Below are 72,089 nucleotides of genomic sequence, written 5' to 3'. Positions count from 1 at the left end.
TAATAATCAAAATGACTTCACAAATTAGGTAAAGCAACATTTACGTTTTGATATTTGTTGCATTCTTGCCATGTTTAATTAATGACATTTCAATGAAAATAAATAAATGAATCTTAAATGATAAAATTACAGGGGCTGGCTCTGTGGCCAAGAGGTTAGGTTCATACGCTCTGCTTCATCAGCCCAGGGTTTCACCAGTTCAGATCCTGGGTGCAGACATGGCACCGCTCATCAGGCCATGTTGAGGTGGCATCCCACATGCCACAACCAGAGGGACCCACAACTAAAATATGCAGCTATGTATTGGGGAACTTTGGGGAGAAAAAGCAAAAGAAAAAAAGATTGGCAACAGTTGTTAACTCAGGTGCCAATCTTTAAAAAAAAAAAGATAAAATTACAGATCAGAGTCATATGATATGATGATTTCTAAGCTCCAGAGAGACCACTCAAAATTCTAAGATCTTTTTCTTTAATTTTGCAACAATCTGAATTCAAGAGCAAAGAGGGATGAAAGGACTGACTATCAGAGAGGCCATTTCTTACGGAGAATTTATAATAGCCAAGGCCCCTCCTTTATAAATTATACCTTTGGAAAGACTCAGAATTTTTCATATGTCTCCTTTCCATTTCATGTCCTGTTTCTATCCTGTGTTCCTTTTAAGAATATGTGTATGTGTTTATTGGAGAATACAAAAACACTAAGAATAATAACAAATGACATCTAATGGGAATTTACTCCAATCCAACTACTAGTTTAAGCTCTGTATGTGATAATGCATTTCACTCGATTATTACGCCCATTTTATGAATAAAGAAATTGAGGTACAAAAAATTAAGTAACTTCTCCAATCTCATCCAGCCATGACGGTGGATCCAGAGTCTAAATTCCTAACCACCACATTTCACTGTATTCCTCAAAAGAGCAAGCTAAATTGAAGTCATCTATTATTCCCTTGTTTTTTCCTTTCAGTCTATTCAACATGAAGAAGCAAACACTTGGTAGCAATTATCTGAGTTGTTTGCCTTCAAATGCTGCTGAGGCCAGAAGATAATTCTAAATTGCTCTGCCTAGCTCTACAAGTCCCTACACGTTGAATGTTATTTCACTCCAACTAAAATGTTATACCACCTCAAAATGGTGTGCTTGGAAATAATTGGCACTATCTTGTCCATTTCTGAAACCTAAGTAGAAGTTAGAACTCCTGATTAAGAGTCAAGACAGTATTCCAAAGAATGGTGGGGAGACATCTTGCATCTTGCATTGGAGAGAATTAAAACACCAACAAAATAAAACAAGAATAAAAAGCATTTCTGACATCAACCCTTCACCTTCTCTACTCTCCCTTTTGTTTCGGCTTCATCCAAGAAACCTGTCCCTAACAGTCTGATTCCACAGATCTCTCCTTCTCACAATCTCTGCAGAGTTGATGCGCCATCCTTGCTTTCGCTGTCATCCTATGAAATTTGTGTAGTTACTGAATGGTTCCATGCATGTGCTCTCCCTACAAACTCCCCTGAGGGTTTCTTCTATATGTTTAATGGATTGCTTATGATCATGATATTCTAGAACAAGAAGGAACTCATGGAAAGCATCTGGTAGATCCCATTATTTGCAGAGGAATGAACTAACGCTAAGGCGGCTAGATAGCACATCATAGGTCACATAGCTAGTTAAGGAGCAGATTAACCACCAGTATCTAGATGTTTTTATCCCTGGTCCTGAACTCTTAACCTGAAATCAAGTCTTTCAGCTGAAGAGAAGCCCCATAGAAAAGAAAAGATACAGAAATACCTGGCTGCTTCCATATGTCCATATCTACACATTCAAGAAAATTATATATTAGAAGGTCTGAAAATGAAAAGACCATCAGCAATATTTGAGAATTTAAATAAACAGGAGACTAGCCAAAGATTTGAGTCAGATATATAGGATGACAAATTTCACCCAAGATTAGACTGCAGAAACCCAGGGACAGTATATATATGACATCAAACCCATGCGAACTACAAAAATCAGTGATCAAAAAATGATACACAGGCATTTAGAAACAAATTTCCTCTCCCCTGGGTGCCATTGTGAATTTACTAAGAACAAGTCATCCTAAAATAATCTCATTCTTTTCTTGACAATCTCATTCCTGATAATAATTAAAGCTACCATTTACGGAGAGTTGCTATATATAATGCTGTGTTCTAATTGCTTTAGTAAGCGAGGCACCCTCGATTCACAGCATCCTTACCACCATGATGAGGGGTAGAAAACCACTGTCTTAGAGGAAGTGGCAGACACTGTTTGAACTCAGGTACCTCTGACGCCGAAGATTTCTCCTTTGACCCTGCCATACTCACAGATAGCCTGATGGGAACCAATAAGCTGCTGGATCAGGGGAAGGGCTTAGATACAGTTTGTATCCACTTTAGCAAAGCACTTCACACAGTCTTCCATAATCACCTGTTGGGTTAGCAATCCACCCACAAGGATTAGCAATTATTTGAACCATTCCCAACGAGTGCTGCTTAATAGAGCAATATTGAATTGGAGAGAAGTCTCTAGCATAGTGCCACGAAGCTGTTGGAGGTCCAATTCTCTTGAATATTTTAATCAATACATCAGGTTGAGATGTAGAATGTGTGTCTGCAAAAAAAGTTTTAGAACACACACACAACTCTGGGAAAGACAACAGTAATTTTCAAAGCCGTCTCCACAGACACACTGGGCTGAAACCAATCAAGAAATTTCACAGGCATTAAAGCAGATTCCTATAGTTAAGCTTCAAACAAACAACAGCAAAAAACCAACTACACAAATGTAAGATGAGAGAGGCCGAGCTTGAGACCCCTCCTTTTAAAAACATTAATGACTTTTATCTCTTCACTGTCTAAGCTCCCTTTTCACAAGAGAGTACAAGGGGTGCTGTCATGGACGGAACGTTTGTGTGCTCCCAACCTTCATGGGTTGAAATTTTAACCTCCCAATGTGATAGTATTAAGAGGTGGGGCCTGTGGGAGGTGATTAGGCCATGAGGGTAGAGCATCATGAATGGGATTAGTGCTCTTAAAAAAGAGATCCCAGGGGCCAGCCCGGTAGCCTAGTGGTTAAGTTCCTACACTCCACTTTGGCGGCCTTGGGTTCTCAGGTTCAGATCCTAGGTGCAGACTTAGCATCACTCATCAAGCCACGCTGTGGTGGCATCCCATATAAAATAGAGGAAGATCGGCACAGATGTTAGCTCAGTGACAATCTTCCTCCCTGTCCCCCCCCCGCCCCCAAAAAAGAGATCCAGAGAGCTCTCTCGCTCCTTTCCACCATGTGAGGACACAGCAAGAAGATGGCTATCTATAAAGCGGGAAGCAGGCCCTCAACTGACACTGGATGTGCCAGGACCCTGATATTGGACTTCCCAGCCTCTAGAACTGTCAGAAATGTTTATCGTTTAAGCCACCCAGTCACTGGTATTTTTTATAGCAGCCCAAGCTGACTAATAAGACAGATGGCATACTGGGAGATGAGCTGGAGTCAGGGGTGGGTAAGGCTAGATCATGGGCTGGAGAGCTGTCCTGAAAGGAAAAAATTGGGGATTGGGCCATGAAGAGTCCTAGTGGAATATCACACAAAAGGGGCAGGAAGAACAGAGGAAAAGAGATGCAGGGCAACGGGATGTGACAGGAACAAGAGGTCTTAGGGCAGTGCTAGAGAATTCGCAACTGTGAGAAGTAGGCACAACTCCTGAGGTCCTAGACCGGACATGTGGCGTTTATAGGCCATGACCTGCCAGAGATAATATGTAGACAGATGAGTGTGGCTGTGTTCCAATAAAACTCTATTAGGACACTGAAATACGAATTTTATATAATTTTCACATGTCACAAAATATCATTCTTCTTTCATTTTTTTTCCCCTAACCATCTAAAAAATGAAAAAACATTCTTAGCTCACAAGTAGCACAAACACAGGCTGGGGCTTTAGTCTGTCAACTCCAGTGGTAGACTATAGCTGAATGAATGAATGAAAATGACTTATTAGGTGTTTTAGGGAACAGAGAAAGATAACACCGGGACCAATGGAAGCTGGACTTGAAGAAGAGAAAATAATTCTATGATAATCCAGCTACTATAGGAAAATTCTGGGGGAAAATGCTAATTTGTGTAAAATACTAAAAAAAAAAAAATCACAACTGTGCAGTAGAAACCTAGGCCAAAAATTCACCCGTGGAAATGTGGAGCTGCTTCCTTCAAAAGAAAGGAATTCCATCATTCCGCAGCTTAAGACATTCCTTGAAGCTGAAGTCAGGAGAGACACATGAGAGTTGAACATGTGCAAAGGACAGAGGACAGCAGCTCCTCTAGGACAGGACTGAATTCCTATGACATTACTTCAGACTGGCAACACAACACTTTCTTCTCCAGAAGAAAGCCTTTTTAGAAATAAACACAAATTAAATTCTCTTCCAGAACACTTTGAATTACCATAAGGTTAGTTTCTACCCCAACTCATTTGACTATTTTAATTTCATTCTCCTTGTACTTAGAAGTTGAATGAAACTTAGCAGCAGAAATGGCAGCTGTTCCCTTGCTGAAAGAGAAATATGAGAGCAAAGCTAATGGGCTTCCTTATTAGATGTGTGCTTTACACAGAAAAATGTGCTCCCAAGTTTTAATACCACGGAATTGCTTAGACTTAAAGATTTTCCCATGAATCATGTACTGCAATTAAACACTTGAATGCTATTTTCAACAAATATTGCTTTTATGTCAAATATTATGTTCATAAATATGGTGGGTAGTTTACTAGTTTCTAAATGAACAATGTTAATACAAATTCTAGGGTAAGAGTGACAGTCTGGTTGTATATTACACTGCAGAGTTTGCCATCATCCTTTTTACTTTAAAAAATAATGAATCTGGTCTCATTTGTAGGTTCTTAAAAGCAAGCATTATGTGGCCACGTGACCACGTGAAACCACAGCTCATAAATAGTAAATGCAAACAGGATTTTCTTACCTTTCTGAACAAGAACGACTGAAAGCTTTCTGGTCCTCCAGGGACTCAAACTTCTTTACAAAAAGTTTGGAAGTTAAAGGGGAAAATGAAAAAAAAAGAAACAACCCCAGAAGCCTCTGAGGAGTGTGATAGATCAAGGATTTGTTTTTCCCTCTTTTCCCTGGAAGTCTACCAGTCATTCTACAGCTAAAATAGTTTTTAGGATGGAAAAATCCAGTGACTCTGGAAAACCTCCATTTGCTCATTTTTATGAGTATCACAAAAGTTCTCTTTTTTCTAGAGTAACTTTGAGAAGTCACGGTCATTCAGTTGAGCGTAACACATATCAATTTCTTAGGGCTGCCGTAACAAAGTACCACAAACTGGGTGGCTTAAAATCATTTAGAATGTATTTTCTCGCAGTTCTTGGGGCTAGAAGTTCAAAGTCAAGGCGTCAGCAGGGCCATGCTCCCTCTGAGACTCTGGGTTGCATCCTTTCTTGCCTCTTCCCAGCTTCTGGTGGTGGCCATCAAGCCTTGCTGTTCCTCAGGTTATGGCTGCATTACTCCAGTCTCTGCCACCGTCGTCTCGTGGCGCTCCTCTCTGTGTGTCTCTTTCTCCTCTTCTAATAAGGCATTGGTCATATTAGATTAGGGGCTCACCTTACTCTAGTATGACCTCATCTTTACTAATTACATCTGCAATGAGTCTATTTCCAAAAAGGTCATATTCTGAGGTTCTGGAGGTTAGGACTTCAATAAGTCTCTTTTGGGGACGCAATTCAACCATCACAGTACTTAAAGAAATCTGACTCCAAAAGATTTCAGGACATGTGAATGAAGAATACTGAACAGAGGCCTAGACCATATCAACAGACATTCGTGTTGAACTCCTTCCATGTAACACTAATCCTACCCACCTCTTCCTGAGCATCTTTTCCATCACAGGCACAGTGCAACATGTCCCTCACTCAACACTGTTAATTCTATGACTACACCACATGGTAGATGTTTCATCTCAGGTTTACAGATGAGGAAAATGAGGATCTAAGAGGTAGGTAGACCTGTCCAACGTCAACTCAAGAGAGCAAGAGAAGCAAGCAAGGTTCAAACCCAAGTTTGTCTGATAGGCAAAGCAGTGAGTAAACTTACAGAGCCACGTGGCTAAATAACAATAAAATAAATTGCTAATTGACAGTGAAGTGATCTCATTTGGAAAAGTTGTAAATGTTCAGAGAAATCAGTGTGTGGGCTGACCATTTTATGAGGCTTTCTTCTGAACCCTCTTACAGATTGAATTACATTGAGAATTACCAGTTCTTGAACACTTATTATCTGCCAGGCCTTGCAGCAGACACTGGAGATAGAAGATTGAATAAGACATAGTCTCTTCTTTCAAGGTGCTCATAGCCTAGTAGGTAAGAAAGACAAGTAAATGGACAATTAAAATTTGATGTGGTAAGATAATAATAGGTAAGATTTATGAGGACTTTATTCCATTCTTGGGTCTACTATAAGAGCTTTTCATGCATAAACTCATTAATCCTCACGTGAGCCCTGTGAGGAGGTACTACTTTAAATCTCTGTTTTACAGATGAGGAAACTGCAAAGCAAGGTTAGCTTACCTAGAGCAACATCGCTAGAGAGTGGCAGAGCCAGGTTTAAGCCCAAAATCTGGCTCCAGAATCCACACCCTTAACTTGCTAAATTCTACCGTCTTCCCAATAAAATATGAAAGAATGGAAGTAAGTATATTTGCTGCAGAAGCTCAAAGGAGAGGGGTAGGCCAAGGCTATAGATTAGGTAAGGAGTGCCTCACAGAGCAAACAATAGGTAAGCAAAAACATAGAAGAGAGGGAGTTTAACAGCAAATTCAAAGACTTGGGGCAAAATGTGTATAATAATCTTACCTAGCTCCTGAGATTGTTATATGTATTAAATATGACAAATTAGATAAAGCCCTTAGTTTACTGCTTAACAATTAGTAAGTACTCAGTACATTTGAGCTTCCTTCACCACCACTAACGTTATCCCTAGGCTGACCCCCAAGAGCTGTGCTGTCGGAGGGAGTTCAGGCATCAGGCAGGATGGAAGGAGGTTAATTTGATTAGGATTTCCCAAACCAGAATGGTTAACAAAAACACCTAGGAACTTTTTTTAAAAAAAATATACAGATTCTGGAGTCCCACAGCAAACTAATAAATAAGAACCTCTGAGGGGTGGAATACAAGAATGTTGCATTTTGGAAAAGTGGCCCAGGTATGAGATTTGGGAACCACTGAACTCCATGACCTTTATCTTTGCTTGACATTCTAGGAGTCCAGCCTAACATCTGATCTGGTATCTAGGAAGTAGGAAAGACTGATACAAGTGGAAAAGAGAGAGGAAAGAACATTACAGTTCTTCTCAACAACAACACAGGTGAAGTAAGCAAGATTCTGGCATGGGATTATTTCGATGCTGCTCAAAACAAAATCACTAAATCTTCTTTCAAAAAAATCACACAAGATATCATACGGTCATATTCACCCAATGCTAAATTTCACTCCAGGCCTGATACTCAGTCCACCTGTGAACCTGACTTCACCTCTCACCACATACTTGAATCTCTCATCATCTTTGATTCTCATACTGTCCCTGAACCTCAAACTATTCTTCAGTCTTGTTCACAGTGAGGGTGCAAGAGGGGTTCATGGATAAAGCATGTCTAGGTCTCTCTTAGTAATTACATAAAGTATTTTTACTGTGACAGAGCAAAAGTGATTTAAGTATTACTATTCCTAGCCTTACCTTCCTCAGTTCTCTAATGAGAATTCTGTCTTTGACAGCTTGGTTCCTGGGATTTTGTGATGGAGAATCTGGGCAATGCAACAACTAGAGAGAGGCAGTGTCAAAAAAATTCATGATTTGCTTATGCAAGAAGAGAAACAAGTAGTGGAAGGAAAAGGGATAAGGTATTGAAAACAATACCTTAAGCTTGCTTAAACTATAAAAGGAAGAAAGTTGAAGTATTGACAGTGAAGAGAAAGAGAAAATTTTAAGATCAGCTACTGGTCTGAGAGATATCATGTTTCAGAGAACTAGGAAAAGACAATTTTAATAAAAATTAATAGGAGTTTCAGATTGATTCTGCCTTGATATTATTCAAGAGATTCTGGTAAATATTCAAATCGCCTAAATTACTTTTGATTGCTGGATTGAAATTTTCTTCTAAGGCAACATTGACAAGGACTGGACTATGTAGAGTACCAGGTTTTATTTGGGTTACATGCATTTCGATATAGCCATTTTGATGAGATCAGATCTAAATGGCTTGCCTAAAAGTTCCAGAAGCCTAGTCACCTAGATGAGTGCTTTACTCAAGGCTCGATCTACATCTTCCTAACGTAAGAGCACAGATCCAACTATCACATCTCCATAAGGAAGACAGTAATTTCTACTTGGTTACATCTGTTAACTTGACTAAAGACACATTTGTTGACTGTATTCCTCTTCAGTTTTAAATTTAATGGAAACCTGGGTTTGTGCCATCTCTTTGTCTCAGGTATTAATCAACTCCCCAGTTTAAATGTATTTGATAAAAATATCTGGACTCAAATTAACTATATTCCGGGTAAAAGGAGTTTTTCTGAGACCTAAACAGGCTGTGTGGATATTTCATAGCTGATAACGGAGTTGTTATGAGAATAAGACAGAGCTGGGTTCAAATACTGGCTCTTAAAGTTAATACACAGCAAGATTTCAAGCAAGCTGCTAATTACCCTCAGCCTCCGCTCTTGCAAAGAAAAGCAGCAGAACAATATCTACCTCATGAGATTGTTGGGATGAATAATGGGTTGATATTTGTAAAGTGCTTAGTGCTCAGAAAACACATACACACAAAAGAACTTTGGAAAACATACTTTGCATAAACATCAATAAAAAGGCACAAAAACTTCAACTCCCCGTTAGAAAAAAACTACAAATGTTGAAAATGTGATAGACTTGTCAAAAGTACATTACGTCACTCACAAATAATTGTGAAACATAGCTTACTCTTCTATTTATTACGTAAAAAAATGCAAAAGTCACAATTTTATTTTTGAGGAAGATTAGCCCTAAGCTAACATCCACTGCCAATCCTCCTCTTTTTGCTGAGGAAGACTGGCCCTGAGCTAACATCCATGCCTATCTTCCTCTACTTTATATGTAGGACGCCGGCCACAGCATGGCTTGATAAGCCGTGTGTAGGTCCACGCCCAGGACCCAAACTGGCAAACCCTGGGGTGGCCAAAGCAGAAGACGTGAACTTAACTGCTACGTCACTGGGCTGGCCCCCCAATTTTTTTCATTAAGAAAATAAAAATGAAAATGCAAAGTCCAACAGCTGATAATGCTTCAATTGCTCATTTTGTTGCCAAGTAGAAAATGTGTTCCTTGTTCCTGCAGCCCCTCGCAAAGCATATGAATCATGCTCTACCTATGCTCGTGTGGGACGGCCTGGCTAATAAGGAGACTGCCCAACCCAGGTGAACCATGGGTAACATAGTTAAATGCAGTCTCTGTGTGGGCCACAGGTTCTGCCTGAATTCTAGCTTTCCCCTTATAGAAAAGGTAAATCTGAACAAATTTACCAGCTGAATTTTCACTTCCCGTAACTAGTAAGCAATCATCCTCCATTGAAAATGGCAATCATTACTCCATTTATTTTACTTAAAAAAAAAAAAAGCAACTGAAGCATACATCATCTACCTTCTCTGTTCCACCCTGATGAATAAAGTGGTAATCATTATCAGATTCGGTATTGCAAATTTATTGTGATAAATTAATAACCGAGGAGAAAATGGCCCACTGCCTCTCTTGTTAACCGGGCTAGTTCATGGACCTGGTTTAGTCAGGGCACGTCTATCTCTGGAAAGAGATGGGCGGCAGATAAAGAGGTGGATTTGCTTGTAGCCCATAAGGAACAGAGGTTCCATCCAGGCAATTCCAGAAGTTACTCAAGAGCCACCAAACCAGTAATCGAACTCACGCATTCCTTTTGCCCGGACACAGAGAAGGCAAGCTCCTTTGTAATGGATATGATGCCCCAGACATAAGTTCAAAGCATCAACAGGGAATTTGGCCTGAGGTCACTATAAATCCATACTGAGAAACCTCCAGAGAAATAGCTTTAGTCATCCTCAAATTAGCAAGTGGAGTCCAGGAGAATAAAAATTCCTTACCTGTCCCAATGGAAGTATGAAAGGCTTCCAGGTCACAGGCAGCTAAATATGCTAAAATTTTCCACTGTGAGTGGAGAACCAACTGCCTCCATCAAAATCACATGAAATACACATTTGTCCCTCATTTATCTTCACCTACTGGTTGCACTAAACAGAGTCATTCTTATTACAGAGTTCTGGCATTCTATACCGATTGGTTATTTACCTGAAGTTTCAAGTAAAAGAACCTGTCTAAATATTGGCAAATATACCTGGATTGGGTGAACCCTAGTGATTAGAGCACAATTTAGAAACTGGAAGCCCAGGAACAGGATGGGCCCAAAGACATGGAAGATTTCTATAGAGTTCTAAACACTTGAATTAGCTACCATCTTGGCAATATTTTTAAATGAAATATTTCACATAAAATTCTGTATCTCTGCAAAGAAGATATACAGATGGCCAAAAGGCACATGAAAAGATGTTCAACATCACTAATCATTAGGGAAATGCAAATCAAAACTACACTAGGATACCACCTTATACCCGTAAAAATGGCTATAATCGCCAAGACAAAAAATAAGAAGTGCTGGAGGGGATGTGGAGAAAAGGAAAACCTCATACGCTGCTGGTGGGAATGCAAACAAGCACAACCACTATGGAAAACAGAATGGAGAGTCCTCAAAAAACTGCAAATAGAAATACCATATGACCCAGCTATCCCACTACTGGGTATCTACCCAAACAACTTGAAATCAACAATGCAAGGTAACATCTGTACCCGTATATTCATTGCAGCACTATTCACAATAGCCAAGACATGGAAACAACCCAAATGCCCATCATAGATGATTGGATAAAGAAGATGTGGTATATATACACAATGGAATACTACTCAGCCAGAAAACAGACAAAATTGTCCCATTCACAACAACATGGATGGACTTAAAGGGTATGATGTTAAGCAAAATTAGCCAGACAGAGAAAGACAAACACCAGGTGATTTCACTCATATGTGGAAGATAATCATACACATGAATAAAGACAACAGTTCAGTGGTTACCAGGCAAAGGGGTGGGCATCGGGGGTCAAGGGGGGCACTTATTTGCTGACAGACAAGTAATAATGTACAACTGAAAGCTCACAATGTTTTAAACTATTATGAACTCAATAAAAATTTAAAAATTAAAAAAAATTTTTTTAAAGTAAATTCCTTAAAAAAAAAATTCTGGATCTCTAATTTCTCTTGGCAAAACTAGATCCACATTCTCACAAGACGACAATCTAATAGTACTGAATAGCAGCTGCCCACTTTACACACGACCTATTCTTGCCAATTCGTCACAGTCCCACCCAGGCCATTTTACTCACTTATCAGCCAGCCTCCTGTAGACATCCTGGTTTGTGATGGCTGTATGAAAGATTCTGGCAGTCCCATGAGCCAAACCAGAAAATCAGCCTTCCCTTCACAGAACTCTCATTTAATATGGTTTATATCTGTCTTAGTGCACTACTTATTATATTTGTATCTTTCACCGCCCAGTGTCTTTCACAGAATAGGTGTCATACATTTTAGTTGAATAAATCAATAATTTAATTTGAAGACAGCTGCTTACATTCTGCTAAAACTTCTCCTCCCTTGTTTCAAACACAATACTTCTTTTAATACAGCCTGAGGTCACATTAGCTTACATTAGCTCACATTATAATCATTCAGCTGGACCCTCCCCCTGTTTCCTACCCTAAAAATAAAACACTAAGAATGACCTCTTATAATCCGTGGGCACAAACTCAGGAACATCCTTCAAGCATCAGAAAGGAATGGTTCTAGCTATGCGATTTTAGTATCCCTCCAGCCTCGTTTAAGGGATGATCCCAATGACCTGGTGATGAGCCATCTCTCGGAATCTGCAGTGCCTTAAGCCATAAGAGCATCTGGACCAGCTGATTAAATCATCAGGAGAAGAGACCTAATGTGAAGACTAACGTAGCCATCACACAACAACATATGTCAAGATGCTGGATGAACATTTGGCATAAAATCCGTGGCAGAAACTGCCTGATGTGAAAGAGATGGAGAGAGGTTGGAAAAAGAGATAAGGGGAATTATTACAGGAAGAGACAAGTTAGCTACCAATGGTGACATTTTATCTCCTGACTGGTACTTTTAAAGAAAGCTTTTTAGGGTTGCCTAAATTAGCAGATCCGCTAACCTATTACATTACCAGGAAATTAGAAATTACAAATACATTTATCTCCGGTTGGCTAACGTGGGGTTGTATGTGCAGGCTTGTTGCTGCTCATAAACTCCAGGAGCCACACTGCTAGCTTTGACATTTCAGCTGTGCTTTCTCAGGCTCACGGGCACAGAAGGATTTCTGTCTACTTAACACGGCAAGGTATCCATCTGTCCTGTCTCTGCCACCTTCCCCTGCGATTAAATTTGCAAGTGGCGAGGAAATCACACAGATAAAAGGATTAAAATGCAATAATTTAAGTAAGGGCGAGCCTTCAAAAGGATATGATCTGAGCTGTCTCCTTCTCTCTCTATAAAAATAACATTCATAGTAGTAGACTCGCAGTTTAAAATGCAGATAAAAAAATAAATGAAATACTCATTGCATATTTTATCCCCAGGGCAATACAAACCAACCGGATCACTCTGTCTTCCCAAAACTTGACCATGCTAAGCTCTATAAGCTTTTAGGAGATACCCAACATATTAAAAAAAAATCACACTTGCACTTGCGGAGTTTACAGTTTTGCTAGTAACTTGGAACTCACCCAATGAAAACACTTAAAGAGTATTATCGGGCAATACACGAAGATGACGGAAGGCTAAGGCAGACAAGCATAGGTACATGAAATTTCTTATTTTTAAGCCGGTGGAGAATGTTTTCTTATTTGAAAATAGAAAATTAAAAAATTATTACACTCCCTTGCTGTGCCAGGCACTCTTACACGTATTATGTCACTGCACCTGTTCAAACAGGCAGCGGCGATGTGTCCCGGCTTCTCTAGGTGAGGCAACTGAGGTTCAGAGAGGTAATTAATTTGTCAAGGCTCATCACAGTAGCAAGAGCCAGGGCCAGGGGCTCAGCTGCTCTCTTCCATCCTGCTCCAGACCTCTTTGCACCACATCACGACTCCATCCCGGCGCAGTTTCTCATTTTAAATGAAGGGAATTAAACACATCAATGCTAGAGAGGCTGTCCAAAAGGGGATGTGAAACATGTTACTATGACCAATTCACCCCAGTCTAGCCACAACCTTCCTGGTTTTAGCACCAAAATACCACACCCAGGGAAATCATTAGGTCTCAGTTTAAAAAAGGAAAATTTGATGCACCAGGCAACCCGTCAGTTGTAGGTAAACTGGAAGGGTTGGTCACCCTACCTGTGGCTTTCCCACATATATAGGGACAGAGTCAATTCTAATGTCTGCCTCTCTAACATCATTTCCCCGTGTCCCCACCACAGCCCGCATCTGATCCTAGAGGACCTAGCTAAAGCTCAGAAAACTCAGAGCCGAAAACAGCCCCTAGAACATGGTAGAAACTCAACAAATATTTGCTAGATTAGTGTCCATGTTTGTCCAGTCTCCCAGTTCATAGGCCATAGTGCTTTGCAAGTAGTCAATGCTCATTGATATTTAGTGAATCAAATATAGATGAAATTGGTCCATGATAAATGGGAAGAGTGATCTTAAAGAGTTAAAGACAACTCCAAGGAAGCGGAGTGATCCATCTCCATGACCCGGTGATGGCAGAGGCCTTGTGGCTTGATTGCACATTTATGAAGATCACATCTCTCTCCTCTAGAAGACCAACTGGTGGAGCCACATTTCCTCTCCCGGGCAGCAGCCTCCCCAAATCACGGTTCAGCTGCCAACATCAATTGGCTTCCAAAGGACCAAAGGCCAGGGTAGGTGCCCCAATGACTGTACTGGACAACATTCCTTATGTCCCAGGCAATGTGCTAATAATTTAACACACATTATCCCATTTAAAATTTACAAGAACGTGAGGCCATGGTTATCATAATTACCATTTTATGGATAAGTTACCTAAAGCTTCTAAAGGGACTGAATCTAGAGCCCAAGCTCTTAGGCACAATGACATAGTACATCCCAAGGTGTCACACAGTTGATGGACATTCTATGCCTAATAATATGGTACCTCACTGATTTCTGATGTCTTTGGGGCACCTTGATGATAACTAGAATAGTTATTTTCTGGAAATTGAGAGGTGTTAGCAAAAGATTATGTAAACCCATCTCTGTATAATTTAAGGTAGCTCTTTCTTTTGCTTTTTGGAGCTTGGAGTTTGTAGATCTGAACTTGTGCCAAATGCTGTAAGCAGTTTTCCTATAACTGCATCTGCAAGTACTCACAACTTAAAAACACTTCCCTTGGAAGGCCCAAAATACACCCTTCTGAAAAGAAATCCCATATAACATCTTTGTCAAATGTTCCCTTTTTCCCCCTTCCTTTCCCTTTCCTTTCCTTTTGTGTTAACTGGATCTTCTTGTACTAATATACCTAATTGAGCGAATCAACCAAAATGTAAATGTAGATGAAGCCATACTCCTTGGGTACAATATTCTTAACTACTGATAATTACACAGAATATATTGGAATTAGCCAAGCCCTACAGGAAAATACTTCTTTAGACACCCCAACTTTAATTTAACCTTGGAAATGCGTAAAATCAAGGAATTTTAGCACTAGAGAGAACCTTAGAAATAATCTAGTTTGGTGGTTTTCTAACTTTGGTCTGCAGGGCCCTTGGGAGCCTGTTTAGCATGTGACCAGCCAACAGTGTCCCATCATCTTTAAGAAATGGTGATGGTGAGGGTCGAGTAGGGGCTCCTGCTCTGGCCATCTTCAATGAGTGCTGATGGCAGATATTGTGAGTTGGCCCATCCAGCACCCAGTCCAACCCCTTTCTAGCTGGCTTCCCGTTCTGCACAGGGCCTGGGTTCGGTCAAGCAATACATAGGTACTTAGGAACTACGTGAAAAGGCAGCCACAGACTGGGGGCTCAGATCTTCTGGCAAGGACAAGGGCAGCATCATTATGGAGAGCTGTGTAGAGTTTCTGGATTCCAGTCCATAGGGTGGTAGGTATCAAGTGACGGGCAACAGTGACAATGGTGCTTCCACAAGAATAGGTGTGTAGTGGTGGAGTATGTTCTCTAGCTGCTTTGTTCCTGGCTGGGCAACATCCATGCTCAAATCCCCAGCTCTTCCAGAGACCCTATAGACCAACTAGTACCTTTTAGTAAATCTTTTCCTACCTAAACTACCTAGAGTAGATTTGGTTGTTGAAACCTAGAACCCTGACAAATTTGCTTTTATGTCTTGATGTAGTGTGTCCTTATAATTTAATTTAACCAAGGAATTCTGGAGGGAAGAGAATGTGAAAATCACACATTCTATGGGCTGCCTCACTTTACACATAGCGAACTCGGGGTTCAGAGAAATGAAACTATTAGTGCTAAAGCTTCATCTAGAATCCAGTTCTCACTGTAGGCTCACCAAGTGATGTTCCAGGAATGACCAACACTGGTCCTGGGCAAACCTCAGCCCACATGATTGCTCAGCCCTTAAGAATAAACTAGGTGGCCCATGGCTGGCCTTCCCTGCACACCTGTCAAAAAGCTCCAGTGTTTCAAGTCAAAATTTCATTGCCTATCACATTTCAAAACTTGTCAAATCCCCTGCTGTTGACTTTCAAATCTTATTATTTTGTGAATGTCACTGTTATTCTAATAAAATGCGAGTGGTGTTCCTCGTCCTCCTCCTTTCTGCAGGAATTAAGGTATTTGGGAACAGTTTCTGGGACACTTCTTAAATCTGTTTTGTTTTTTTTTATTTTTAAGTTTTTTTCCCAACAGGCACATCTATGTCAATCTGATCAAAATGGTGCAACCTTTCAGATCATGTTATTCGAGCACAGATAGGATCAGTGCCCATAGATTATATCATAGCTAGGAGGGTGAGTTCTGGTATCTGGGGCAAGTTATTGACCCCCGTTAGGATCTCAGTTCTCTCATCTGAAAAACCAAGAGTGAGAATCATACCCATTTATCTCATGGGATTTTTGTAAGAATTAGAGGGAATTCATGCAAAAATTGCACAATGTCTAGTATGTAATACATGCTTAATAAGAGTGAGCTGCTATATTTTATTATTATTATAACAAAATCTTAACTATGATGGGGAAAATTCCACAGAAAATTGCTTCCTGCCTTCCAATCCCAGACTCCCTTCAGGCTTCAAGAGAAACTGTCCTACATGGCATTTAGTCACTTGTCCCAAAGTCTTCTAGTACCACGTTTTCTGCCCAGGAATGAGAACGAAGAGAGCAGGAACAGTCGGCCGGTGCACTCTTCATTAGACACCATCCACGTCACACAGACGGTCACGATCTGTGGGAACCTCATTCTGGAAACTCATCTCTCAGAGAGGCTTCCACTATCCTGGCATCATGAAAAAATAGTCCACATATTCCAAAGTTTGCAAAATGCTTCCTTGATTTGATTAAATCAAAGTCTGATTTGATTCAGAAAACAATCCTATGAGAAGACAGGCTGGACATATGTCTTTACTCTGACTTTTCAAAGGACGCATTAAAGGTGATGGCACGTTGAGAGGTATAGGACTAGTCAATGGCACACTTGTGTCTTCTGACTTTGGTTCAGGTCTCTAGAGATCTGTATGCATGCAATGCATGACTAATATATTTGAATAGCCAATTTTGAATCAATTTATAAATCAGAGGTTGCACATCCAAAACCACACAGGTGGGTAACATAAGTGTGTGACTCAAGCTTGGTGTAAGGCAATAGGCAGGATGGTGACTGAGATCATCTAAAAATTCCTACCTCACTAAAGGTATTCACCTTCCAGAGTTTTCAATGTGCGAGCCAACTGGTACTCTCACCCTGCTGGTGGGAATGAAAAATGCTACCACCACTTAGAAAGACAGTGTGGCAGTTTCTTAAACAGCCAAATTTACACCTACATATGATCCAGTCATTTCATGCTTGGATATTTACCCAAGAGAAATGAAAGCATATATCCAGACAAAGACTTGAACACAAATATCCAAAGCAGTGTTAAATGTGATAGGCAAAAGCTGGAAACAAATGTCTATCAACAGGCAAATGAATAAACGCATTGTGGTATATCCACACAATGGAGTTCTATTCAGCAACAAAAACAAACTATTAATACAAACAACAACATGGAAAAAATCTCAAAATAATTATGCTGCGTGAAAGAAATTCTAAAAAATACAAATTAATCTATAACGACAGAAGGCAGGTAAGTTTACTGAGTGTAGGGATGGGCAGCAAGGAAGAGGCATGGCAGGTAGGAAGGAATCGAATACGAAGAGGCACAAAGAACCCTTTGAGGGTGATGGATCTGTTCATTGTCTTGACTGTGGTGGTGGTTTCAGGGTGTATACAAAGGTCAAAATTGTATAATTTAAACATGCGCAGTTTCTCATATGGCAACTGTATCAGTTTGCTAGGGCTGCTCTAATAACTACTGCAAACTGAGTGACTTAAACAACAGAAATTTATTTTCTCATAGTTTTGAAAACTAGAAGTTGGAAATCAAGGTGTCGGCAGGGTCGGTTCCTTCTGAGGCTGTGAGGGAGAATCTGCTCCAGGCCTCTCCACTAGCTTCTGGGGCTTTGCTGGCAAACTTTGTTTGGTTTGTTCCTTGGTTTGTGGAAGCTTCACCCTGATCTCTGCCTTTGTTTTCACATGGCATTCTCCCTGTGTGTGTGTCTGTGTCCAGATTTTCCCTTTCTATAAAGACATCAGTCAGATTGAATCAGGGGCCCACCCCACTCCAGTACGACTCATCTTAACTAATTATATCTACATTGACGCTATTTCCAAACAAGGTCACATTCTGAGGTACTGGGGGTTAGGACTCCACATCTGGGAGGGACACAATTCACCTCATGCCAGGAATTACACCTAAATAAAACTGTTTAGAAAAAGAACACAAAACTACCAAACTAGTTAAACCCAAATTCAACCATCAATTTTACGTAATAGTTGAACTTTTTCCCTTCCTTTTTCGAAAACGAAGTCACCTCTCGAAGTGTGAATATGGTACTGATGCCCGGTCTCTCTCTCCCTTTTGTTTTTTTGCATGCTTAGACTACTCCATGTTATGAGGTAACTCAGTTCTCTCACCCTTTTTTTCTCCTCCCATCACCTGTAACTCATGAAATTTCTGTGGACCCTTCTTTTTTAGAATGTGCTGGCCTTCATCTGGTGAGAAGACATCCTTTATACATCAAAACCACCCTATTTTTCTCTCATTGGTTCCAAATACTTTCAGTGGTACTGCTTGGCATGGACGTGATCATAAACACAAACATAGCCACTGGCATTAGATTCACCTGTCTGCATTCAATTATAAGAAGATCACTCAGATGATTCAGAATGTGCTTATGTTAATCTTTCAGATTATTGGAATTAGAAAAATAAATTTCTTATAGCAACCTAGTAGACTCTTGAGAGTATATCCACAAACTTCTTGGAGGCCTGAGGATCCCAGTTAAAGTTACACTAATATCAGGGAAAGATCCCTCATGTAAAAATCAGGAGAACTAGATTTTAGACTTAGCACTCCTATTAACCAGTGGGATGACCTTAGGTAAGGGTTTGAATCCACCCAATTTTCCCAGATGCTCTGAAATACATGGAAGTGTCAGTGTTCTTGCGACTTGACTTTGCTCATCTGTGAAATGAAGAGGTTGAGCCAGATTATCTCTAAGGTTCTTTTCAGCCCTCAAATCAAAAAGTACTCGCTGAATTGGATTGCAGTACAGCCTTGCTTCTAGCCACTAGCGTAAGCCACCATTATATATCACATCTCTCTCTGCAGCTTTTCTTTTTCCAAAGTTACAAAACTCAAAAACTAAGTCCCTTTTCTGAAAGACAGGGTGTTGCAGTGCCAGGTTTGGGCAGGGATAGACTCAAGGGTACAATGGGAATCAAATTTAAGGGGATAAGGATTACAACAGATGACTAGTCTAGTAGACAAGTACTTAGTTATCCATGAAAATGGAATACCGGCAATGTTTTACTCAGAAGAGACTGCTAACACTCAGAAAGTGTGAGCGTCTCTACTATAAAAATAAAATGAAGTGTAGCAAAATGCAGACAGACTTGACAAAGGAAGGTGTTCGACAAAACGGAGGGAAATTCTGTGAGTCCATGGTTTCTGCAGAATGTGTATAAACCAGCTGTGTCTACTTGACCTGCCAGACTTTCCTTTATAGCCTGGTAGGCCCCCAGGCCTATGTGGATATGAAATTTATGATAATAGGGGCACTGAATTCCATTGCAGTAGTCTCTAAGCATTTTCTTACGAGGAATGATTGTGAACTTCCTAAAAGTTTTATGGTTACTCAAAGAAAAAGGATGTTACTGAAAGGAAAAGGAGTATAAGCTGCTGACGGGGCAGCTGACGGTCTTCCTCTTCCAGCCTGAGGTCTCTGGGAACTTCAAGAAGGCAATGTGGTGATGGTTATCAGGCTAGTAATCATCCAAGAACAGTTTTAAGAGGAACTGAGAATTGGAAAGCCTGCCTAGCAGCTGTTTCATATATATTTTGTTTGCTCTAATGACAGCCTCTTAGTTGCTGTGTGACCCTGATCCAGTCATTTCCTCCCTCCTACCTCATCAGACTTGTTATGAGGACTAAGTAAGATGAGAACCAAGAGTAGGAGACATTGCTGTATTTCTAATGTATATTGCTTTACTTTTCAGATTGATTGCTAAATGTTGCAAAATTTCTCCCTCTACCTTTTAGGCACACACCTGGTCTACACTCCCCAGCTTCCCTTGCTGTTAACTGTAGCTACGTGTCTGAGTTCGTGGCAAAGGAATGTAGGGGGAGGCACATAAGGCATTTCTCAGTCGGGTCCATAAAATTTTCCCACGGGGTCCTTTCTTCACTCTCTCTTTCCCATCCTCTGTGTAAATGGAAGGACGTCTGCAGAAATAGGGAAGAACCAAAAGAGGGAAGCAGCCTGGGCTCTGAATGACCAGGTGGAGTCTATCCAGCCAGGAACACACTCTGTTACACTAGTGTGAAATAAACGTGTCTTATTTAAGGCACTGGGGTTCTCTGGTTTCTTTGTTCCAGCAGCTAGCATTATATTAACTAGTGTGTTACCACTTAGCGAATGCTTGCTACATGCTGGGCACATAGACATCTCTTTAATCCTCATGAACCCTATGATATAGATACTATTATAAACACAGAGAGTTTAAGTAACTGTTCAAATTCACACAGCTGTGTTGAGCTGGAATATAAAGCTCATGGCATAAATCAAGAACCATAACTCTTAACCATTATACTATACTTCCTCTCTCCATATAGGAAACATTACTAACCGTAGGATCTGACACAGAGTAAGTACCCGATTTATGGTAACTATTATTATACAGGCAAGAGGGAAATCAGAATGGAGAGCAAATAAAAGAAACTTGATTTTAAAACTCTCTTATCAACTAAAATCTTTACAATATAAAAGCAAAAAACCTAAATAACTGTTTATTTTTTAGTAAAGTCTGACTGTGTAAAGGTAAGTAGTAATAAAAAAAAAGTAGAAAAAGTTGAATATGTTAAATTGGTAATCCAAACTGTAGTTTATGTATCTATAGTTCAATAACCAAAATGGGCATTTCTAATAAGTATGTTTATTATAATATATGCTATAGCAAATAATTGTAAAGCCCTTAGATCTCACCAACAGAAGACTGGTGGAATTATACAGGCATTAAGCATTATAGTTTCAAAAATTGTTTAATGATACAAAGAAAATGCTCATGATATAATGTGTTCCAGCCACATAAAGACATTCATTTATTAATTGATTCAATTCATCCACTCAAAAAATGTTTACTGAGTACCTATTACATGCTAGGGGCTGGGCTTCGAGCTGGCCATCTGGTCTTCTCCTTCAAACGGTATATAGTCTCATTTTTTTAGTGCTGGCTTTGTCAATAGACTAGCAGAGTCCTTTTCTAGGGCTTGGTTTCCTTATCTATAAAATAAAGAGTTTGTATTAGATTATTGTCAAGGGCTCAGCAGCAATTAAGTTCTACAAGCAGAAGCAGGATTCTCAACCCAGTCACACACAAAGACATTTTCTGGTGTATCTGCAAGGGTATAACTCAACTAAAATTGCAACAGTACCATAAACTTACTCACGTGAATTCCATCTAGAATAACAAACCATCTTGGTTTGCCTGGGACTGAAGGGTTTCCTGAGATGTGAGACTTTTAGAACTAAAACTCAGAGAGCCCCAGATAAACTGAGATGGTTGGTCACCTTAGTTCCATGTCAAATGATTAGACTTAAACGATAAAATTAATTTTAATCATATAAACCTCAACGAATACCTTTTTTGTGTTGAAATGATTTTGTATGCAGTACAAAACTGGAAGAACAGGAACTATGTATATGTAGCAAACCCTCCCAATTGTCCAAAATTTTTAAAGAAAACGCATTTGGCGGGAAACTTGACAACGGTCACAGCAGTCACACAATTATGAGTTGCGCAGTCACCATCAGCTTGGTGGTGGTTGTTTTAAAACTATAATATTAATTCAAAGACTGAAAGGACACTGACTACCAGCACTGTATTAATACTTCAGTTAGACAGAGACATATTTTCAACTTTCAAAAACTGTGGTTTTAAATGGCATCTTATAATTTTGTTCTCAAAATACAGATGTTCTTTTAAAGATTATCCTAATACGATCACCCTTTAAAGTTTCATTGCTCTTTCCTTCCCTCATTTACCACATAGATCAGTACAATTAGGCTAATACCAATTATAATGTTTCTTCAAACCGAAGCTAAGGAACCTCAAGGGGATGGTGGGGCAATCCAGAGGGATTTGTGGTGCCTCAACACAGCCAGCTCCAGAGGCAAGGACTCCTCCTTACATTGACAGTAAGACCTGGCCCTCTTGGGAACGCTTGGGCTCTTTTATCCATTTCCATTCTCTTCCAAAGCCTCCAAGGTCTTCTACAATGACTTAAATGAATAAATATTAAGACAAAGTCTTTTTATGCTCATAAATTCAGGACCCCAGGACTGGGTGAGCTCACTAAGAGTAATTCAGGTAGATGTAAAGATTCTAAGAAAGAAACAACTGAGTTGAGTTTAGTTATGCTGGTCCACTGGGAGTTTCCTCTTTTTTTTTTTTTTTTTTTGTTTTGCAGGTGGAGATTCTCCCTAAGCTAACATCAGTTGCCAATCTTCCTCCTTTTTTTTTCTTCCTTTTTCCCTTACAAAGCCCCAGTACATAGTTGTGTACAGTTTTTTTTTTTTTCTTTTTTAAGGCTTGGCACCTGGGCTAACAACTGTTGCTAATCTTTTTTTTTTTTTTTTCTGCTTTATCTCCCCAAACCCCCACTGTACACAGTTGTATATCCTAGTTGCATGTCCTTCTAGTTGTGGGATGTGGGATGCCGTCTCAATGTGGCCTGACAAGTGGTGCCATGTCCGCGCCCGGGATTTGAACCCTGGGCCGCCGCAGCGGAGTGCGCGAACTTAACCACTCAGCCACAGAGCTGGCCCCCAGTTTTAAATTTTTCTATGTGAGCCACCACCACAACATGGCTACTGACAGACAAGTGGTGTGGTTCCAAGCCAGGAACCGAACCCGGGCTGCAGAAGCAAGCATGCCGAACTTTAACTGCTAGGCCATCAGGGCTGGCTCAGGAGTTTCCTCTTCCTTCATCCCAATGACAAGGGGCTTTTAAGTGTCAGTTGGTAAAATAATCCTGAAACCCTTTCACAGAGTTACAAAACAGCAGTTCCTAAAATTTGGATGAATTAACCATTTAGGGAATTCATTAATTTTCCACCAACTACCAAATTTCAGACTCCTTTGTAAACGCTACGCCCACATTTGTCCTTTTCTCTCCCACACCAATCTTTCCTACACACACCCCCCCCAAGTCCTCTCCCCATCTCTGACATATACATTTCTTCCTAATGATAATATCCTTCTGTTTAGAGCCAAATAAATGCTGTGATCAAGTAGAAATGGGCAGAGCTTCCTTTCTCATTCTTGCCTTGGGGAAGAGGGAAATTAGTTTAAATAAATGATTTGCTGATCTAAAAAGAAATAAATTAAACAGTGGGGAGATGGTCTGTTGCTCTCATTGGACCTGCTGGTGTCTTTAAGATATCCTGGCACTTGTGTCAATTCTTTCAAATAATCATTCTGCCTGTCTGACCTGATGTCTTGCTTAATCTTCACTACCTGGCCAGTAATGCATAGTGCTTACATTTGTTGTATGCTTCTATGTACCAAGAACTGCTACATGCTTACTCTTACTTAGCCAGCATGACCTTTTGGGATGGGTACTGTTATTAACCCCACTTTATAGCCAAGGAAAGTAAGACTTAAAGAAGGAAAGTGACTTGCCCAGAGAGACATAGCTCATCAATCGCAGCGCTGAGATTTAAAGCAGTGTTGGCCTGGTTTCAAAGCTTATACACTCAGGCTTGACTTGGTTTCTTCTTAGCTGGGCTTCATACCAGCCTCATGAAGTCTCTTCCAAAACTTGGAGGCTGTTAAAGATCTTGCCTCCCAGAAAGAGTAACTCCCCACCAGTACTAATGGCTACAACTGGCCCCCAAGATCTACCTCCGTAAAGCTCCACTCTGCAGGGTACAGCATCATCACCCTTTCACTCTCAGAGAGACAGGCCAGAAAACCCAAAGGAGACTCCTAAGAAACTGTGTTCTCTCTTTCCCCGATCATTCAAATTCTATATTTCCACCAGAGGCTCACCTTTTTTCAGACAAACTCCAAGCTACACATAATCAGCATGAGAAAGGGTGAAAGAGGCAAAAGTACGACTTTTGGGAAAGGTTCTAGACTCGACTTGCTTTGAAAGTTCTTCAACCTTATTCATTTATAGGCACCCCCCCACCTTTTGAACACTAGTTGCAATGAGTCTTTTTGTATAGCTGTCCTTTTACTCTTCATTCTACCTTCTACTCTGAATCCTAATATCTTCATTCTCTAGAACCTTCTAAGGCAAGTAAGTAGATCACCTACTGCTATCTACGTGACAGTGTCAGGATAGTTACCAAGTAGGAGCATCAAACATTTATCAGACATCTATGAAATACACCAAGAAGTGCTATACAGATCAGATAAAAAGATAAAAGATTATTGTTATTAAATTCAGACTATGTCTTCAAGGAATTCAAACGTTGATTCTGTAATATTATGTCCTTCCAAATTCCCCAGAAGCTCTCAGCTTGGACATCATGAGGAAATGTCACTACGTTTTCTTGCTCAAAGTCGTTCAGTACTGAGGGGTTAATAATGCCCTAGCTTAAAGCAGATGCTCCAGCACAGGTACCAGGGTCTTCTCCTGAGCCTGGCTCTAAGCCCGCCACTCGGAAGCTGAGGCTCAGATTCATGTGCAGTTTCCAAAGACCCCTTTTCACCCCTTGCTCTGACACCTCCCACTTCGGACTACATTCTCAATCCTCCACTTATTTGAACACAACTTTCACACCTAACAAATCAGAAAGCTGTAATTGCAAAGTTTCAGAAACGTTTTCCGAAAGCCTTCCTAAATTGGAAGTGGCTTCGCCATTCATTTAAGCGTCTGAATACCACTTCCCGCGGCGAGGGCGCGGACCAGTTCCCCAGCCACGCGTGTACGCACACCCAGGCGTGCACATACAGCCCAAGGGATCGCCAGGCATTTCAAGACGAAAGGTCAGATTCCATACTGAAACTTGGCGCTCTCTCGGGTTGAATTTTGTCTGCTTCTCAAGCCCTGAGCCCAAGTTCCACACTGCGGAGAGATCTGGCCCCATTGTGCCCAGCTGACCTCCCAGCACCGGCATTGTTTTTTCGGTATGTCTTTTGCTAAGAAACGGCAGTGTGCTTTGCCTCCCTAACCCAGCCGCAGCCTGTCGTCCCCCAGACAAAAAGCGGCGGCCCGCTGCTCCCTGCAGCGGCCGCGGCGACGGCGCAGGACGGCGGGGCCACCCGAGACCCGCGGCGCTGCGCCTTTGTTGGGCGGGCTACAGATGGTGCCCCAGCACGGGGCTGAGCCGGGGGCGGCGTGGGGGGCGGGAGGCCGGGAGGGGAGGCCGGGAAGGGGGTCGGGCGGGAGGGGAGGAGACCGCAGAGCAGCCAATCGGCGCGCAGCCCATCAGCTGACCGCTTTTGCTTACACCAGGTGCACGCCGGCTGCGGGGAGCACAAAGCCGGGCAGACCGAGGGCGCCGGCAGCGAGCCGGGGAGCTAGGCGAGGCCCGCGCGCCCGCGCCTGCAGCGCCCTTCGGGCGAGGAGAGGAGCCGGCGGCGTCAGCCCGGGCGGTGGCATCCGCGCGGTGGCATCCCTAGGCGCCCCAAGCGCCTTCCTCGGGACCTGGCTGCTCGCTGTCCTTCCCCCTGCACCCCACTTCTCCTACCCTCTTGCCCAGCCCTGCCTGCCTCTGCCCGGCCCCCGAGAGCCGGATTGAGCCCAGGCCCGCCCAGCAGCTGTTGCTCGTGTGTCGCTGCCTTGCCTCCTGTCTTGGTGCTCTGCCGGGGGCCCCCAAAGAGCCAGTGAGCGCTGCGGGTTCGGAGGGAGGCGCCGCTCAGCCGGTGCTCCTCCTCCTCCTCTTCCTCCTGCTGCCGCCACTGGTGCCCAGTCCGTGCGCACCCCGACACCCCCGCCAGCCGGGCCTCGGGGTAAGTGCTCTCGCCCAGCCGGGAGGCGGCGGGAGATGTGGGCGGCAGCAAGGGGAAGTCGAGGCAAACTTGGTGGCGCGGCGGACCGAGAGGGTCTGGGGAATCGCAGGATAAGATCGCGGGCCTTAAGAGGACGAGGGGGCGCGGCTCACGGAGCTGGGGAAAATGACGAAGTCGGAGAAACGGGAATCTAGTAACACCCCCTCCCCCCCCAAATGACGGGTAGGGGAGAGCGATAGTTCGGAAGGAAGGCCAGACAGAAATGGGCAAAAGGCAGTGACAGGAGGCGAGCCCACTGGATTTCAGGGAACGACGCAGGGGTGGGTGATGCCCGGGAATCCGGAGGAAGGAGGGCTGCTGGGATGTGAACTGGGGAAGGCAGCTCGGGCCAGAGAAGAGCGCGGAAAGGGGACCCGAGGAGTTGGAAAGACGACCAAGAAAAGGTAAAGGAAGGTGGCAGCTTGTGGGAAGAGAAAAGAGGAAGGACGTCTTGGCGGTGGCCTTGTCGGCGAAGAAGGGGGCAAGGGGCGTAATTCACAAAGCACCGAGTGTGTTGAGGTCAGAGCATTCTGAAGAATCTGCTCAACTGTTGGGCGGTCTAAGTGGGGAAAAGACCTCACCCTACACATTTTGAGCCCAGAAGAGGTGGCAGCCTCAGGAGGCTTGCCAGAGATGGTAAAATGTCAGGGAAGCCTCGGTCCGCTCCAGGAACGCAGCCGGTGCTGGGTTCCCCGCGCGGTCGGGGTCGGTAGCGAGGAAAGTTTGCCAGCGAGTGTCTTTTGTGCCGCGTGCAGAGGGGTGTGGGCAGCCGCCGACTCGGCGCTTCCCAGGGCCCAGCCGCGACCGCCTCCCGCGGAGGGAGTCTCTGCTGGCTGGCTGGGGTGAGGTGGAAAGATCCAGCAGCGGGAGGGGTGCCGCGCACTCGGGACAGATGGGAAAACCCGTCCCGGGACGCTGGCGAGGGAGTCGGCGTGGATACGCGGACTGGGAGATTCGGCGGTTGTACCTGCTTTGCGAGAGGGGGTCCTTGCCTGCTGGGTTCACCACTGTAGCCCCAGCGCCAAGAAGAGTGCCTGGTACTGGGTGAGTGAATGCCCGAGGTGCGAATGGTTTTGAGGCATCTGAACCCCACAGGCAAAGGCCAAGAGTCCAGGAAAATGGACCCTTCTCTCAATCTCATGCCACCATTAGCATTCTCATTCTCAGATCTAGATAATAAAGGAAAAGTGAGATTCTGTGTGAGAACAGATATTGCTGACTTGGGCTTTTGCTTGTAGGATTTTCTAAAAGACAATATGTTGTTTTCTTTTGCAATTTGCTGTGCCACGACGGTCTAAATAATTAATATTACTTGAATATGCTTATTACTTCATTTTTCCGAGGTAGGACTAGAGGAGTGGAAAGTTCAGGAAGGTACTTTGATCACTGTTAAGTCTGGAGTAAAAGTGGTGTTGTTGGCTCCCGGGCCATGTGTGTCCCGAAGTCTCTGATTTGCATGCAAATGTGAGCGAATCCTGGCAGATGTCTGGCCTCATCCATTCACATGAAGGAATTTGAAAAGACAAGGAGTCTTTAGTTAACAATAGACCTTAAGAAAATGGAATAAAGGCACAGTGTGAGTTTTTCTGTTTGGAAATTCCATGTCTTGCTGATACCTTTATTCAAGAGCCAAATTCTCTGAGTGCTATTGTATAGAAAGCTCCAAGTACTGCTTGCTCTTTACCTGGCTGTGTGTTTTTGTGCAACACTGATGCTGGACGTTCTGAGCTAGTGAGGAAAATGTTTATCTGAAGCAGACAGTAACTTTAATCCACTTCTGGTCATTGAAGTGATTTCTGGAATTGACCCCTCAACTTTTAGAGTTTCTTTTCTGCTTCCTTTAGTAATTCCACCTCCTGCTCACATTTGCTCTCCACCCTCAGAGATGTACAATGTAGGAGAAGATAGTTGTAGTTGACCGACATGAAGATCTCACTCGAATGTTCACTGTCCAGTCAAAATTATTTTAGTTGTTAAGGCACCAAACTTGTAGAAGTGGAGGTGATGAAATCGTCATGTTCTCAGTCACCTGAGGGGTTTTCGGGTCTCAGGACAGAACAATGAATGGGGACGCCGTCATGCAATAGACTCCAAAACAGGGAAATTTCAGCCTTGTCTAACATTAGCTTTAGACAACAGCACTGCTCACCTCCTGGCGCTGTGCGACGACTGAACAAAAGGCGGGTGGTGTGGCCGCACGTGAGCCCTGGGATTATACCTACTGACAAGCCAGCCCAGTGGCCTCTTCTTTTGTCAGCCTCAGACACTGCTCAAGGGAAAAAGAACCTATTCACTGAGCAGCATTTGCCCCTATATTCTATATATTCACTGAAAGGGGCATTAAAATACAACCGAAAAAAGAAAAAGACAACATTGTTTTGAGAACTCAGTTTTGGGGGAGGAGGGATGGGCAACAGATGTTAGTCTGCTATTTTACTTGTTTCCTTAAGTTATTTTTGCTGGTTCAGTGACTTTTACACATAAGGCAGTATTTTCCCAGGAGCGGAAAAATGAATTGAGTCAAATTTAAGTAAGAGAATTTTATAGCCAAGATTACATTTTCTGTCTTAGAGCTATCTAGAAATCAGAAAGTAACAAATCATTATAATAAACTCTTCTGTGACTTAACCCTGGGATTCTGTCTTCATTATGGACCTGAGGGCTAACTATAAAATACAGTTGACATTTCTAAACTAGGCTATAAACCATTTTATTGTCAAGTTATCATCTAGGTTTTTTTTAAATAAACCTGGTAACTTTAAAATGGCCAAAGCCTCACCTTTGTGAGAACTTCTCTTTGGCTACTGTCCTGCCTGTGTGAAATCTTTATTCTGCAAGTCTAATGAAAGGGAAGATTAGAGTTCATTCGTTGGTAAATAAAAGTAATAAAGCACTTAGCAAAGGATCACTGTGCTAAATAAAATCTTAGACCAGATCCAGCTGCAGACTCCGCTTCTGAATAACACAGGTAGCTCTGGGTAGTGTCTGGAATGCCCCAAAAAGCAAGGGAAAACTCAACCATTGATCTCTCTCTGGTTTTAGACCCTGCTAAGGCTAGCTTCTTGACCTGAACTGCTGGAACAAGTACCACATATTCTAAAGCAGTGACACTCATGGGAACAAACTCGGTAGGTACTGAAGAAAGGCTGCCTCTACAGAGTTGTATTGTTACTTCCCAAGTCAGTTGGGTATGACTATAAATAATCAGAATGGTGGGCTTTTTATGCCACCATAAATAAGCCATAAGCCATAAATAAAATATGGTAAATTATAGGACCTAGATGGCATTTTTTACTAGACTTTCTGAACGCTTTCTTACAATTTATTTTTGTTATAAAATAATAGTTCTTTGAATGATTTCCTTGAGCACTAATGTAAGGTTGCTCAAATATTGTATTTAATTTTTCAAAATTATTATGCTGAGCATTTATTTTCGGCTAAGCCAATCTGGAGATACAGCAGATTCCATTTTAGAATCATATTTTGGTTTCTGGGAGCAATGGAATTATCTTTAACTCATGAATAGAGCTTTGATTAATATTTTATTCAAGATGAAATTATAATTATATAGATGAAGTCAGGAAAACATGTATTCTCTCTTGTTTTGGCTCAAAGTGCAGAATAGAGACAAAAGTTAAACCCTATCTGTAAAAAAAAAAGGGAACCATTCACTTTTATAAGTCTTCTTAAATGAATTTTGTTTTATAAGTTTTCTTGTTTTCGCATATTACCATTCCCTACTTTATGGATATGTTACAGAGTGTAGCCTCTGAGTCTTGAAACATAGGCAAGTGCTTAATAAATGGTTTGTTGACATTGCAACTACAATACGTGATAAAATAATATAGAATATATTTACAGACTTTATGGCCACCCTATAGAACTGTGAAGCATATTACTCAATAATTAGAACATATACCTTTTTATGTTACAATAATTTTTTTTAGAGAAACAATATGCAGGCTTACATATTGTTATATTTTTTACTTTTTGACTATTCTTTCAAAAGGTCTAGAAAGGAAGGATGTTATTAGCAAGTTTATCAGTTATTTGATTGGTAAGCAAGCTATTTTCTAGTCATGGCAAGGTGATCTTGGATCAGTTTCTTAACCCCACTAACCCTCAGTTTCCTCATTTATAACATGACAGGTTGGGCAAATAGGGCTGGAAGGACTGACTGCCACAGTCAGTGAGAGTGCTAAAAGATTTGTAGAGGCTGTGCCTCCACTAGCACAACTAACAAACATTGAACTTGGATGGAGTCATTATACTTAATACACTGAGAATCATCCCTGAGATGCAAAGAAACGAGGTTTAAACTTGCAGTGATACACACTGAAGGTCCGTCAACTCTGACTTGGGAGGACCCTCCAAAGATGCTGTTGTATTTACTTTTGACATTTAATTTTGAAAGCTGTGGAGTGAAAACTGCTTTTACGGTGGCTTATTGCCTTCCATTTACACTCTTTATCGCACAGGGGTTGGAATGTTATTTGAAAGCTCTGATTAATATAAATGAGTCGCAATTTTCTGACCCCAGCCGTCCTAGCTCACATCTATTATCCCACTGGCGGACATGTGGACTCCACAGCTGTCCCCTCATTTGTGTATGAAACAGACACACTGGTGGCATTTTTTGGTTACCATAGTTACATTAACAATATACATGTGGCACGACATCCTTCCACATGAAAGGCTTTTGTGGCAGATATTTTGTAGACCTGGGACTAAAGGACAACTACTTAAAGTTTGGGGAATACGTAAATTAATCTGCCGTGTTTCATGGAGCCACCATTTCAATTATGGGAGGAGAGCCATCCTAGAGTGGTATCCAGCAAAAGCAATTGCAAGTCTCTGGCTAACAAAGATTTCTAAGGGAGGCATTTCCAACAATGTCTAACCTCTACAGGAGGGTGTCTATTAAATATTCATTTCAAAATATTTGCTCCTCCTGTTTATGACTGCCTTTTGTGAGATAATGTATTAGCATAGTCATTTTCAATTCATACAGGAAAACTGGACAGCATCAGTATAAGCATCCATCTCAGTAAGACCGAGGAGACAAAAAATCAGTTTGCACTATTAAGCAGTAAGCACAAAGAGAGAATCTTCATTTAGGAAAACTAAAAAAGCTTTACCAAGAAAGAAAGGTTGCTTAATTGGTTTCATGCCTATAATTTTCCCCTCTAGAAAAAATGTTAGCATGGCAATAAAGAATATCATTAACCTGCATTGTTATTTCACAATAGTAATAAGTCTTAATTTGCATCCATAATAATCACTGTAATCAAGTATTGTACAGGGAGTCAGGAAGGCGCAGGCTCATTTCCCAGCTCTGACATTAATGACTCAATGTGACATTCTAGATGTCCTGCAACCCTCCTGGTGCTTTGTGTCCCTATCTGAGTTGTGTTTTCAAGGATCCAGGAGTGCTGGTAGATGTTTCTAGCATTACTGCTGTAAAGAATTTGATTTCTGCCCCAAAGGCCATGATTAAATGGAGAGCTGAAGGTCTAGGGGACACGGCCACCGTGCTCTTTTTGGCGAGGTGATTCTTCTGCTTCCTAATCCCACAGCTGAGAATTTTTTTTTTTTTACTATAATTGCTTCTTGACCTTTTGGCTAAGATCAAGTGTAGAAATTATTTTTATCATTTTAAACATTTCTCCCTCTAATATGACAATTCCCCACCACCACACCTGGTCCTTCTTGAGGGAAAGAATTTTGCCTGGGATACAGGAAGCTGCTAATGATCGTGGAACACTTGTCCACCCATAGAGATACATTGAGTGCCAGCTGTGTGCCAGGCATTATAGGACGTACTGAAAACAAAAGAAATTAGCTTGATTTTTCTGCAGCTTATACATTGAATCCATCATAAGCATTTTGTTTCCATCAGTCATGTATTCTACAAATGTTTCTTGAGTGCGTGGTATGAAAAAGGCACTCTGCTAGATCTAGCATGGAGGTTTTCAACCAGGGGTGATTTTTGCCTGACAAGGGGGCTTTTGGCAATGTTTGGAGACATTTTTTGTCAGTTATCATCACAACTGAGGACAGGGGTTGCTACTGGCAGCTAGTGGGTAGAAGCCAGGGATGATGCTAAACATCCTAAAATGCACAGGACAGTGCCCAGAACAGAGAATTATCTGGTCCACATTGTCAATACTGCCAAGGTTGAGAAACCCTCCTCTAGCAGACATTGGCTCTGCCTTCACTGAGTTTAGTAAGGGTTACAGAAAGGAGACTGACAAGTGCAGTGAAGTGTGCTGTGATGGCGAAAGTGTGAGCTACAGAAGTGCAGAAGGAGTCTTCATTCAGATTTTGGCTGCCAGGAAAGGTTTTAAGAAACATACTGGTTAATACACAGAACAGGCTATCACCTGGAACACAAGTGTTCAGCAGGAAACAATTTTGAGGGTTTTATTTTCCTTTTTCTCCCAAAGTCCCCCGGTACATAGTTGTGTATTTTTAGTTGTGGATCCTTCAAGCTGTGGCATGTGGGACGCCGCCTCAGCATGGACTGATGAGTGGCACCATGTCTGCGCCCAGGATCCGAACCGGCGAAACCTCAGGCCGCCGAAGCAGAGCGCGTGAACTTAGCCACTCGGCCACGGGGCCAGCTCCTGCAGGAAACAATTTTAGATCTAATCTCATTGAACACAAGTGAGTTGGTTGGTTGGTTGAGAGAGGGTAGACTCCTTAAGTTTGTCGAGAACTCCAAGGTGAAAATGGACTTGTTAATTTTTTGTAGGACTCAGTCAGTATTCGGAGTATTGTGAGTAGGCAGGAGACTGGAAACAGAATGAAAGTCAGTAGTAAGAAACATAGGACTGTGCAAGCGGCAGAAAGAGAAGATGGGGCTGAATTGCCAAAGCCTCATGTTTTAAAACTTCAAATTTTGCAGAGTCCTTAGTTGACCTGTAACGTTCTGAGACACCAAGGATTATTCCTTCTCCCTTTTTTCAATAACTAAGGGATCAGAGCCATGGAGAGGTTCAGTGTGACCTTGGACAAGTCTCTTAATACAGCGAAGGTTTAGCTGTAAAACTAGAGGGGTTGCAAAGCTTCTCTTCCTGGAGCAAGTTGAATTTGTCGAAGGTCAGGTGTCCAGGGAAAGACCAAAGCTGGGGTAAGCCCCAAGGCTCCCTGCCTCTCTCAGACCCAGTGCCTTTCCCACTCACACAGAGCCTGCTTCCTGGGCCGTGGAGTCAGAACAGTGACTCAGCATTCTAGCTCTTGGCTTAACAAAGAGAGCGAGGACCTAGGATGCGTCAATTAAAATGTATCATGCAAGAAAACTTAACTTGGGTTTCCCAGTCACCTAAGGACTAATCAGACTTTCTCTCTAGTATCTTATCTTAAGCTGACTTTGGAAGCTTAAAAAAATGCTTGTGACAAGCTGGAAGATCGCTGCTAGGTAAGAAAATGAGACAACCCAGAACATGTGGAAAGATTAAGGATGTTCTGCCTAGAAAAGAGATGCAATAGTGGCATGGTTTTCTAGTTTTGTTTGATTTTTGCTTTTTATTTTGGCAGAGGTATTTTAACTTTTCTCCCGGAGAGTGCTGGCCAGGGTATACATACACACACATGCACACACACATATATACAATAGAGGAAACATTAGATTCCATACTTAGAAGGTTATGTTTTGGTTTTAATAATAAAACTTGCATATCAAAATGTGTTTTGGAGAGAGCCGTCTCTGCAAGTCTTAAAGATGTAAGGACCTCTCACTTCTCTGGCATGGTGTAATGCTTTCCTATGAGCAGGAGCACTGAGAAGCTGCATGATTGCTCAAGGTTCTTTTCGTCTTCATGATTCTGTGATTTCCAAGATCATGAGCAAGAGTTATGTAGGACTTCAGCCATGTCCTCAGAGTTTCCAGGACACTAATGGAATCTATATTAACTCATCCGACCATGATAGAACCACTGAAGACGCTGGGGTGGCAATTAACTGGATCTCTCCACTTGTTCTCCCAGCTGATTATGGTTCTGTGCACTGAGGACTACATGTAAGGTTTAAACACTGCCCCCCCACCCCCCCCCCCGCCCCCAAAGGACCAGTTAGCTTTGCTGTGTCCTGTGGGAAGAGCCTATCTCTGGAATCCCAGCCAACCTCCTCACATACTCACAAAATCATCATTTCTCACCTGGGAGGCCAGGTGAAAAACTTGAGTCTTTTCAAAGCTATCTGAAGGAAAGACACCAAGTATGTGGGCAAATGCTGGTGGGATGTTTTTCTCTTCATGCATGAAGGATAGCACTGTCAAAATGGAACCTAGTGAAGAAGTTTCCAAATGGCTTCACCCTAAGGCTTGAACAATGGAGTGAGAGATTTACTCCAAGTAAATGAGAGGCTTTAGTAATTAGGAGGAAAATATTACATAGGTCTCCCAAATTGTATCCCCAGAGTCCACCATATTACCTAATATAGAGTGTAGTAGAAATAGGAGAAAGACAATGACATCCAACATCATCGTGCCTTTCCAATGTGTGCCAGAATCCCATACCCCTAATATGTATTAACTCATTTAATCCTTGTAACTACTCTACAATGTATGTACCCACTTTATAGCTCAGGAAACGAAGGCACAAAGCAATTAGGTAACTTGCCCAAGGTCATACAACTAGTGTGTACTCAGTAACTATTTGTGAAATGAATGAATAATGAATGAAAGAATATACGTCTGTTTCAGAGGAGAGAGTCCTTTATCCAAATTCTCAGTTTATAGCAGTCCTGCTTTCTAGGCAGGGCATTTTCATGAACTGGCTCTGTGGCTGGGTGACAGATGAAGTCTCAGAGCTGGTAAGTGGCAGAGCAGGGATGTGAACTTGCCTCTGTCTGACTCAGATCCGCACCGTTAAAGCACTGGGTTATGTTTTTTCTTCAACTGCAGCTATAAAACAGAAAAGACTAGACTAGCTCTCACAGGTCCTCTGCCTCTAAAAATTCTATAGTTCCATTATTAAAGTAAGGTTTATGTAAAATGAAACATGGTGTATTTTTTACTTTAAGTTTTGAAATCTAGCTTGGTATTTTTATTTAACCAATTATCATTGAATTATCCTTTAAAATTATATTGTAATTATTAACAGAACATTTTTATCTCGTATTTAAGGTAATTTTAAATGGATTAAAATGCATACTTAAAGACTGCACTCTCCTAACCATTACCATCACACTGCATATTAAGTTATATCATCGTCTAAATTTAGAAGGTTTCTAAAAATTGAAAAGCATCTTTCTGTTACACAGAAAAAAAGACAGAAATAAAATGATTAATTTTGAAAAAAGTTAGTCTTTGATATTTGCATAGATAAGTAGATTACTGAATCTTATGAGAAGTATGGAATGATTTTTACAAGAGCTTAAAACTTCTAGCAATATGAAAAACTACTCAAGATTTGCTCCCACAGATTGTTTTGCTTTAAGGGATCCTTCTGACATGCAAGAGATGCATCAGAACAACGTGAATCACTGCCATGGTGTTACAGGATGTGCAGCCCAAGGCAGGGTAGAGAGAGTGGATAACTAGACGGGTCTTAGAGTTGGGAAGCATTAGTTCCAAAAGTGCATCTTAGCTCTGTGGTCTGAAGTGATTGCAGTGAGCCTCAGATTGTCATCTATAAAATGGGGAAAATGATAGAACCCGCCTTATAGAATCATTGGACTTCTTCAGTGAGATCATGCGTATAAAGCCCTGTGCACAGTTTCTGCACCGAGGTAAATACTTGGTAAATAGTAGCAATGAGTAGAAGTTGTATTATTCTGTCGAAATCTGACACTTCTGATTGCTATGGTGTCTGCATTCCAAGGATGCTCATTCAGAGGCAAGTAGAGGGATTTTAAGAGCCAAGATTCAGACCAGATGTTTGTGAAGTCAGTAGTTCACGTGGTTGGCACCTTTTGTGGTAGACCCCAAAAGAGGTTTGTATCTGTCCAGATGTGCAAGAAATCTTGAGTCAGCTGATGTGCTTTGAAAGAACTGGCGAACAGATGAGTACATTAGAGACTTTTTTGTTTGTTTCTAGATTCTTTTCTCTCTCTGAAAATATTATAATGTTGCTAAGTTGTAATTCATAGAATCATATTTTCCAACCAGAGAGAACAGGTTTGGTTCAGAGCTACCATTCCCCAAAAAGGAACTGAATTCAAGACATTGTCAGAACTTACAGACCAAAAAGCTTCAACTCTCTGGGATCCACTGTTATATAAGAAAATTGCTGAAGCAAGTAAAACTCTTAGAACAATGGCTAGCATCTTGTAGGTGCTCAATAAATCATGCTGCTACCATTGTTATCATTGATTCTTAGTATCAGCATCTTCATAACATCATCATCTTGCTTCTTGACCAAACTGCAAGGCTCCTGGTTGGGACCAGATCAGAACCCAATATAGTGTAAGCAAGAGTCCTCCTGGGAGCAGGATCAGTCACAAAGTCATCAGGCCAGCCAAACTGTGTGACCCGTAAGGAGACCCCTGGTAGATTGACACAGGGACAGGTTGCTGTGACTTATCCTCTCCCCTGTTACAGCTGGCAGATTTTTATATACATGTGAAGGGGAGAGTTGAAAATACTATTAATTAAGTACCTCGTTTTCTTTGAATTCTTGAGGAGCTAGATAGAATAATTCTTTACAGAGAACTTTATTTTCATCATTTTGTTTAATCCTCCTAATCAGAGCTTCCCAACTGGTAGGTGGCTGCATTTACAGGTAATTGGAGATGTCAATACTCTTAGCTCTTGGGGACAGCCAGTACCACTCAGCTAGTCACGTCTGGCTATCCCCGTGAGCCAATAAATAGCATTTTCCAAGTGTGCTGAGAGGAGTGCGTAGCAATTCTGCAAGGTAAGTATTACCCCACTTTAAAGATGAGGAAAAACCTGAGACAAGGAATTCAGCCACTATCTTACAGCTAGTAAGTGTGTAGCATCAGGTACTCTTAACTCTGGTTTTCCCCCAGGCTGAGTTAGTCACACTGTCCTTTATTCTCCCATATCTCCTTGTCCTCACTTCCAGTATGGCACATGTTATCTGAATTTAGAATTATTTATTTGCATTGCTCTGACACCATCACCACCACCAACTGCCCCTTGAGGGAAAAGTCTATAACTTACTCAGCCTTGGGCTCCTGGCACCTAGAAGAGCACTTGGCACGTGGAAAATACACTTAGCAAACATTCAGTGAATGCTTGAAGAAAGGAATTTCCATATCATATGTCTGTTTCATTTTGCCATACAACTTCCTCTTAACAATTTTTGCAAAATTATTTCCTATATAGTGTGTTTGGTGGTCTACTGGTTAAGATTTGATGCTCTCACCGCTGTGGCCTGGATTTGTTTCCTGGTCAGGGAACCACACCACCCATCTGTCCGGTGTCATAGTGTGGTGGCTGCATGTTGCTGAGACTGAAAGCTATGCCACTGGTATTTCAAATACCAGCAGGGTCACCCATGGTGGAGAGGTTTCAGCAGAGCTTCCAGGCTAAGTCTAGGAGAAGGACCTGGCCACCCACCAAAAAAACTGGCCATGAAACCCTATGAGTAGCATGGAGCATTGTCTGATACAGCGCACCAGAAGGTGAGAGGACAGGGCAAAAAGAGCAGGCAGAGTTCCTCTTCGCTGTACACAAGGGTCTCTAGGAGTTGAGGAATCAACTCAATAGCACTAACAACAAGTATAGTTTGTTAGAATTGAGTAGATCATAAACCTGTATTATAGCAGAGATGTTAGTGCATTACTATTTTAGAGAGGTTATTATAGAAAGTTGAACTCATTTGGGGTGGTTTTGTGATATTAATTCCAAGGAAGTGTTACTAATCAAAATTATTCATTAAATGCATGTAGAATATCAAGTGCTATTAGAGGGGTGATGTGGAGGATGAAAAAAATGTACATGGTATTGCTTCCATCCCAGATGAGCTTCGGGACTCACTGGGGACATAGAATGAATAGAGACAAGTCAGAAAATAATTGAGTGATCATCTGTGGAAATTTCACAACAAAACAGAAAAAAATGGACTCAGACGAGACGGGTCTGTGTTTGCATCTCAAGTCTATCACGTACCAGCTCTGTGATCTTGGTTAAAAGACTCAATTTATTTGAGCCCCAAGCTCTCTCATCTGTAGAATGGAGGGATGATATGAACCCACAGCGTTGCTATGAGGGTATGGGGGAAGCACTTGAGACAGTGCTTAGAACATGACAGTCATGCACTTTAGTCATTTGGCAAATACTGGCCGCACCACTTCTGTGCAGATATTTTTGTCTTAGGTGAGGATACAGTAATGAGCAAAACAGATGAAATGTGGTCCCTTCCCTTGTGGAGCTTGCCATCTGATGGGAGATGAGCGTTAATCCAATTATCACACAAGTGAACGTGAAACTCTGGCTGTAGTAAGTCTAGTGAGCAAGAAGAACATGACGCCAGAAGAGAATATTACATGGAGGCTTCTAAGAGAAGACCTCCCTGAAGAAATGACTTTTAAACCAAAGTCTCAAGGGTAAGTAAGAGTTACCCAGGCACAGGGGGTTCCCGGGTAGAGCTTTGCAAGTCAAGACCCAGAAGCTGGAAGGAGCTTGATGGATTTGAGGAACAGAGAGAAGACCAGTGTGGCTTAGAATAGAGCAAAAGGGGGAACATTAACCCCAGACCTTCCTTTCCCCCTTCTCCAAAGTATACTTGGAGGTCAGAGAAGACAGAACTAGTATGAAGTTCCACAAAGGGAGAGTTTGTGTTATTATACAGAAGGAATGGGATGTGTCAAATCTAGTCGTGGAAGGGGCAAGACCACAGAAGGCTCAAATTCCTGGAGAAACAAATCGCATGAGCAAGGGTTCAGGGGTCTCGGCTGGTTGAGTGGCATGCCAGTGCCTGGCATATTTGGACTGGCACATGTCAAGCTCCAAAAGCTGAAGGACACACTAGGGAGAAAGTCTTCTTCATTTCTGTGTGGTCTTGCACACGTTGTTTAACTTCTCTGACTCTTGGTTGTGAAACAAAATAAAAATATGTAACATCACAGCATTGTGAGAATGGAAAGATATATAGTTGGTGTCTGGGAAGTTAGTTTACTTTCTTTTATTTCCTGCATTCCATTGCCTTTTTTCCCCCTGTAATACATTTTCCTTTTATTGTGGATGAACTCCTGAGTAAGACACTGGCTTATTGACAACACATCACCTGTGTTGCCCACAGACGTAAATTTTTTAATACTAGTTTGAGGATAGCTCAAAAAATCCCTCTCGCTTGGCATGCAAATGCTTGATGTGTAGAATATCATTCTTGTTCACTATCTCCATTATGTAAATTGCACTTAGCCACATCTGGCTGGTGTTAACATGAAAGAGGTGACTGGTGTTGAGTTTGCAAGATCCTCCAAGAGATTTAGATGGTGAGTAATTTGATTAGGGTGCTAATGACCATAAAACCTAGTTGTTATTGATTTGGCCTCCATGGACAGATCTACTTTTCTGCCTTATCTCAATTATTATGGTTCATAATACAGAGATCATTTCAACACTGAGTTAGCATGCTGCCCCTGTAATAATTTGTTGTAGCTCCATCTTTGTATTGACATATAACTAAATTCAGACACTATTACCAAATAGTGATCAAAGGAGGTGGTAGAGTTAGAGTCACTTATTTTTCAGCAAGACGCAGCATTACCCTTCATAGTTGTACTATGCTTTATGGTACATCTCTGGCTCCCCTGCACCCTTTCATTACTAACTTGCTTCTCTCTCTGTGCCTCTTAAGATCTTAAGTCCTCTATTAGACCTTTATGAAAAAACATTTCTCTCTAGCCGTAATCTCACTCCCAAACTCCAGTCCTGTATTTCCAATTGCCTGCTGGATATTTTCACTCTAAAAATCACCACATCACTGAAGGGTCAATAGGGGGCAGTGGTTTTCAGCACCCAGAATGACCTGTGGCTGTACAAGAGGATGCGTAGCCTTCTGCAGAGGAACAAAACCACTACAAATTGGCCCAGAAGGGAGGGAACCAGAGGGAGAAGTACTCCAGCTTTTCTCTTCCCACCTGTAATCACTTAAATGGAAATTCATCCCACTTCCGAAATGAACTCTTGCTCTTGTATGACCCTATCTTGTTTTGGGTTCCACTATCATCGTAGTCATCAGACTCAATGTCTTGGCATTATTTTTAACTCTTCCCTTTCTCCACATCTAGTCGTCTGTAGTATTTAATAGATACTTCTCTAGTTGTGGTTCTCTAATATCTCTTAAATATGGCCCTTGTCTGTTCCTATACCACAGCCCCAATTCCAGTTCTCATTACCCCTTATTTAGCTTTTTGTAGGTGTTTCTTAATGGGGTTCTCCATATCCATTATGTTCCCACGCTAGTCTCTCTTACACACAGCTGGTGGGTTAATCTTTCTGAACTATAGAAATTATCCCATAGTTGCCTAAACTAAGGACAGGGAAAGACATTTATTAGTCTCTGTGCCTATGTAATTATGCTGGATATTTCCATGCTACCCTTCTCCACTTTATTGTACTCTGGGAATTAGACTTGTATGGACTGTATCAATGGGTCTTTTGCCATCTGGTTTCTTGTTGGGTTCTGCTTCCTACATTAGCTAGCTCAGAGGGCCTTGACCATCCTTTGTGAGTTTACCTTAACCTTGTTCATGCCTTATAAATGGTCCCTTTTTAAAACTTTATTTACTTCCTTTTGAGTGTACCATCTGTTTTCTGCTAGATCTCTGACATGGATAATAAACTGAGAGAAGGCTCATAGCAGGCCTCGTCCTACCTCTGTCTTGATTTCCATTGCTATCTTGGCAGCCCTTACATCCCATTCAAAATGAAACAGTTCCTACTCCGTGTACTTATTCCAGTTCTGCTGCTTTGGTGTCTTTACACCAATGATGTGCTGGTTAATGTTTAACAGCCAGCTCTCCAAAAAGCTAATCTCTGATTTGTAGTGTGTGCCAATTTCTGTGGTGTAAATACACTCACCATGACCAATTTTAAGTTACTAACATGATGTCTGTGAACTTGGATTTGGAAAAAAATGCTCACAATTCACTCAAGACACCACTGCCTTGCAACAACTTTCCCTCTATCTAGGATGCCCCCCCGCTGCACTTCCCGCCCCCAACCCCCGGTGCCCAGTGCCTTACTCAGAATTGCTGCTCAGTAAACTACTCTAACTCATTTCTGTTACTCCTGTGGGCATTTGGAATGGTACCGAATTGCTAGCCACATGATGATGGTAATACTTACTAACTTAGAATTTTCTTGAGTGCTGACATGACCGCTAGTTAGATTTTTAAGACTTAAAAGCCCTCAAGCGAAAATAAGCTACCTGTCCACATTTTATGCCAAGTTGCCAGAGCCTACTACTTAAAGTTACTTAATTCTCCAAGAAAATCATTCTCATCCGCTGGTCTTGTTTTCAAATTGTGCCTTTATTATCCTCGTTCAAATATGATTTGAAGACATAAACCACCATGAAAATATATTTCCTCACTATTATAACCATTTGAACATTCCACAGTTTGACTTGTGACCCCTTAAACCTAAAACTCTACAGAAAACTTTTAATGTGCACGTTGGTCCTAGATATGTAAGATTGCGCTGCAATTTACTCTAAAAGATACTTTATTAGGAAAGAACGTTTTTATTTAGTCAACCTTACTAAGAGATAACTTTAATTTTGCTTCATTAAAAAAATGATTCCGGGGGCCAGCCTGGTAGCTCAGCAGTTAAGTGTGCACGTTCCGCTTTGGCGCCTGGGATTCGCTGGTTTAGATCCCCAGTGCCAATGTGGCACCGCTTGGCAAGCTATGCTGTGGTAGGCATCCAACATATAAAATAGAGGAAGATGGGCACGGATGTTAGCTCAGGGCCAGTCTTCCTCAGCAAAAAGAGGAGGATTGGCAGCCGATATTAACTCAGGGCTGATCTTCCTCAAATAAAAAGAAGATTCCTATATTTAAAGTTCAAAAAGTAACTACAATTTCTATTAGGGCAATAGGAGGTAAAGTAGTGAAGATGATTTTATAATAGCATTGGATTATTTTGTATTTTAATGGTTAATGACAATATGGATATTCAACTAAAACTGTTCTTTTACTTTTAATTTAATAAAACACATGAATTGAAGAGAGACCGTGGAATGTACTATGATTTATAATGCCTGCTGGCATTTTAATATTCTTAGCTGTTCCTTTGCACCGTTTGATTACACAAAGCCTAAACTGTGTAATTAAGGACCATCCCACTAATGTGCTCTGGTGGATTTATGGCATCCAGGTCATTGACGATCTGAGCACTTTGAGTATTGGACCATTAGTTTGAAATGCATACTAACATCAGGGAACACATTGGCATCAAGGAGAATGTATAATAAGAAACTTTCCAATTCAAGGAAACAGCTTTCACCTGATTTTAATTTACCAAAACAATTTAAAAACCTGATTACCAGAAATCCTAATTAACTAGAATTTTTTTCCTCTGCAGTCCACTTTTAGAAGCAAAGGGAACATTGGAAGAAAATAAGCTAATAACCAAGACTGTAGATTAAAAACAAAAAGATTTCCAATATGAGTTCTCTATCAGGGCTTTGAAGAAAAATATCTTTAAAAAAATCAAAACCTTTACCCTTATTAAAGGCAGGAAAGTAGATATTAAAGATTGAAACTAAAAGCTTTCTAGGTAACCTTCAGCTACCCAGAAAATTAAATTTGCAAATTCCCAGAGCCTAATCTTCTGGTCAACCAAGGTTTTATTCTGCAAGTTGGTTTTCTTCTGTGTACCTCAGAGCATGCTGCCATGCACTCGCAGTATTTACTGGAGGTCCAATAAGACAATTGAGGCAGGCGGTATCACAGAAAGGACCCTGACTTCAGAAGGCAATAAATTTGGGTTTGCTCTCAGCTCTTTTGCCAATTAGCTGTGGGAATTCTGACAGGTCACAATCTCTGGGCCCTAAGGTCACTTGTAAAATGAGAATAGTCAGATCTACCTTCATGGGTGCAACAAGAACCTAGGTAAAGCACTCTCCACGGTGCTCTCCCTTCTGTTCTGTACCCTGCGCCCCACCCCTGTCCTTTGGCCATTGTGAGATCTTCCTTAGAAAGCCCCTGCAGCCCCCGAGCTTTCAGAGGGAAGGTCTGAACAGGCAGCACACTATTCATTCTCTCCCAATGAGGAAGAAAACCGAGTTCTTTAAGTCCTTATCAGAACAGTTATATAAAAATAGTTTAGAAAAAGAACTTGAAACCAGGTTTATTTTAAGAGTTCGGGGACAGATGGCTTTATTTTGCTTCTATGAGAAAGATGGCATTCTGTAGATATACAATGTGCTTGAGGTCTATCGAGTCGAAGGGCAAACACTGTCATTCACCCGAACACTGCTGTCTTTAACCTTCTGTAGCGGAAACTTCTATGCTAAAGATATGTACATTTCCATATATTAGTCTCCAAATTTTAAAGGAAGATTTTAATGTGGAAGTGATATGTTCTTGACATTTTCTCAGTCTAAAGTTTAAACAGCACTTAGTCTTCTAATTGGCAAATTCTAAGCAGACTCCTTAGAGAAATATCACCAGATCAGAGCTAAAAGTAGAGGCTCCTGTCTTAAGGACATTGGATGTTTTATTTTTTTAAGTAAAAATTTTGTTAAAATGTCAGATAGTTAATAAAGATTACTACTAGACTAAAAATATAACAAAAGACATTATAACAGAACTCTCTTTGAGGAGAGAAAAATGCAATAAATATTCTGAAATAGTTGGGAAAATGTTTGCCATTTTCTTGATGAGAAGTTATTTTCACTATTACAGACTAAATTTTACTTTGTCCTGGGAGCAAAAGCAAATCTGATACAGTAATGGAATTGCTTGGCTTGGTGAGCATCCAAAAATCTACAGTATTGGTATTAGTAGCCAACATATTGGCACTTCCAGTGTCAACCATGATGAATCTATTTTCTCATTGGTCTATCTGCAGTTTTGAATGTATAATCAAGAGCCATTGTAGCAACTGCCTCCTTCTGCAACATTTATTAACGTGGCAATGGTGAAGTCTCTGTCTACAGTGAAAATACTACACAATATACTGTGAAGTACTTAAAAAGAAGTCATGAAACTGAGCCTTCTAGGCATATTAAGGCTGCCAAACTCAAGATTTCACATTTATTTAACATTTAATCATGTCGGTAATTACAAAGCAATTATTTCATATAGACATATTACGGGAGTAGAATTAAAATAATTTGTAAAAAGACTAAAATTAATTGATTTCATGGTAGTTTTTATATCACTGCACTTTCTGGTACTAAAAAGGAGCAATAAAAATAGCCCAGTCGTTGGTTCATGTTTTGTTATGTCTAGCCTTCTGTCAGTTTCTCGCTTCGATAATGTTAAATTGCTACTTTATGATTCCAGCTTTGCAAATAGCTCATTTCTTACAAAGAAGGGAAAAAAAAACACACTTTCTTGATCCTACAAGTGATTTAAACAGAAAAAAATTTTTCCTGGTCCTATTTTCTTTGCCTATCACAGAATCTCACGTTTAAAAGGAATTGGAAAGACCAAAGGTTCAAGAATTCTTCAAGCTGTATCTGGCATGTGACTTTCAAAATATTGGAGGAAAAGTAATTTTGACCTAGAGCTGAGGTAGTTCATGAATAAGTATTAGTCTTGCTTGCCAGGTCCTAGAAGAAGAAGCTGCAAAATTCATCAAATTTACCACAGCTTTTAAAATTAAGGAATGGGTATTTCCCTACCCATAATATTTATAGGCAACTGTAGCAAACAACCTCCTTTCATAATCAGTTCTTATGTGTAATAGGTATGCAGTGGGGAGGAGGAAGGTGAGAAGAGTCAACGCCGTAAGTATTTAACAAAATAAGCATTCATATAAAAATAATTAGGAGAGTAGTTCGTGCATCTACAGCACTGTATTCGTTTTCTAGGACTGCTGTAACAAAGTACCAAAAACTGGGGGGCTTAAACAACAGAAATTTATTGTTTCACGTTTCTGGAGGCTACAAATCTGAAATCAAGGTATCAAGATATCAGCAGGGTCAGGCTGCTCTGAAACCTGCAGAGGAATCCTTCATTGCATCTTCCTAGCATCTGGGGGTTTGCTGGCAAACTTTGGCGTTCCTTGGCTTGCAACTGTATATCCCTCCAGTCTCTTACTTCATGGACACATGGCATTCTCCCTGTGTGTTCCTGTCTTCACAAGGCCATCTTCTCTGTATGTCTCTGTCTTCGCATCATCTTCCCTCTTATAAGGACACCAGTCATATTGGATTAGGGCCCACCATACTCCAACATGACCTCATCTTAACTAATTACATCTGCAATGACCCTATTTCCAAAAAGTTACATTCTGAGGTCCTGGAGATTGGGATTTCAACAGATCTTTTTGGGGGAGGACACAGTTCAACCCATAGCAAGCACTTTGTTCCGGATCATCAGACGCATGGTGAGTATCCTAGGAATTTTACATATCTTAACTCGTTTGAGCCTTTTAACAACCCCATGAAGAAAGGATGCGGACACTGCTCTCAAAGGAAGACCTGGAAACTAGAAAAGTGATGTGCATGCATGCTGAGCTGGATTTTTAATTCAGTCTGTTGCCTCCGAACCCTGAGTTTATTTTCATATTCAGAAGAGCTGCCTTCTTGGGTGTCACGTTTTCCCATCCCCTTTTCTTCTAGTGAGAAATATACAGATGATTTCCTGAGTTCTCAAAAACAATTTTCACCTTTCCAACAATAATATCAATTTGCCTTGCTAGTTTTTACAATTATTTTTATCTCGTATCTTCTGCAGTTATCTTGCCCAAGGATATGATCCAGAAATGACAAATGTTTTTTTTTTTTATGGGAGGAAACTAAAGTGCCTCAAATACAAAACAAATAGGTACATTACCTCCTAAAAAGGGCTATTCATTCAGCAACCATGTTTGAGTGTCCACTCTGTGCTCAGCACTCGACTGGGTACTGTGTAGCAAACTTGCCATCAAAAGTTCTTAATTTCTAAAACGTTTCAGACAATCAGCTTTTCCTTTAGGGAAGATGGTAAGAGTCATGACATTTGGTACAGGGTTAAACACTTGTTTAGGTTATTTTCTATGTAAAATGTTCTTTGCTAACTAATGCTTTCAAAGACAGTAGTGAGGAGAATAATGGTGCGCAGTGATACTTGGTTTGAACACAAGAGCTCTATTTGGATGAAAACTTTTGTTTGCCTCATCCTGAGATTCCGGACAAAAGAATTATTTGTTTATGAATTTCTGTCTGGGGTCAAATTATGAGCCTTTTTAAGAGTGCATTGGCTTTCTTGTGTTTGCTTTTTGTACTCCATTGTCTATACACCTGTTTCAGGTGGCCTTTGTTCTGTGGTGCAGCAGGCCCCAAAGGTGGAAGACCATCTAAAATGTATCTTGTGACACACCTTGGTTGCTTCAGCCAACATTCACTGAACACTCGTAGGCCAGGCACTGTGTTAGGAACAGTGTCTACCGAGATCAGTAAAACATAACCTTGGACCTCAATTATATGTTGGCTTGGAGTTTAGGCCACCTCTGAGAACACTAGGATGAGTGGGTAGAGGAAGGAAGCAGAGTGGCTTAGAGCAAAGCCAAGTCAAGCCACGTCTTTTCAGTTACCAGGCCCAGGCCAACGTGCCTGCCAGACTCTGCACCTGTGAGCGGTGGTAGGACAGAGCTGAGCCACGATGGCCTAAGGCAGAAGTATTTAAATTTGGTCTGCATTAGAGCCCTCAGTGGAGCTGTTTAAAAAAATATATATGTGTATATTCGCAGACCTATGTCATCAAAATTCCCATAAGGCATGAGAATCTGCATTCTTAATAAAGCTCCCCGGGTTAATGCACAGCTAGGTTTGGGATCTAGGACTGTGCTGCCCAATATGGTAGCTGTTGGCCACATCTGGCTACTTCAATGGAATTGAAATAAATTGAAATAAAATAAAATTTTAAATTCCATTTCTCATTTATGCCAGCCACCTTTCAAGTGCTCAGTAGCTACCCTCTCGGGCAGTTGCCAGCACAGAACATTTCTGTCATCACAGAGAATGGCACTGGACAGTGCTGATGGAGCGATCACAGGTGGCAGCTCTCATCTCTCCTTCCCAGGGATGCACATATCTCCCCACTCATTCCTCTCTTTTAACATATATCTTTTACAGAGTTACTCGTGTATTTGTCTTATTCCCTCCCCAAAGGATTATAAGCTCTTTAAGGGCTGGGTCTGGTCTTTCTGACCCTGTGACACAGTAAATACTCAATGAGTATTTGTTTAATTAAATTAATCTGGTTAAGTTAGGCACCAGTTTATTGGACCTCTTTTGCATTTAGACTGAAACCAGATTTCATCAGGATCTGGAGAAAGAGATAAGTCAGAGAGCAAGTTTTTCCTAAATTACAAGCATTAGGATGGATGGGGAGCAGACATGTGCTAATTTGCAAGGTTTTAAAAAAAAAAAAAGATACAGCTTTTAAAAGCACAGGGTTTGTATCAGTCCAAGTGTAGAAGAGACCCAGCAGAACTGTGAATATTTGCAAGCTTAATATTGTTGTCATATTCAGGCACCTGAAAAGCACATTTTAATTGATTCAATCAGTTATTTTATTTGTTTATTGAGTGCCCACTATGTAGATGCCAGGCCAGTGCCTGGCCTTGGATGACTCATTGTGAACAAGACAGAAACGGGGTCCCTGCCCCAGGAGACTCAGTCTAGTCCTGGCAGATTACAACATTGGCAAGGACTCGCCCTGCCCAGACAGGTTGGGATAGCAGAGTAGTATGGTTTGGGCTCCAGCCTCAGATGCCTGAATTCACATAGAACCTCCTCGTTCTCCTGGCTTTAAAGACCTTGGGCAGGATGTTTCATTTTCTTGAGGCTCCATTTTGTCATCCATAAAAATAGGAAAAATAATGGTTCCCACCTCATAGGGTCGTGAGCATGAAATGAAATAATTTACGTAAAGTGCTTAGTGCAGTGCGTGTGGCATAGTAAGAGCGAACTGCTATTAGTAAGTACGAACTACTATTATTCTTATGACTACTACTCAGTCAAAACGACCCTGCAGCGAACATTAGATGTAAAACATGAAAAATGTCTATAAGTCTAGAACATACTTCACTATTTGCAAGAAAGTTTCCTGTCTTTCTTGGGCTAACAATTTAATTCTCTTTCCTTATTGTTTATGTCTTTGCATCTAGAGTAACTAAGATTGATATATAAATGTGTTGGTAAATGCCCATCTCTTGTTTTATTTTTTGTTTCTTTGCTTGGGATTTAACTCCTTAGGATTTAGCTCCTTTGGAACACTTGTTTCCAAAACAATTAGGAATGGAAATACTGTGGGTGTCATTCTACCTCTCAGGGTAGAGAGGTATGCACTTCTTAACATAGGGCTTGCAAAGGAGAATCCTTTCAAGAGGCTTACCATTAAATTACAAAATTGAAATCCCAAGTAACTAGCATGCAAAGATTTAATTAGCATTGTCTCGTTAAAATAAATGTGTGACTTTTTTCTTACTTCCAAAAATGACATAGCTTTGAAAGTACATTGTAGAAATGAGCTGAGAAAGAGAGGGCATTGAACTTTGAAGGCAGTCATGTGATACTTGGGGAGTTTGCAGGTTGAGCCTTTTCTGAGTCCTGAGCCCATTGTTTGGTCTGAGGGAAAACGATACCTGCTTATATACCTATATATCATATTAAAACAAAATAAAATGAAAATCTTGGGACCTACCAGATTCTCCCATAAGATTGAATGCAAACCAAACTGCAGAAATATTCGTGTGCCTTTGCTTTAAAACCTTTCTAGCATTCTAGAAATCTGGCTTTACCCAAGGAATAGAGGATGGCTCAGTGGTACCCAAGCTATTTGGCAAAGAGAGAAACCATCCCTAGATCTTCACTGTGATTTGTGGAGCTCCAGTCGTTTGGGAAGAATCTCGATTGCCTTCAAGAGCTGTAAATGCTCCCAGCTAGCTCCCTCCCCATCTATACTTCTGATACTTCATTGACAGTCCCATTCATCAGAGTCCAAGTCGGGGTTCTTTGGGATGATCATGTAGCGTGTGGGAGGTGGTGTTTAGGGCATTGGCTTTGGAGCCAGGCTGTCTCAGTTTGAATCCTGCTCTATCACTTTCTAGCTGTATGTTTGGGGCAAATTACTTGCTATCTCTAGGCATTGGTTTCCTCAGTGTGAAAGAGATGATCATACTGCTTACCTCCCGGGGATGTTGGGAGGAAAAAATAAATCACCAAATAAGGGTTGAATTTTAAAAAAAGGAAAGAAAGAAAAGAAATCTATTCCAGATAATTTTCAGGAAGTGCATTAATTTCCTTATTGGGAGAGTAAATATTAACTTAGGTTTTCAGCACCCAACTTTTAATTTTCTGCGTTGAGAACTTCAAAGAAAATTTATGATGGTTGAGATTCTACTATGTACCAGGAATTGCTTAAGGCAGGTTCCTTCATGACCTGAGAGACAATCTTGAGGAACCCACATGATGTAGATACATAGCTATCATCTTCTAACAGATGAGGAAACCATGGCCCAGAGAGGTGGACTAATTTGTCCAAGGTGCCATAGGTAGTGCCAGGATATGGGCTTAGCTCTCTCTGCCTCTTAAGACTGTACTTTGCTTTTTTTTAAAAAAAATACTGAACACAGTTTCTCTTAAAAAGCCAGAATCAAGCATTTTGCCCCAATCATAAGAAGTACTGCTTACATGAATGCCTTTAAGAGTACAATCCCAGAGAAGAGGCACCAAATACCTAAAATCCTGGAGCGGTGGAGTCATAAGATATCTTCTAGATTTAGCCCAACGTCATCACTCACAGGCAGGGAAGATGGCCAGCATGATGTGAGTTGGAGGCAAACCCAGAACTTAGGACTCGAACCCCCTAACTCTTGGTCCAGTGCTCCAGTGTGTGTACCACACCGCTTCTCAAACTACCTGCAAACCAGTAGGATTCAGAGCTAGATAGCATTAGGGCATGGCCCTATGGCCTTGACCATTGTCTCACTTCAGATCTTGGACAAGTGATAACTTCTTCAAGAAAAGTAGAAATGATCATACTTTATACCATATACATGTAAGTCACTCACTACAGTGGTTGATACACAATAAGTCTTTTATTAAAGTAAGCCTATTAGTAAAGTTTGCTATATTCATAATATTATTATATTATTCATGAGACCTCGCCTATCTTGAATGTCCACTTCCAACTCCTACTCATTATTCAAATCCATTTTACACTTATTATATTTGAATTTCTGTGCCCTTATAGAGTTTGCAAAATACTTCATCACATTAGGAGAAATTTAATTTGTGCATTTTACAAATTAAACTTGCAATTTGGCCGTGCTTATGTAGAATAGATCAGCCATGATGATCAATTCACTGCCATGTTTAAAAAAAAAAAAATCAGTGAACATTGTTTAGCTGACCTGACTTAATTTTTTGGAATAAGTTGGCCATCAGCATGATTGATGGAGCTCTCCACTCTATCCCTGATCTGCCTAAGCAAAGGTCAAGATGGAGGTTATTAAAGAAAACAAGCCACTGCACTCTCCCTAAATTATTAGGATGATGTTTCCCTCTACTTCCAATAAATGGTACCTGATTAATGGACTACTGGAGGCCAACATCCTTCAAAGAGCTTTAGACCCTGCCTAAGTGATCAAAAGTACAAATTTTAACTACACCTAGACTAACCGTAGACTAAGGGAAGCAGTGCCGGGTTCTGTAGAATAAAGGATTGTGCGTTTGGAGAGTGGGAATGGAGTCAAGCTTGGCCTCCAATGTGTGGCCTCACCTCACTAAGGTGTCATCCTCTATAAAATGAGAGGTTTTGTTCGATGTGCCAGGTGATCTCTAAGGCCTTATCCAACACAGTGTGTATTTCTCATATCTCACAAGGAGGCAAGCTTGCTTGCCTTTGATCAGTTGAAGCCAAATCAGAGTCTAAAGTAGATGTTATTCCCCAGGGCTTTTTCCAGAAACACCTTTCCCGACTCCGCCACCCCACCTACTTGGATTTGGATTCATGCCAGCTGGCTCTGTTTGGACTTTTGGCTTTTCAATTTTCTGTCTGTCTGTCTTTCTTTCTTTCTTTTTCAGTTGTCCTTTGTAATTCTTCAGTCCATCCAGTCCAGCCCTGCCCTGTTTACCATGCCTGGCCAACCCTCCTGCAAGGGCTAATATGCTGTCCATGCCCAGCTCCTCTTAGGAGGTGAATGAATTGTGACCCCAGCTTTTATGCTCAGCTTGGAGACCAGCTGTGTCTTTGGGCTTTTCCTGGAGATGGTAGCCGAGACTGCTCCTGCGGTGAGATGGATTTGCCCGGGCCCCAAAGAGGAAGGAAACTGAGGGCGAATCAAAAGATCACTTGTGTCCACCCTCTTCTGTGCACACTAGTGCACTTATTCCGCCCAAGCATACCCGAGAATTTTTGAGACTTTATTAACTAATAATAACAAATACAAGATGAAAAAGGAGAAGAAGAAAAGAAAATTAGGGAGAAGACAATCAAATTTTTCTCCGGGAGCCAGGCAAACCAACACAGAAATTTCAAGTGGTCAGATTAGGAAATGTTGAATTAGGGATCAAGGCATTTGGGTTTTATTTTGTTCCTCTGCCAATTAACTGGGTCATCTTGGATCACCTAGCAGATCTCCAAGGTTCTGCCTGCCTTTAAAAGTAGGTCTTCCGACAGAAAGGAGTGTAAAATGAATTTTTGTAAATGTAATGCTTTCTTAAAAAGCACTAAAGAAGTTTTCTTCAGAGCAAAGATTCACAGTGTCCTACACTGAGTTTGTAATTATAGGTTTTCACATCTGGAGTATTTGCCAATAATATTTCAAAATTTATACCTAATCATCTAGTTATCAAATACTCCCATTAGCTCAGCATTATAGGTGATATTATTATACTTATTTAGAGGTTGCACACTGGCCATAAATGGCCTTAGAAAGCAGAAGGGTTTGGTTTGGCCTGCACAGTTAAAAACATTTTCGGATGCCTTTTGGAGGGCATGCAACACTCCAGCTGTTTACATGACTAGGTTAGACTCAGCTGCCTTCACCTACCTAGCCCCTGGAGGCATTGGAGTTTGAGGTCCTTGGCAAAATTAAATTCCTTGCTTTCATGAAAATTAAATAACAAAAAAGGGGAAAAAAAGGAAAGAAGGGAGAGAGACAGAAAAGGGAGATAAGAAGAAGAAGGAAGAAGGATTACCTCTGAAAATGGCTACAAGTATGGTTTTTCATGACACCAGGAGAATGGGTTGATAAGATGACTCCCTGAGGTTCCTTTGGGCCTGGGAAGCTGTGACTACGTTTTCCCTCAACCTACTTACTCTAAGATAAATAAAATAGGACTCGAATTTACTAGACTTGCTCAAGGTCACCTTGGAAGTTTGTGATGAAGCCAAAATTAAGACTCCCTTTCCTGGCGTCCTCGTTCTGTTGCTCGACCCACTCAGGCGGGCTGCTGAACTGCTGGTTGATGAATAACATGGGCTCTCAGGAGCAGTTGCTTATGCAAAAGAGCCTCAGCAAGCTCCATTATGTCCTTGCAAGGGGATACACTTTATTGTTTCCTTAATGCGTTACGGAGACTGTTATAGCTCTTCCTCCCATACGCACCCTCCATCTGCGATCACTAACACACACTACAGGGTGTTTCGCTTTGGATAATGTGTGAACAAGGAACATAATTTTGGAAAATGGTTGGAGAAAGAAATCTAAGAGTCAGAAAGGGTCAGGGGCCAGACAAAAGTCCAAGAAACTAATGCCTTTAAAAATAGTCAATGCAGATTCAGCCTTCAGAATGCATTTGCAAGACCTTTTTTCCTTCCCCAGAGAAATAAAATATACCCTCCATAAAGACTTTGCTGTAATCTCTCTCTCTGGCTCTACCTGCACTAGCCGTCTACACATTGTTAGAAGGCCTCTGGCCAGCCCCTTTTTAGAACTTGTAGTTGTTAATACCGCAAAAGGCACCCTCTGCTGATTTCAACTGCCCACTCTTTCCTTTCATCCTCAACACCCATAAAAAGACTCAGATCCAATATGAGACATCCAACCTGTAAATAATAATGGCAAACATCTACTGGGCACTTGCTATGTGCCAGGCCCTCTGCCAAAAGCTTTACATTTAACATCTCTGTCGAATTTTCTCACCACCCTTCTAAAATAGGATTTGTCCTCTGCATTTTCTAAAAGAAGGAAACAGACTCAGAAAAAAAGCTTTGATAATTCGTCCAAGGTCACAGAACTGAATTTGAAACCAGGTCTGTTTCTCCTGAAGCCACAGTCTTAGCTCTATGCTAAACTCTTGTTTCAGAAAGCTTGTAGCCTTTGTGAGTCACAATCAGCCACTTGTACCTGCAGCAGAAGTCAGGGTGGCCTCAAGGCACAAGGGGATTCCCTCTGGGAGGTCGATCCTTAGAGTGGCTACATGTTGTTGCCCCCAACCCCACCCCACTCCCTCCCATGAGAGTGGCTAGAGGGAGAATTTTTATTGAGACAATGTATTTTTTTTAACCAAAAGACAAGCTTACTTGAATGAAAATCTCATCTCCCCATTATTCAAGCCGTTCACAAAGGAAGATAAGAAAATTTGAATGCTGTATTAGCCCTGGATCTATGTGGGGGACCAACAGAGCTAAAAGAATGATTTTTCTAAACATGTACATGGTGTGAATTTGGTCACCAAAGAAAGTACACATAAAAGCGCATGTCCTAAGAAGGCATTTTTCTTCATATTTTGGTAATCAATTTTAATTCTTCACGGCTGTGACTACATGTCTGAGATGATGTTAATCTCCAGGTTGGAGGTCTGTATTTCATAATTTGCTTGCCTGCGTAGGATTTTAATTTAGCCCCAGTGTAATATTTGGTCTCTGGACTTCTAACACTTAATTCCAATAATACTGGTTGAAAATATAATGGAAATGGTAAACAATAATAATACTGACTTTTTCTAAACACCTGTCATGCCCAAGGATCTTAAAGAGAGTTGCTTATTCACTCCCTCCCAATAGCCTGCAGAGGGAGCATGAAATTTAATGGCAAACTTGATGAGGTTCCAGAGATTCAAATAAGTTATTTGAGGGCTCACTCTGTGCTGGACTCTTTCCCAGGTTCTGGGCTGAATACCTTCATATAGATTATTTCACTTATTTATCACAATTTTCATATATGAAGTATGCATACTTAGCCTTAATTTTAGCTATGGAAACGGAGACATAATTTACATAGTTTGTATAAGGCAACAAATCTAATAAGTGAAAAAGTCAGAATCTGAATATGGATCACTTGATCTCTCAGGACAGAATTCTTTCTATGAGCTGAGAGCTATCTGGTTTTTAGCATAAATAGAATTCACATAACCATCATATTTTGGTGGTTCCTTATTTCTTTCGCCCAACTCCTTAAGAACTTAGCGCATAGGGATCCTAGCCCGAAGTCCTACCGAATATTGTGATTTTCTTAAACTAACATCCCATCTGACATAATTCCATGGGAAAATGGGGGTCAATGCCAATTCACTGATGGTGATGACCATGCATTCCATTTCCTTTGGAATTTTATATTCAGATCAGAGTGTCCCAAACGCTTTCCACTTCTTATTGGAAAAAGAAGCACCAAATGTAATTATATAATTGTTTGTGGAGCCCTTTGAAATGCGTCCCTTGCCAATGTGGGGCCTTTGAAGTCATGGTTTGTTATTTAAGAGATTGTTTCTTTAAATTGCCAGGCTTGTTTGTGGAACATCATTCTGGTAATTAGCAGGAGATTTTCTTCTCACACTTGACCTACTTAGTTCAGTCAGCACTAGAACGGAGCAATTTCGCTTTTTAAAAATCTATGCCAGTCATTTTTTATTTGTTGCAGAATTTAAGATAATTAATTTGTATGTGTGTGATAAAAGTTGGCCTGAATTATAATGGATTTACTTTTTTATTATCATATAAAAACAGTAAATTTTCCACCTTCCATTTTTTAATTTTGCAGTTCAGTGTGATAAATATATTGACATTGTTGGGCAACAGATCTCTCAAACTTTTTCATCTTGTGAAATTGACACTATACCCATTAAACACTAATACTTCCTCTCCCCTTCCCACAACCCTTGGCAACCACCGTTCTACTTTCCGTTTCTATGATTTTGACTATTTTAGATACTTCATATGAGTAGAATCATACAATATTTGTCCCTTTGTGACTGGGTTATTTCATCTAGTATAATGTCCTTAAAGTTCATCTATATTGTAGTTGTGATATGATTTCCTTTTTTAAGGCTACATAACATTCCATCTTATGTATATGCCATATTTTCTTTCTCTGTTTACCTATCAATGGACATATGGGTTGCTTCTATTTCTTGACTATTGTGAATCATGCCGCAGTAAGCATTGGTGTGCAAATGTCTCTTCAAGATCCTGCTCTGAATTCTTTTGGATATATACCCAGAAGTGGGATTGCTGGATCTTATGTTAATTCTATTTTTAACTTTTTGAGGAACCTCCATACTGTTTTCCATAAGGGATTCACCCTTTTACATTCCCACCAATAGTGCACAAGAGTTCGAGTTTCTCCACATCCTCACCAACACTTATTTCCTGTTTTTTTTGATGGTGGCCATCCTTAAGTGTGTGAGGTGATATTTCATGGTTTTGATTTGTATGTCTCTTGGGGTTAGGGATGTTGAGCATCTTTTCATATACTTATTGGTCATTTGTATCTCTTCTGTGGAGAATTGTCTATTCCAATCCTTTGCCTATTTTTAAATTAGGTTATTTGTTTTTTTGTTGAGTTGTAGTTGTTGCTGTAGAGTTGTAGGCGTTCCTTATATAATCTGGACATTAACCCCTTAGCAGATTTTGATTTGCAAATATTTTCTCCCATTTTGTAGATTGTCTTTTCACTCTGTTGATTGTTTCCTTTGAGATGCAGCAGTTTTTAAGTTTGGTTTAGTCCCATTGGTCTATTTTTGCTTTTGTTGTCTGTGCTTTTGGTGTCATATCCAAGAAATCATGCCAAATCCAATATTCTGAAGCTTTTCCCCTATATTTTCTTATAAGAATTTTCTAGTTTTAAGTCTTGCATTTAGGTCTTTAACCATTTTGAGTTAATTTTTGCATATGGTGTAGGGTAAGGGTCAAACTTCATTCTTTCATCTGTGGATATCCAACACCATTTGTTGAAGAGACTATGCTTTCCTCATTGTGTAGTCTTGGCACTTTTGTCAAAGATCATTTGATCATATACAGAAGAGTTTACTTCTGGGGTCTCTCTTCCATTGGTCTATATGTCTGTCTTAATGCCAGTACCACACCATCTTGATTATTGCTGCGTTGTTGTATGTTTTGAAGTCATGAAGTGTGAGTCCTCCAACTTAGTTCTTTTCCAAGATTGTTTCGTTTTGGCTATTTTGGGTCCCTTGAGAGTCCATATGAATTTTAAGATTTTTTTTCTCTATTTCTGCAAAAATTGCCATGAGATTTTAATAGTAATTGCATTGAATCTGTAGATCACTTTGGGTAGTATGGACATTTTAACAATGTTAAGTCTTCCGATCCACAAACATAGGATGTCTTTCCATTTATTTGTATCTTTTATTTCTTTTAGCAATGTTTTGTCATTTTCAATGTACGTGTTTTTCACCTCCTTGTTAAGTTAATTCCTAAGTATTTTATTCTTTTTGATGCTATTGTAAGTCAGATTATTTTCTAAATTTTGTTTTAGGATTGGTCACTTTTAGTGTATAGAAACAACTGATTTTTATGTGTTTATTTTGTGTCTTACAACTTTGCTGAAATCTTTTATTAGTTTTAACAGTTTGGGGTTTTATATGGCATCTTTAGTGTTTCCTACATATGAGATTATATCATCTGCAAATGGACAGTATTACTTCTTCCTTTCCAATTGGATGCTTTTTATTTCTTTTTCTTGTCTAATTGCTCTGGCTGGGACTTCCAGTACTAAGTTGAATAGAAGTGGCAAGAGTGATCATGCTTGCCCTGTTCCTGATCGTAAAGGAAAAGCTTATACTCTTTCACCATTGAATATGATTTTAGCAGTAGGCTTTTCATATATGGCTTTTATTATGTTGAGGCAGTTTCCTTTATTCCTAATTTCCGTTTATTCCTAGTTTTATCATGAAGGGGTGTTGAATTTTGTCAAATGCATTTTCTGCACCAACTGAGATGATCATGTGGGTTTTGTCATTCATTCTGTTAGTATGATGTATTACACTGATGGATTTTCATATATTGAACCATGCTTGCATTCTTAGTATAAACCCAACTTAGTCATGGTGTATAATCCTTTTAATGCACTGTTGAGTTCAGTTTGCTAGTATTTCGTTGAGGATTTTTGCGTCAATATTCATCAGGGCTATTGGTCCGTAGTTTTCTTCTCTTGTGAAAATGGATTTACTTTTAAACACTGTTAGTTAAGAGCTCCTGAGACATTACTTATGTTTTAAATGTATAAAATGGCTTAAGAACTCTATGAAGCTTTGTTCTATATATAATGTCGTGTTCAAAAATTAGGCAGGGGAAATAAACTAAAGAGAATTTAGAATTGTATACAAATAGAAACATTTTAAGCACCTCCTTTCGTGTTAAGGAAATTTCATTCTCTGCTCCCAAAGGAGCCAAATGCAGGTTTGGAAGAGGAAAATATCTTTCCTCTGTGTTTGATATGATATCTGACATTCTGAGCTTGTGTGGTTTGTTTGTTTGTTTGTTTGTTTGTTTACAGAGGTATTTGTATCAAAGAGAAATTTGATTATTGAAATACAGTTATCTCAAATCAGATAATTTAAACTAAAATGGAGGCATGACTCATGAAACTATTCAAAGTGTAGGCCCATAAAAGATATTTTTCAATGGTAACAGATTGTTCTAGGAGGCTGACACAACTTTAATGCATATTTTACTTCTTGCTATGTTTCTTTAAATTCAGTCAAAACATAAAAATTAGTTGAAATTCCATCCCAGCATTATGAAAAGTAGATTTATTCTTTTGGTTTTCTGTTTTGAATTATGAATAAGGAATAATTCAAATTCCTTTGTGGCAGGAATTTCCTTAACTGAACATTTATTGTGGTCTTTGCACCTGCTTTAGGATTACTCTACGTGGAAACAAAAAGCATGGAATAAATTTGTGGAGGTAATAATTTGTGAAAAATGTTATTCTCTGAGGCGTGTTTTCCTTTTATGGAATTTCCTGATAAAAGTCAGAATCAGGTAGTTTTATAATATTGAAAAGTTTTGCACATACATGATACATGGCAAAGTAACCAGATTAGGGAGGATCCCAATGTGGTTCCTCCCCGTAGAGTATAGCAGTTACCCAGCATTATGCAATACATTCACTTCCTTCTCCTCCCTCCAACTTGCCAGGTCTGGATTGGATGATTTTTTTAAATTCCATCTTGTTAAACCAGTATCTAGGCTTGCATATTTTGTAAACCAACAACCACAAAAAAAATCTAGAACTTTTCTTTCCTTCTACCAAAATATGACAAATATAGAACTTTTAAGACTGGCTATTTGTATTGTTATACTTCTTCATCAATCACTAGGATAACTATTTTTCAAAGTAAAAAGATAATAGCAGCTCATAGGAATTGAGAGCTTGCTATGTGTTGAGTGCTAAGCTTCAGGCACATTACGTGCTCTATTTTATTGAATCGACAGTAATCTTCTGAGGATAAAGAAAACACTAGTCTCTTAAATTCCTTTAATACTCAAAGCTGAAGTTCATTACAGAAAGACAAGTGTAACGAAAAAGACCACTCTATTTTTAATACCTTAGCAAGTGACTGGACTAGTCTTGGGAAAGCAAGACAGATTCTGGATCCATGATGGCTTTTACACCTGAGTGGAATCTGGAAAACTAGAACCATTAACTACTAATACTATCTTTACAAGCAGGTGAGCAATACATATTTGACCTTAGAAGACCTTATTAAAACCAGTAGATGATGGCTAAATAAAATCAAATGTCCCAGCTTTGCTTCTTTGACTTGTCCTCCAACAAGCACTATTTAGCTAAAACTGAAATCGATATGAGATATAATAAGGTGATAATAAATATAATTAACTTCTACAAGCTTTAATATCTTCCAGGCACTACACTAAGAGCCTTACATAGATTCCTTTAATTCTCTTTAATCTTATGAGACAGAGGTACTTTTATGACAGACCCTATATTATAGTTGAAGAAGCTGAGGCTTCAAGAGGTTAAATAACATATCCAATATCTCCATGGTCTATAGCTACTAAGTGGTCGGTGACATTCCCATGAGACTGATGAAATTATACATATGAGATATATATCTGAGTATAAATATGTTTGTGTTTGGGGTGGGGGGGTTGTTTCATCTTTTTTGATGAGGAAGATTGTCACTGAGCTAACATCTGTGCCAATCTTCCTCTATTTTGTATGTGGGACACCACCATAGTGTGGCTTGATAAGCAATGTGTAGGTCCATGCCCAGAATCTGGACCAGTGAACCCTGGGCCGCTGAAGCAGAGTGTGCGAACTTAACCACTACAGCACCGAGCCAACCCCAATATGTTTGTGTTTTTAATGAAGATCAGTGGTATAACAGAGTAGAGTCCTTTTACTATTTTATTTGGTTAAGATCAGATGTGGCTATTAGAATATAAGAAAAAGTGATATTTTCCTTTTGTAGTTGTGTTAAATTAACTTTTTGCATAAGGATAATTGAGCTAGAAAAGCATTGGCTGAATATGTCCACAGAATGTACGATTTGGAAAAGGCAGACTTGCTGAAAACAAATGAGGTGTTAATTAAAATATAAATAAATAAATATGACCATAAAAATAACCAAAGCTGCCTTTCATGTTTTGCTTTTGACATTTGATTTTTTTGAACCATAAATATAATGTAGTTTCTAATGTAGTTTAGATACTAAGTATGTACTAATAGTGAGGTTTCACCTTTGTTTTTAAAGAAATGGCATCTGTGGGTTTTTCTGAGTATTCCTATTAAGTGTGTGTATGTGTTTGATGATTTTACCCAATAATACAAGCAGTCCCAATTTAATTGTAAAAGTGGTAACCAGTTTTAGGGCAGTAAGTGGAATCTAGTAAAAGTGCCCTGCAATTTAAAAGCTTTTTTAGTTATTTTGAACATTCTGTTATTAGATTTGTAAGTGATTATGCCTTTTTAGTAGACAAAAGAAAGGCTTTAATGTCGAAAGTATGTGGAATAAACGTACTGTCTGTCCTAATCTGATTTTCAGGCACATCTCCAGACTTTGATTTGGCTGAAGTAACTTATACCACAGAGCCGTGGGCATGCCTGGAATTGAGAGGCACAGATGAAAGACTCCAAATTGCCTTTTGAAAACTCCAGAAGACTATCCCTTCGGACTCTGGAATTCTACACATCTCAACAGAGACTTCGCTTGAATGTTTACATTTTCTGCTTGCTGGGCTACATACATAGCACTATTTAGTGTTCACCTTTTGTTAAAATTTACGAGTGTCAGGGGTCGAGCTTGCTCAGCAAGCCAGCATGGCTAGGATGTGCTTTGTTGTAGCAGCTTGCCAGTTGGTGCTGGGCTTGCTAATGACTTCATTAACTGGGTCTTCCCTACAAAACAGCGAGTGCCCACAACTTTGCGTGTGTGAAATTAGGCCCTGGTTCACCCCACAGTCAACATACAGAGAAGCCACCACCGTTGATTGCAATGATCTCCGCTTAACCAGGATTCCCAGCAACCTGTCCAGCGATACACAAGTGCTTCTCCTACAGAGCAATAACATCGCCAAGACCGTGGATGAGCTGCAGCAGCTTTTCAACTTGACTGAGCTAGATTTCTCCCAGAACAACTTTACAAATATTAAGGAGGTAGGGCTGGCCAACCTGACCCAGCTCACTACTCTACACTTGGAGGAAAATCAGATTACGGAAATGACTGATTACTGTCTGCAAGATCTCAGCAACCTTCAAGAACTCTACATCAACCATAACCAGATTAGCACTATTTCTGCTAATGCTTTTTCAGGCTTAAAAAATCTTTTAAGGCTCCACCTGAACTCTAACAAATTGAAAGTTATTGATAGCCGCTGGTTTGATTCAACACCCAACCTGGAAATTCTCATGATTGGGGAAAATCCTGTGATTGGAATTCTGGATATGAACTTCAAACCCCTCTCAAATTTGAGGAGCTTGGTTTTGGCAGGAATGTATCTCACCGATATTCCTGGCAATGCCCTGGTGGGCTTGGATAGCCTCGAGAGTCTGTCTTTTTATGATAACAAACTGATCAAAGTCCCTCAACTTGCTCTGCAAAAAGTTCCAAATTTGAAATTCTTAGACCTCAACAAAAACCCCATCCACAAAATCCAAGAAGGGGACTTCAAGAATATGCTTCGGTTAAAAGAACTGGGAATCAACAACATGGGGGAACTCGTCTCTGTGGACCGCTATGCCCTGGATAACTTGCCTGAACTCACAAAGCTAGAAGCCACCAATAACCCCAAATTATCCTACATCCACCGCTTGGCTTTTCGAAGTGTTCCTGCCCTGGAAAGCTTGATGTTGAACAACAATGCCTTGAATGCCGTTTACCAAAAGACGGTAGAATCCCTTCCCAATCTGCGTGAGATCAGCATCCACAGCAACCCCCTGAGATGTGATTGTGTCATCCACTGGATTAACTCCAACAAGACAAACATCCGCTTCATGGAGCCCTTATCCATGTTCTGTGCCATGCCGCCCGAATATAGAGGGCAGCAGGTAAAGGAAGTTTTAATCCAGGATTCAAGTGAACAGTGCCTCCCAATGATCTCTCACGACACATTCCCAAATCATTTAAACATGGATATTGGCACAACAGTTTTCCTAGACTGTCGGGCCATGGCTGAGCCAGAACCTGAAATTTACTGGGTCACTCCCCTTGGAAATAAGATAACTGTGGAAACCCTTTCAGACAAATACAAGCTAAGTAGTGAAGGTACCTTGGAAATATCGAACATGCAAATTGAAGACTCAGGAAGATACACCTGTGTTGCCCAGAATGTCGAAGGGGCAGACACTCGCGTGGTGACAATTAAGGTTAATGGAACCCTTCTAGATGGTACCCAGGTGCTGAAAATATATGTCAAACAGACAGAATCTCATTCCATTTTAGTGTCCTGGAAAGTTAATTCCAATGTCATGACGTCAAACTTGAAATGGTCATCTGCCACCATGAAGGTTGACAACCCCCACATAACATATACTGCCAGGGTCCCAGTAGATGTTCATGAGTACAACCTAACACATCTGCAACCTTCCACAGATTACGAAGTGTGTCTCACAGTGTCCAATATTCATCAGCAGACTCAAAAGTCATGTGTTAATGTCACAACCAAAAATGCTGCCTTCGCACTGGACATTTCTGATCAAGAAACCAGTACAGCCCTTGCTGCAGTAATGGGGTCCATGTTTGCCGTCATTAGCCTTGCGTCCATTGCTGTGTACATTGCCAAAAGATTTAAGAGAAAAAACTACCACCATTCATTAAAAAAGTATATGCAAAAGACCTCTTCGATCCCACTAAATGAGCTATACCCACCACTCATTAACCTCTGGGAAGGTGACAGCGAGAAAGACAAAGATGGTTCTGCAGACACCAAGCCAACCCAGGTTGACACATCCAGAAGCTATTACATGTGGTAACTCAGTGGATATTTTGCTTCTGGTAGTAAGGAGCACAAAGACGTTTTTGCTTTATTCTGCAAAAGTAACAAGTTGAAGACTTTTGTATTTTTGACTTTGCTAGTTTGTGGCAGAGTGGAGAGGACGGGTGGATATTTCAAATTTTTTTAGTATAGCGTATCGCAAGGGTTTGACACGACTGGCAGCATCTCTAGGCTTCCAGTTTGTGTTTGGTTTTTATTCTTATCATTATTATGATTATTATTATTATATTATTATTATTATTTTGTTTTAGTTGTTGTGCTAAACTCAATAATGCTGTTCTAACTACAATGCTCAATAAAATGATTAATGACAGGTTGGGGTTCCCCTGCGCTTTTACCAGTAGCATGACCCCTACTTCTGAAGCCATCACTAGAAAATACCGTGTCCTCCAAAAAGCTAACCGACAGTTGTGAAGCAGCATTGAACCTTTTGTAGCAATCTGGTCTACAGACTTTTAACTCAAGAAGCTAAGGCTAGACTTGTTACCTTGTTGAATGATGTTAGTTGACTGTACTGTAATGTTGTATCAACTGAATTGAAGGTTTGCCTTTGAACAATGACTTTTCTTTTTTTGTAATAGTTAAAGAGGCTTAGAACAAGCTAACAGGCAATAGAAATATGTATATCAGATTTTTTAATGTAACAACCTACATGTTAATTGTTACCTTATTCTTTTTATCTTTAGTAGACACTTTTAAAAGAAAAGACAATAATTTTGTTGTGTTTAACTCACCAACATGTGGTGTATAATGAAGACAGAACTACAATAAATTAGTTTTGTTCTGATTTTTTAGAACACTTGCAATAATGTATCATTTATACTTCTTGCTAGTTGCAGTGGTGATAGTTTTCACATCCCTAAAAACAACCACTAAAATAAATCAGCTACGGAATCTTGCTTTTTAAAATTAGGCCCTAAAAAGTTTTGAATTCTTTCTCTAAGGGAAGAAATATCTATTTTAATGAAGATCTTTTAATGAACAGGATTTCTGTATTTTAAATATTACTGACCAGAACTTAATGGAGGGAAAAGTTGATATGAAGAAAAAAGGTATATTACTGTATCCCATGCATAACTAAACAAGGCAAAATATAGATACATACATACACACATACATGGCATATGTCACATTCCTTTTCCGTAAGAGTTTTGTTAAAATCTGATATCTTTTTAGTAGTACCCATACTTCCCATCAAAGTCTAAATCATAGAGCTATGTAGTATTCCAAAATGTATTACATGTTGTTTTTTAACAGCTGTCTATATGCTTAGATCCATATTACTCCATATATCAGTGTAGAGATATCTGCTGAGACAAGTAAATGATTAATAGAAATCAGAACGACTTCTTTACAATTGGCATGTCTCATCCAAATAATATATATAGCCAGTTTTGCAGAATTAAGTGTTTCCCAGGAAATGTGTGTGTGAAATTTAAAACAGAAGGAGCTAGATTTAGGTAGGAGGCCAGTTCCACAAAGTGTGTGTGTGTGTGTGTGTGTGTGTGGTGGGGGTGGCTAAAGATACAGTTAAAAGAGAAAAGACCTATTTGAAAATGCGGATTGATAAAGCAGAAAAATAAAGAAAGGCTCTACCAGATGGCACCCACTGCCAGGGATATGGTGTCACACCAGAAACGATGAGATTGTAAAAAGGGACTGAGAGCAAGCAGGTGCCAGCTGAGCAAAAGCAAGGAAAAGGGAGCTGAAAGAAAGTGCAGGTGAGGCAGGTGGAAGAGTTTCTTTCTTTGTAAAATTCCTTGTTTCATGAATCACTTAGACAAAAAGATCATCACTTCCTTTCCCATTTCTAAGGGGAAAGAAAGAATTTAAAATGCTGAAGCTGTAGCAGAGAAACGACGATTATCTGAGCTGGAAGCATCTCTTCCCAAAGTCTTCATTTGTTGGCGAGAAAAACTTAGGCCCAGAAAGATCTGTAACTTGCCCAGGTCAGACCCTCCTTCACGCTGAGAACTCTGCACTCTTACCTGTTGCTCTGGATCCAGCAGCCTTCCACATTCCCACGCAGAGCTCATCTTTTACAGTTCTCAACAACCTCCGGTGCCCCTGCTTCAAAAATGCACTTGATCCTCAAGTTCCCATTTACTCAGGACCAATTTTAGCTCAAGGACAGACCAGGGGGTCAGGAAGGGTTCTGCATTGTTGGCATTGCCAAGTGCATGTGGGAAACACAGAATCGGAGGTACATGGGATGCAACCTGGGGGCCGGGATGGTTCCTGTCAGGGAATTCTTGTCTTCAAATATCTACAAAGAATGGTGGATCTTCTAACAACTCTCCTGCTAAATCTGCGAGCAGTGAAAGGGGAGTGACATTGCAGTATTAGGTCCAGAGCAGGGAGAAGGCACCGTTTATCCTAGAAAGCAATGATTTGAACCTGGCGCAAAATCGGCACTCAAACATAAATGAACGAAAACAACCATTTCTCTCTTCTGGATATATAGCAAGCACCAGTGAATCCAAGTGTTTTTGTGAACTACCTTTTGCCAGGCTAGTTTAGGGGGGGAAATCTCTTTTAATTTCCTCCTCCAATAAAATATTTGGGCTTAGTTTTCCTCTTCTGTGCTAATTGGGTTGGCTTTCAGTTGATAGAAAGCAAAATGGTATAGTACCTTTTCCCTAGCCAAGTATTTCCTCATTTGTACTTAATTTAATTCGATAAGTTAGATAGCCAGTGAAATTAGACATCAAACTAGGTCCTAGCTGATAATGGAGGTTATGTCACCTTTACCAGTGAAGTGACTATTACAGGTCACTTTCTAATTTCATATTTTCCCTTTTGCTTCCTGCTGTCCTCAGGGCATGTATCTCTAACCTGATTTTACAAAGGTATTTTTAGAGCAGTTTCTTAAAACAGGCATTTCCTAATTTGCCCATGTAATTAATGACAAATTGAACTGATGCCATGAATGTGAAAACAAATACAATGTTTGGTTATCAATTTTTCTAATTTGGCTGTGTGATTGGAAAAAAGGAATCATCTTCATGTACAAAAAAAAAAAAACAATACCAAAGTCCTTTATTCTCTCTCCTGTGGTTTTCTACTTATTCATCGTTCAGTCCTTTATTTATTTGCTCAGGACACCACAATCAGTCCTTTGCTTGGTGTTCGCTTTCTGTCTCTGTATTCATTTTCCAAGGCATTTTCTTTTCTTCATTGCTGTTCTTACCACTTGGGAAAAAAAAAGTTCCTATCTCTAACACTTTACCAGGAAAACCATACTTTTTGCCTTTCTATTCACTGAAAAGAGGAATTTAACTCCTTCTGATGCATTCTAATTACAACTGAAAGTGCTTTCTTTACCTCAATTCTTCCACTCTCACCCTGCTTGCAAATAAATTTATTATTACTATTATTCATAAGGCATTAGGCAGAGGAAAAATATTTCTTTAAAGATGAGTTTTAGAATCACCAGCTGGAGCTCTAGAATGATTTTGAGCTAGAATCTTTGCAGAGTTGATCTCATCTGATGGGCATGATTTCTCCTCCCTGCCCTTCTGCCCCACATGTGCTGGTATCAGCCCCTGCTCTGTGTACTCTGTGTGGAGAACTTAGGGTACACGACAAGAATAAGGAGATGGCAAGGGAACTCATCATTTTGTACTTGCTGGTTCAACATTGCCCAACAGAGATAAAGAACTAAATGGGTTTCTTGTATTGTAGAACTCCTCAGAGATTTGACAGTACTAATATAAAGTATACAACATTTCCCACAGCCATTTGACCACTGGTGTATCTGAGTTCTATTCTGTACTATAGATCCTGAGGTATTGAGGATTTACTTTAATCCTGAAAACAGCCCAGGTAAATTGGGTATTATTCTTCCCAGTTTACAGATAAGAAAACCAAGTCCCATAGGAGTCATCATTTTCCTAACACAGTACAGCTCTGTAAGTGGGAGACGAGGATGGGGCCCTCCACTTCCAATTTCCTCTCCTTCCATCCAGGGCCCTTCTAAAGGGGAACAAGCAGCATCTGTCAAGGGCAGAGGCTGGAGGTCACAAGGCGCATGGGAAAGGCAGAGTAAGTACGTAAAGGAGAGCTCCTGGGAGATGACACTGAAGGCTTGCTTTATGTTTTCAAATGCATTTCTTTTTTCCCTCTTAAGAAGTCTGGGATCTGTGAGACACACATCAAAACTATGTTTACATTGGGCTAAATTTTAATTCTAACCTTCATTTCTCCCAATACTATCCTCTCTGTTACCCATTCAGAAAATTAAAAATTTTAGAGATTTGTGGAAGAGATTCCATGCTTATTCTTTCCTTTGCAGTCAACCACGGAAGGCTTATGTAAAATTAGTGACAAACTCAATGTTTAGCTCAAAACTTAAATGAGGAAATGTGAACTTCATATAATTGGGCTGTTGCAAGAGTGGTATTTGACACACCTGGAAACAAATGGCTTTTGTACAATTACCAAGTCTGTGGAGTTTGTGCAATATTTATACTCAGAAAACTTTGTTTCCCCGAAAAAATGTCCATCTGGAGGCCATAAGACATGAGAAGGGTCTTTTTTTTTTTTTTTTTTGATAAACGCAATAGCCCTCATGACATACCCCATTTTGTCATCTATTTGCTTAATAATAAAGCAAAACCAGTTTCATGCACCTCGTGAAAGTAGCCCTGGGTGCCAAGTGGGTGAGACCATGCCACTCCTCCTTTCCACCTTGGCCTCCCCATGTCTCATCCGTAAGTTTAAACTGACAAGGTAAATTTCAGCCTGGGCCCTGATAGAATGGTCACGAATTCCAATAAGGGGTCCGTCCTGAATTAAGTAGTATTTTATGCATCAATCTGCATGTTAGCACGTCTCACTAATATAAATAGAAGACAGGATGGTCATGGGAGGAAGGGAAACAAACCATTTACAATGATGACTTATGAAAGAATAAGGAGAGAGAAACATTTATCATGTGTCTTACCGTCTGCTAGGAGCTTCACATAGATCGCTGACATTTGATCCTCTTAATTGTCCCTGGAGGTGATTACCATAGTCCCTCCATTAGCAATGAGAAAAATGGATACTCGACCTCAGAGATGCAAGTAACTTACCTGAAATCACACAGCTGATGAGAGGCAGAACGTAAACTCAAGGTCTACATGACCAAAACTTGTAGTTTTTCAATTATAAACTGGTCTGCTAGCTAAATCTGGATCAGGAGTATAGAACACATAGACCAAAATCCAATTTGGCACTTGAGACAGAAGGAAAAATGGAGCAAAGGAAGGCACTGCCCAGCAGTGAGGCCTCAGAGTGCAGGGTCTAATTTAAGACCCAAACCTGAGATCAATATATGGAAACAGCAAGCCAAAGAGAGGAAAAAGTAGAGGCCAACTATTCAAAGCTTGTGACAACGACTTCACACAATCAAATGGAAGACACCGAAGCTGTGCAAGAAAACATAGCTAAAAAAAGGGGCTGGTGGCGTGGAGTAGGGGAGAGTCAGAGTAGATAGCACATGTTGCCATATATGGAGCCCTGCACATGCTCCAGATGTTGTGCTGAGCACTTGAACTGGATTATCTCACGTAATCTTCAATAACCTTATGAAGTAGGTATATCCCCATTTTTCACGTGGAGAAACAGCTTCAGTTCATCAGTCATAAGTGAGGAAGCCAAGATTTCAACCCTGGCTGTTAGACTCCAAGGCCCAGGACTAAGCACGAAACTGTTTTCTAGCTAAAGCGGTACCCAGAGTATGGGCTGGCCATCTCTTTGCTTGAGTGATTTAATTCCTGAGAGTGAGAAGCAAGGAAAAGGGTGAGTTTCATGACCTGTTGATCTTTCAAAGACCTCCCAAAAAGGTTTGTTAACACAGGCTTAATGCCGCAGGAAATGCTGCCTCACTCTTTTTTTCTTTTGTAATTGTTAAGGTTAGTCTCACATTTTAATCATTTCTCCGATCTATTTCTTAAAGCTATATCACATTGTCCAGAGCAGACTTGTTCTGACGCCCTGTGTGGTCTAATCTTAACTTTCCTGTAAATCATTCCGGGGGTTGGGAGTGCAGGACAGACAAACTCGCTGGAGAACTGCTAAAATGAAGACTTTTATGACTAATCCCACATCTTTGTGATCTCAATAACCCTTCATTTAAAAATATATTACTTTCTATCTTCTAAGAGGCAAATTGGTTTAAATATCTCCTGTTCTACTGATGAAACTATGACAAAAAGGCCACTATGAAAATTAACTAAAATATACGCTCCCATATTATTTTCGCTCTTGTTAGAACATCACACACTTATAACAATGCTTGATTTCAACAAATTTTATTGTAAGTGGCTTAGGTGTGCCCCCTATCATATGATAGTTCCTATACACACTTTATTTTAAAATGGTATTTTTTTCATCTGATTATAACAGAAATATATGTTGACTATAGGGAATCTCAAGAAAAATATGTATTAAGAAAAAATAGAATATATAATTCTACAATTCCAAAATAATAAGTGAAATTTTGGTGTACTCTTAGTCTTTTTTCTCTGTGTGTATATTTATATAGGTATATACACATAATTATAAAATATACATCTTTATGAATATAAAATTAGAATCTTGGTACATATGGTTTTGTATATTATTTTTTCCCTTCATGGAAAAATAAGCGTCTTCCCATATTATTAAATTCTCTTGGAAAGCATGATGTTAAAGTTTGTATAATCATCTAGCATATGGATATCCAGTGATTGAACAATTCCTTCTTTTGGGTGCATTTTACCTCTTCCATGTCAAGCACTAGGAGGATAAAAATGAGCCTCCCGTACACATGCTTTCCAGGTTGCAGTCATGGAGGAAGATGGACATCCCTGTAAATGACCACCCAGTATGAGAACTACCACTAAGAGGATGCAATGGTGGCATGAAAGCACAGGGAAGAAGAACCCTGGTTGGTTTGGGGAGCTCAAACTTCAAATCTCACTACTTAACCTTGGAATTAAAAGATGAGGTAAGCATTCAACAAGACAACATCTAGAGGGAGGGCATCCTTGGCAAAGGGAGCAAATCGGCCTGATCACAGAGCTTCCGAGGGCGTGGAGGACGGCTTCCCAGAGGAGATGGGGATTCTGGAGGCATTCCAGCGATGGGCCAGGGGATACTAAAATATAGAGTAACGAAATAGGAAGCTGAGGTAGGAGAGAAGTTATAGCAAGTTTTTGTGTGGAGATGAGAGGGAGAGGCTGGGTGACACGGAGCCTATGGTCCTCAGAAGGAGCTTTGCTCTTGATTCAATTCTTTTAGCCATTCCACGTAATCCTTTGGGGACGGTCTTCCAGGTGAGAGAAGAGAAGCTTGCAAGAGCTGCTTGATAAACCTCCCGAGCCCTGGGGCCTCGGCGTGGAATGTCAGCTGTGGTAATACATAAAGCTCAAGGGTTAAACAGATGAGAGATTGCCTTAATTGCTTACATCCCCCCCAATCAGTGGCCTGCAAATAGTACAGGTTTCCTTTGGTGTCTATGGTGTCTGTGGTGTCAGTCGCATGATTTCAGTAAGTTGCTTGGGGTTCTGAGGTTGACATGTCAAGGAAGTGCATGTTTGGAAAATGAAAACTCATTATGTGGGATTTTAAAACACAGATTAATCCTCTGTTCAACTTGCTTTTTCGCCCACTAAATACAAATATTTCTGGTTCACTCACTTAGAAAAAAGTTCTGATCTTTTTAGTGTTGTAAAAACGAGGCCTTGGGCTGGGAATAGCAACAAAGAACAAGCCACACTTTGATACACCTACCTTTAAACTCACACAATACACCTCCTTTGTTTCTGAAAGTAAAACAGGTCAAGACATTGCAGCGCAACCTAATATAAAGTAGCTCTGAATCTAGAATCTGTTCCTATGGGAGTTCCTTTGGATTCTTAATTTGATTAATTCCTGAAAACAGAAATTCATGACAGCAAGAAGAGATTGGTAGAAAAGTTTCTTTTTCTTAATTCTTCTCTGAACAAGTATATTGATGGATATAATATTTAGTGGTGTTTTTATCATCAGGAGATTTGTCCAAGCCTGTTTTCAGATTCCATCAACCCGCCCTGTGAATTATTGTTCTCTTCTGAAAAAAGATTCAAACAACCGTTCTACAGATATCTTCATTCCAATCCATTTCCCCAGAAAGACAATGTAAGTTATAGTTAGTTTCCCATTAGGTGTATAAATTGAGACAAGCAGTTTTATAGACAGTGAAAAACACTGGACAAGCCAAAAGTCAATAGAGGTTTGTTGAAAGAATGAAGTCATTCACAACTTTGACTTTGGAGTGAATAATAAGTTTTTACTCTAAGTAAATTCATCTTCTTAGTTAGGTTTTGTTTTGTCAGGTAATAGATTTTTGGACTGCTGCAGAGAGCAAGCTGGCATTTGGTTGATTGGGGGAACAGACTGCATTTCCTTTGTTTTCTTTCTTTCTTTTTTTCTTTTGTATTGAGGCCCAGGAAATTGTGCCTTACTTTCAATCCAAGTTTGTGGAAATCATGAAACCCAGAACATTCATTTGGGGTGATTTGTCTTCAGCCTCCAAGCTTCTATCATGAACACACGACACAACACCTTACATTTTCTGGGCATAGTGCAACTGTCAGTGGATTTGGTAGCCACAAATACTCCCCATACAGATGAGTACATATTCTTTATAGTTCAGTGGAGTGCACTTTCCCAATTCCCCAAACTCTGGGGAAGCCTTATTCAAAATAGCACAGGCATCCCTTTGTTTTCTTTTGTTTTTTTTCCCCAGAAAACTCTGCACTTTGCAGATGATTGGCAGGAATTCATACACAATCTCCTTCATGTTCTACAACTACCAGTGGCCAGGTTTGGGAGGAGTTTGGGGAAGAGTAATGACGCTAGGGGAGAAATGGAAAGAAAGCCATGTGGCCACTGTAGAAATGCCAAGGAGCAGGGAGAGTGTAGACAGAAAAGTCTGCTGAGGGTAGCGTGCAGACAGACATCAACTTCCCTCCCTAAAAGCTCTGTAACATGCAACCGTGGTAGGCGTGGAGAAAGGATGATCAAAGTTTGCTGAAAGAAGAGCCTTTTAAACTGGCCTTTTGTGAATCAGTCTCCTTTTCCCTCTCCTTTTCTCATTTTCTCTAAACAAAGCTGTCTGACATTTCTACAATTACCCCTAACCCCTCCCTTATTTGGGTTCTCTTCTCCTCCCTAGCCATTGTCAATTACAGAGAATGAGAACTGAAAGTTGGACCTAAAAGAGTGGAAGCAGCGTCCCAATCTTTAAGTTTTCTTTTAAGTTGTCCCAGCCAACCCCACCAGGGAATATAGAAAGAGAAATCCAGAATAGAACCTCTTTCCATGAATTC

General features: G+C 40.4%; 1 protein-coding gene across 10 annotated transcripts; it reads left to right on the top strand.

The window, feature by feature from the left end:
• Positions 1-24,983: 24,983 nt before the first annotated feature.
• Positions 24,984-63,548, top strand: LRRN1 (leucine rich repeat neuronal 1). Of its 10 annotated transcripts, XM_070238564.1 has the most exons (4): positions 25,449-25,929; positions 29,011-29,096; positions 58,154-58,198; positions 60,303-63,548. In XM_070238564.1, exon 4 carries the CDS (start codon positions 60,578-60,580, stop codon positions 62,726-62,728), a length of 2,151 nt encoding a protein of 716 aa, XP_070094665.1. In that variant the 5' UTR covers positions 25,449-25,929; positions 29,011-29,096; positions 58,154-58,198; positions 60,303-60,577; the 3' UTR covers positions 62,729-63,548. The 10 variants fall into 10 exon arrangements, 7 of the variants coding, with proteins under 7 accessions (XP_070094666.1, XP_001496735.1, XP_005600473.1 ...); XM_005600416.4 differs by lacking the exon at positions 58,154-58,198 and having other exon boundaries at positions 25,408-25,929; XR_011427226.1 differs by lacking the exons at positions 58,154-58,198; positions 60,303-63,548 and adding an exon at positions 51,135-51,250 and having other exon boundaries at positions 25,451-25,929.
• Positions 63,549-72,089: the final 8,541 nt, after the last annotated feature.

Source organism: Equus caballus, chromosome 16 (genome assembly GCF_041296265.1).
Source record: "Equus caballus isolate H_3958 breed thoroughbred chromosome 16, TB-T2T, whole genome shotgun sequence".
Taxonomy (NCBI): domain Eukaryota; kingdom Metazoa; phylum Chordata; class Mammalia; order Perissodactyla; family Equidae; genus Equus; species Equus caballus.
The sequence above is the reverse complement of the archived record's forward strand: the minus strand, read 5'-3'. Positions and strand labels throughout refer to the sequence as shown.

What these genes read in the sequence shown, in the direction of transcription:
- LRRN1 (XM_070238565.1), top strand. Translation starts at nt 60,578, where the DNA reads ATGGCTAGGATGTGCTTTGTTGTAGCAGCTTGCCAGTTGGTGCTGGGC.